This window comes from Micrasema longulum, unplaced genomic scaffold (genome assembly GCF_059751315.1).
Source record: "Micrasema longulum isolate JH-2025_06_02 unplaced genomic scaffold, ASM5975131v1 h1tg001157l, whole genome shotgun sequence".
Classification (NCBI taxonomy): Eukaryota; Metazoa; Arthropoda; class Insecta; order Trichoptera; family Brachycentridae; genus Micrasema; species Micrasema longulum.
The window spans coordinates 1-72089 of record NW_028278344.1 but is presented as its reverse complement, the minus strand read 5'-3'; the positions used below and the strand labels follow the sequence as shown (position 1 = coordinate 72089).

Below are 72089 nucleotides of genomic sequence, written 5' to 3'. Positions count from 1 at the left end.
ATCAATGGCGCTACAAAAATGGGTCATTTTGATAATTATTATGGCAGAATTAATAATTGCAGTTGGAATACCTTGAATGACCCACCTTAATTTATATAACTTTTATTGAATGTTGATGGGCTGAAGAGACTGCGCTAGAGGCTGTTCAAATTAATAATTTAATTTAATCTTACGAAATACTTTAAGTTTAATATAATGTTACAATGTTTTGAGCGGTACGTTGCGTAAGCGGTAAACCGCGGTGAATTTTATCAATAACTTTTAAAATAATGTTTTGATTCAATATTGACTGTCGTAAATCTCAAAGGTCGTGCAACTGAAACATCAACTCGAGAAAAACACCATAAAGACGGTTGCAAAATTCCTGCGCTTAATGTATTAAGAATTTAAATTGTAATTCTTTTTTTTTCCATATCCGCTCCTAAGTGGAACATGTGGACATCACCAGACGCCTCCATGAGACCCTATCCCCAGCCAGCAATTTCACCTCCTCCTACGTCGATCTTTCGTCCCTTAGTTCCGCCGAATATCTCTCAGAGCATATCTCTTCATGGACAAAAAAGTATGGACTTCTTATAAATCCAACCAAAACCCAAATTGTACTTGTTGGTAGCAAAAAAATGTATTAAAAAGTGATTTTTTTCCACACTTCCTCTTTTCAGAATAGATGGTACAGAAATTCCATTCATGACTTCGGTCAAAAACTTAGGTATTATCATTCATAAGCATTTAGGGTGGCACGATCAGGTTAACGAAGTTAGTCGTAAACTTTATAGCAGTTTGCACTCACTTAAAATATTACAGAACTTATTTTTTACAGAATATCATTTTTTCGAAATGGTGGACTGGCTACTTTCTGCATAACTACGTTCATTTCATAGTCCCTGGTCTGACTCCTGAGGCATTAAGCTTAGCATCTTACCTTCATGGAACAAAGACGATTAAGACACGATGCGATTGATGTACCAATGGAGTGCTCTATGCACTATTCGGTGCAGAAAATAACGATGATGATGATGATGATGAAATTACTCCGCCCATGACGTCACAAGTTTTCTTTGGAGAGTTCTGCTGATTGGTGAGTTGGCTTCCGAGAAACAGGAAATAGGTCACATCACTCTACTACTGGTTGATTCGGAAGAACTTGTGATGTAGTTTTAAATTTTTTTTTAGTAAAAAACATATTTGTGTTCTTATGATTTACCTAAATATTTAATTTTAAGGGCCATTTTCAACGAGTTGTTAATAGCTCACTATTAGAAAATGGGAATCAAGTTGAGGTAGAGTGGGATTCGAACCACGGACCTTTGATCCGTGAGTCCGAGAAGCTAGCCACAGGACCACAACCCGATTCAAAGTAGTTAATTTTTATTTTATTTTGTATACATTTTCGATAAACTTCACCTTACAATTAAATGCTCTAATTTCTATAACGCGAGAAAGAAAAAAACAATTATATCCAACTTCCTGTAGCGCTGAACTTCTGTATTACATTTTTACTATAGAAACTCACGACTGTAAAAATTCTGAATCTACCCATATACTTTCTTTTTCAAAATAATGTTTTGTCGTCACACATTCGTTATGTGAGCGTTGGCTTTTATTTCTGTGCTACTGCTTATATTGTGAAGGTGTACAGTGGTATTTGCATGTTAGTGTAATGAGTGTCCGACGAAGAGCCAGACACGTTTCGAAACCGGTAGGCATAGAAAATTCTGAAAGTGGTTTTATAAAAAAACAAGTAACCGTCGTTTTGCATCGGTTCGATTTACGCCGATTTACAATTACGCAGGTTGGTGCCGGCGTGGAATTCCCAAGTTCGGCCGACACCAGACGACAGTAGGCGCCGCGATTCTAATAGCAAACACACTTTTACACGTTGTTTTATTCTACCACCGTGTACGCGAGCAGCCTAAAAACGGCAGGTCTAACTCTTATCCTTTTTTTTTTAGAAATGTTAACAGATATGCTTGTGAGATAGATGGGGATTCCGTTTTGGGATTCTGCTTTACACAGGAAACGCGTCAACAAACTATTTTAAACAATCTACAATACCTAGAATATGCGACCAATATAACAATTTATTTACCGAGGCTGTTATTTTTTGTGACAATGTATGTAAATTTAGGTCAAAAATTATAGAAATTTTGAGAGAAGCAGATATTTAACTTTATTGTTCTATACATATTAATACATTTCGTTTCTTTTACATTTATTATATTGAACATAATTCAAATTATTATTTCAGGTTTAAACATTTTTTTTGGTGTGTGCATGAGTTTCTTGCACTGATGTACAAAGAAATTGGCAATATTTGTGTACATACTGTTTGTTTACCTAATAAAATAAATAAATAAATTCCAATCGAAGCGCAAATGTTAAAAAAAGCGTCACAGCTGCCGGTCGACCTTATGCTATGATTCTGCAAGAAAGGAAACAACAATCAAAGCCAAAGAAATTTGAGGTTTTTTAAAAAAAAAAAGTGTGAGAATCTTAGAGTAAATACATCTGTGAGAATTTAATCTAGTACCGATTAACTGGTGAGTTAGTATTTATTATAAAAAAAACATTATTTTTATCAAGAGATTATTATTTATTTTAGTTAACGAAATTAAACTGTATTTATTAAATAAATTTATAATTTATTGTGAATATATGTAAACATGTTAGATTGTTCTTAGAATTTTGATACGAAACCTAACCTTATATCTTCAATTATATTTGTGTTCATTTAAGTCGATTTTTTTTACGCTGGTGTCTCTCGAAACGGAACTCTTGCGTAAAACGACGTTTACCTGGAGCCTGGAAAGATGTGACATTTTGTCACCCACTCGACAATAGTCGATTGGACATCTCGATTGCTTTGTCATAATGCTATTCTTGAAAACTCTCCAACAACTTAATTACAAAGACGAATGAGAAAGTGGCAACACTAACAAATCCGTATTTATCTATGGCCCATGGCTCTCCTGCCACACGTAAACTTTTATTGTTTCCTGTCAGACTTCTTCCGTTGAATATTTTGTAAATGGAATATTATGAAAAAATATAAGAAGATGTTTTACTGATACACTGCAATATTTATGATTATTATTTGCCTTTGACATAACACACATCTACATGGTATTAGAAATATATCATATGCATTCAAGGATTATAAAAACATATTGTATAATATACGAGTACCTATATTTTAAATACGACAAGCGATAAAATAATTTTAAAATCATGTTTCTTCGTTTGATAATGGATTCAAAATAAGTTCAGTTGTATTTGTTGCACATTTGTTGATACGTTATCATTATAATATTGATCAGTGTTGTAAATTTTTTAAAAGTTCATTATAACAAAAATACACACTCATCATTCAAACATAAATGCCGAGCTTTCTAAAAAAGGAAGTTTGACAGCTGAAGTAACGATGTCGCATTCGATTATCAATGTGATTTAGGGCATTCGAGATAAAGTCGATTGGTTTTCAATCGACTACATTCGTATAGGTGGTTCAAGGATGCTGTCACTCACCAAATTACGGAAGTCGCATACGTTTCTAAAGACGAACGAGTCCAGCATAAGGTCCCCGTATTAAGGAACTTACAATTATTGAAATGTTTGACAACAAAGTTAATGCTTAAAATATTAAAAGTAAAAAAGGGCTTGAAACTTTTTACGGCTGGTTTTGGAGCTGGAGCTGGAGTTTCAAGTGAAAGTTTTTGATTGCTAACGATTGGACAATAGAATTGGATTAAGTTTGAAGGCCGATATTAGTTCGATCGGTTCTCGAACTTCTCAGTAATTTCATTATCATTCATTGTGCCTATAGATGAAATACATGACAATTAATTCTGATAATATGTAGATTATATCGCTAGGAGGGTTTCATCTCGGCTTTCGCTGATTTATGTATTTGTTACCGGGCAGAAACAGATCAATTTATATGATATGTTTTTTTAGGGTTCGAAAATATCAAGGTATTAATATGGATAGCAAATATTTAATTCATAACGAAACATATTTGGTACATTGAGACAAATACTTGACTTGCTCTTCAAAGAATTCAGAGTACTGAATATTATTCAACAGTATATATTGAGAACGGTAGTGGTTACACACATAAAGAGAGACATTTACCCAAGCGTCAACCACAATCATAATACAAGATACTCTAATAGGGATCTGATACTAAGTGAAGGGGTCAACACTGTTCTGGCATCGAGACAACACTATAACGTAGGCAAAAAGGTCCATAACCTTTTGCCAGAATCGTGGAAAGACGGGAGTGTTGTCAAGTTGCGGAAGGTGTTGACCTCGCTCTTTCATGACATTGGGTCGTAGGGAGTCAGAAAAGTTGATGCATGCCACGGATTGGAGAACCTTACTGGATGTCAAAAATAAAATATAAAAAATAAGGAATAATTAAAAATATATATTTATAGATGACAACCATGAAGTTTCGCATAAATAAATTGTCTATGTTTTTATGAATGTATGTATGTGTATGCGCATGGGTGTATGTACGTATGTGTGTATGTACATGTGTATATATGTGTATATTTATATATATGTGTGTATATATGTGTATGTCTGTATGTATATGAATCAAAATGTGTATCCGAATAAGTTTATATTTTGTTTGTCTGTGCTCCATATTAATTTGTTAACTATTATAATATATTAAAATGCAATTGCCTAGCTTGGAACGGGGTATGTACCCTTGTTAGCTGGGCAAAGTGAACATGGAATTGTATTTTGATAAAGAGTGTGAATAAATAAATAAATAAATAAAAAAAATAGCTGAATCAGATACATGAATTTTCAAAACAGATTTTTAAATAAACTAAGCAATTAAATGTAACTGAACTCTTTAAACTAGAAATCTTAAAATTTATTCATAAATTAGTCGCTGATGTAATTGTAGACAAAGAACTAAAACTTGAAAAAAATTGTACTAAACATGGACACAATACGAGAATATCAGAAAAATATCATATCCAATCTTTTATAACGAGACAAGGACAGTCGAGACTAATAAACCATGCACTGAGATTATACAATAAACTTCCAGACAAAACTAAGCAAAAGACTCTGACAACATTTACAAAAGACGTTAAAAATATTATCATTAACAGTAGAATGTGAATTTCAAAAGTAAAAATATTTTGTTTAGTGTATGTAACCTGTAAGGGTTTATCAATGAAGTTTTAAAATAAAAAAAAATACCAAAATAATATTAAAATTTCACACAAGTCATGGCCAAATAGTTTTGTTTTCAAAGGAATACAAAATTATAATTATCTCCCCGATGATCATGTCATTAGCGATTTTTGCGATACTTATATCATAAAGAAAACAATAATTTTGCATTCTTGTATCTATCATTATGAATAGAAAGTATGCTGGATTACAACAACCTCGAATCTCGTCGTCAATTTTTTCTTGGGAAGCATTTCTATAAGCTGATTTCTGGAAGTATATTTTTATTTATTTATACCTTTACGTTGTTTGTATTCTTTTTTATACAGAATAATGTTTTCTCACTAGGGGTGTCCCGTGCCGAGGGAAACATTTCACAAAATGTGAAACATGCCTTAAATTAGCTATTTAACAAAGTTAACATAATAATAACAATAAAAAACGCAATTAATCCAATTAATGTAATTATCATTAACATAATAAACAAGAAAAAACTAAAATAATCATAAAAAAACATAAACAATTTATATAGACTAATAAAACAAATTTCATAAACAGTACACACATTTTACCTATTTGGCTTGATCCACTCATCATATATAATCCAAATATACTGAAAGAGATCAGTTTGTATGTTCGCAATAATTATACTAGAGCGAGATCTTATGCACTGTTTCACGCACCCTGAAGCTATTCACCCATCAATTGGGCGATTTGCTTGCTGAATACGGCTTCTGCGGATAATATAGATCTATTTTCCTGGACATATCGACCATATCGACCGTATCGACCGTTTAGTACTTATATTTACAGTCAGCATTACGCGATGGGTTAAACAGCCCGTAAAGTAATGCAGACTACAATTGTCAAATAAATTAATAAACCAAAATAATTCAAAGTAAATTTAAAGTTTTTTTTTAACCCGAGTATGGTCTGTTGACGGTAAGTAAACCGAAAATCATTCTCAACTCTCTTATCTTTGGTTGATTCATATCAACTAAATAATAAAAAATAAATCTTAGATTTTCAAGAAACTGCCGTAAAATTTAATGCTCTAATTTTTACCGCGCGTAAATAAACACTTTTGTATCCAATTTCCCGTAGGGCTGAAGTTCCTCATTGTAAATCTTTTACGTCCGTATGCATTGTTTGTTTTTTGTGGATTAGAAAAAATAAAAAAAAAGTCAACAGATGGAAGCAGATATTTGAACATAAGAAGAATTGTAAATGTTATGCAGTATGTAAACCTGCCAATAAGCTCTGAAAATGCCTAGATATCCAGTTCCTTTAGCAAAAATATTTTCCCTCTCTGTTGCAATAAATAAATAAAGTATTTTCTTCGCTGCATTTATTTAATCTCTGTCAAATACAATCTCTGGATTGTTTCACAAAACAGCTTGATTTGATTAGCACAAATTGTTTATACTCTCCAATTCTCTGATGATATTAGTTTACTGAAATTTCAACAGATGTCTCAAGTAAGCTGTTTAAAAAAAAAAATTTAGATGCAAAAAATATAAAGTAGTACATTAGTACTAATGATTAAAAGAATATTTTAAATGCATTCTGATAATAATTATGGAATGTTCCCTTACACCTATATTATTTAACTAATATGGGAAAAATTTAATTTCCCAAAAAACCTCAAAGGCTTGAATTTATTTGTTACTGATGTTATTGTTGACGAATAATCAAAACTGAAAAAAAAAGTCACATGGACATAATATGAGAATATCAGAATAATATCATATGCAACCTTCTAAAACGAGACAAGGACAGTCGAGTCTGATAAACGGGGAACTGAAATTGCACAAAAAACAAAAGACTCAGACCACCTTTACAAAAAATGTTAAAATTCATTTTAAAAAAATATTTTGTATAATTAATGTAATACGTAAGTAAAATTGGAAAATTGTTTTCAGGCGTTGCCTACTATGTGAAATTATTCAGTCAGATGAATCACTTCACAACAATAAAGGTTTCAACTCTTTCACTTCACTAAAATCAACAAATGGAAGAATTGAAGAAATTTGGATGTTCAAACATAGGCAAAATGGTGAATGTTACCCAGTGTGTAAAGTGGCCACTCAAACCAGCCAATGACAGGTCACAAGCCCTGTAAATACCTAGACTTCCATATTCCCTTCTTTAAGAAATCCTCCATCCCTGTTGTATTTTTTTAATACGTAGGTGTGCATAAAAAAATAATTTCAAATAATTCAAACAAACAAACCATCACGCCGTTTCCTCTCTGTCTTTGCATACAGACCTCGATTCATCAAAATTCATATATCTTCTTATGCACGCACGCCGATCATTCCCACTCTTGACATCTTCAAGTATTTGATCGACTCGATCGTGTCATGTTTTCTCGGTCTTCCTCGTTTTTTGCATCCATCAAAATTCACATCGTAGATCCTTTTGGCCGTTTTTTCGCTGTCCATTCGCTCCACATGTCCAAACCAACGCAGCACCCCTTTCTTGATTCTGCCGATAATACTTACACAGTTTACGGATCTCGACATTTGTGCAGCTATCATACATCGTTTTACCACCTAAAATGGTAACGACCCCGTCGAAAATTGTCAAAAACCCATTAAAAAAATCATAACTCGAAAACTACGCAAAATCGCGGAATATACATGGGGGTGATTCGCATACCCCTCAATATGAGGCACCTATATTTTACCTTTGGACGTCACTTCTCCGGCCACCTGTGTAACTCTTGTGTGATACAATTTAGTACTAATATATGGACGCGAATCCTGGCACCTTACCAAACCCCAAAAGACCAAACTTAAGACTTTTGATTGAGCTTGAAGAGAATATAAGGTAAATGGTGGTTTGATTTCATTACCAACATTGAAGCGCGAGAACGGACGCATCAGCCTTCTCTGACGAGCATCTTGAAGGTGGGGCACTGGACCTGGCTTGGGCACGTGCTGCAGATGCTTCAGGAGTCCACTCCGAGTCGTATCTTTTTCACACTTGCAAATTTCCGCCGTCCTTGAACGTCCGAAGACCTTCACTAAAGATCTTTCGGCTTTGGTTGAACTGAGGGGCGCGGGATTGACGTGGAAGAAGGCGAGAGTACTGGCTAGCGAAAGGGTTTCCTGGAGGCGTCTGGTGATGTCCAAAATACTTATTAATCCATAGATATTTTTCTCAAAAACACACCTAAGCATATCATTTTCAGACCAAGATAGATAAATTGGACGGATAAATGGCGGGTATTAAAAAATGTTATTGCTTACAATTTTCTCTTTCGAGTTATTTGACAACCTCCTCAGTGTATTAACAGTAATTGTAATTAGTATTCGGCGAGTAAAACTGTTAATTTTCTAATTAACCTTTTAAGACCCGAATTAATTAATGTTTTGTTTTTAATATTGTAAAAGAGGCAATAAGGAAGTTGAGTGTTTCTTAAATATTTTTTTACTAGTTTTTAGACTATTAAACTAAGCCAAAAAATGTTTTTTTAAAAAAAAAAATTATATCATATTATTAGCGCCATGATTTTTAAAAGTTTTGTATTTCTAAAATAACTCCGCGTGTGACGTCAGAAGTTCTCTTCCACGTATTCTTGATTATTTATTCATTTTATTCACAACATATTTATGTTATATTTATTGATATATAAATCCCAACTCCATTGAACCAAAGTCTTGTGTTGAGTTTGTTTGTTTGTCCGTCACATCGCCGAAATGGCAAGTCGTAGCGGCTTGAAATTTGGACACGTCATTTTAAATGCGATTTCAAGATTAACGTTGCTATTTTCGAGTAAAATTTGAATCGACCTGTACTCGATAAAAACTAAATTTTTATAAGGATGCCTAGTGCGGCCCTGACATTTTGCCCATAATCAACTGTCATTATCAACAGTAAACATACTTTAATTTACAAATTTATCCCATAAATTTAGGAAAATGGTATTTGAAGTAAATATGGTGATATAAAGAAAGTTTTTAGGGAACATAATACACGTGTCGGGACAATAAATGCCAAAAATTGATGTAAATCATAGGAAAATATTCGGATTCAATTACCTGCGAAAACTGACTCCTTTAACACCTTTGACGCTCCTACTGCTGCAACCAAACATACTGCAATTCACCATAGTCGATTTTTATTTATTATAACGTAAATATCCAAGTTATTTACAAACAAAGCTTGGGCACAGCTACAAAAGCATCCGATCGAACCGTTATGTTTATGTTGTCAAATAAAACAAAATGGCTACCAATCGGTTGCTAACCAACATCGTTTGCGTTCAATGAAACATAGTTTTAGGGCTTCTCTCTAGGTTACGCATTATTACTCTGAGATTTAAACATATATTTTTTCTACAAAACACATAGTTACCCTAAAGACTTACTCCTGCAATGGTAGCTGGTAGCCGAAACTTTGGAACAAATCCAGCTTCACGGGCTTACCAAAAAAATGAACATCTACGCACCTATTTAATTCGAGTATATTTAAATGTATACCCGGATGAAAGGGTTAAACATTCGACTTCATTAGCATGTAAAGGGAAAGTACGAAAACAGGTATTAACAAATATTGAAAGAAAACTATTTGATATGAGAAATTCCCATTTTACCCACAAATATTTATTATGATAATGTGAGCGATCCATACATTTGACTTTATGTTTTATGAAGAAAAAAAAAATTGTTAATAACACAATATTATGTACTTGTAAGTCATTCAAAATAGGTCCCTTTTACACGTTACCGTGAAATATCACTATATATTTTATGAGATTTTTTTTTCTAAAAGTTAAGAATAATACACACAGCCCAACACCATAAAAAAAACATTTTTGATGTTTTCCCGTTTTTTTCGGCGCATTTCAAGTTTTAAAATTTTATGCAAAAGTGGCGACATTTTGCAACATTTTGCAATATTTTTGCAACGGTTTGCTTTACTTTTATGAAACACCAATTTTCAACCCTTCGTTTCATGACTTCACTTTTAAAAAAAGAAACACTTTGAAAGCAGTTTGTGTCGTAGATTATTGGAAAAATAATAAAAAATCAGTGTTAAAAAAGTTTTCATTTAAATAAAAAAAAGTATTTTTTGCAAATATGCACCATCAATAAAAAAATACAAAATGTAAGAAATTGGAATCTTATCACTTATCAATTTAAAAATTGTGCATCACTTTTCAACCAAATATCAATAATTGTAGACAAAAAACACTGTTTTTGTAATTGAAGTTTTACAAGTCACAAGTCAGTCAAGTCCAGACAAGCAATGACTTGTTATTTTTCGCTCAAACCAGAATACTTCCGACACCTATTGGTGAAATATTAAGGTATAATATTTGAAGGATCTGATGCACATAAAATCCAGCTTGGAAAAATGTTTATATCAAAATATATGAACAGTAAATATTTTTTTGCAAATTTGTATACATACGAAACGAAGGGTTAAAGCTTTAAAAAAAGTAAGGACAGTTTTTTAATGCGAGACAAAAACATTTTCAGAACTAACAAAAAACTTCTCTAATTAATCAGAATTAAAATATTTTAAGATTTGAGGGTATTAGCCCACCAAAAACGGAAAATTAGTTATTGATGATAATAAGTTATAAATGTCCAATATATGAAGCAAAGTGTAGTAGCATAAAAAAAAAAAATCTACAAATTAATCATTTTCTAGAGAAGGTAGAGAAGATTCAAAATAGCACCAGCGATCATGAATTCCATAATCAGTTTTCAATATTTGTTAAGATATCCGTTTAATAATCATCCTTTGGCGGTGCGTAGAGCACTGCATTATTACACAAAATTCAGCGAGTTTAAATCATCCGTTATATGAAGGAAAGGTCATCATTCTATCGTCTCTATGGGGTAAAGAAGATTCATAATTCATTCAGGGTTAAACTGTCTCCTTCACACTCCATTTTTTCTACAAATCCTATTATATATAGGCCTTACTTATAAATCGGGTATAAAGTTAAGCTTGAGAATAGTGGTAGAATAATGATGGGATAGCAAAAAATATTACTTATAAACCTCGCATAATGTTAAACTCGGTTAAAATCTGGTACAGTGACCGTAGAAACCCATACCAGCATATTATGTGGTAAAACGCTGGAATAAGCACGCGATCTGTTAAAAGTCATATTTTTCGGTAATCAAAATGGATAGTTTATCAGATTTTTTTCGAAGTTTTGCGCGAGAAGTCCTGCGAACTTCTCGCGCAAAAAGTATTTTTTAAAAGTTCCGACCCTTTTAAGGATTATTCGGAGAGAGAATTTAAAATGAAATAGCGTTTTTTTAACGAAAATATGAAGCATGTTATTTCTTTGGTAAGATCGATTTATTTTTTTAACGGTTTTCTCCATGTTCTCCATTACGCTGACAGAAGTCTCGATTTGACTTTGAAGTTTGTTGTTGTTATAAAAGTTACTGCGCACGCGCACATATCAGTGTTGACTGTTTAAAAAAATAAACCATGAAATAACCTTTGAATTGTTATTCCAGGTATTAAATATTTTTATAAGTAAGCTTTTTTTATATAGGTAGGTTATAAATAGTTAAATCGGGTCTAGTTATTTATTAATGTAAACCTGGTATGAGGAAATCTAATAAGTAAGGCTCTATGTAATGTAATGCATATGTATATTGCTATTAGCTTTAGGTTTTTTAAACCAGTAATCACATTACGACGCGTGGCACCACAATGGGGTTAAGATTTTCTACCGTGCTCAAACCGATCGTGATATAGGAGCCTTCAGTAGCGGCCATCATTCTTCCATCTCTCTCATATTGTAACCTCTCTCCCTCACCACCATAACTCATTCATTTTCTTTCTCTGCTGACCCACTAATGTATCAACCGGTTACAATCATGCGCGGACGGAAGAACGATCATATTTATAAAATAATACCATGTAAAATGATTACATTACAATATTTCAAGTTTGTCCAAATTTTCGTAGACAAGGACTGGATTCAACTTCCCGGGGAGCTGTTAATATTAACATATTACAACAGAGATAAAGAACATTTTAGATAAGGTGATTTGGAAGTCTAGGCATCTACAAGGCTTATAACCAGTCATTGGCTGGTTTAACATTCGCCATTCTGCCCATATTTATTTATTGATTTATTGCAAAGCTAATTAATTTATTTATTTATTTGACACTTTATATACATATACAATAAATATACATATAAGGGCGGGCATATTTCCTTAAGGCAATTTCTTCCTACCTACCCAAACCGTTCAGTTTGAGAAAATTATAAATACATGGTCATATTGAATCTTACAATTTTATACAAAAATTAAAAGCAAAGATTAACAAAAATAAATATATATATATATATAAAAAAATAACACTATACTATGAAGAGAGGAGAGGGGATGGGAAGGAAAGAAGAAGGATAAAGGAACAATTTAAATATTTAGATAGTGACATTTCAATCTTGACTTAAATGTAAATAATGTAAATTATGAAGGGGCGTCTCTAACATTAGTGGGTAGATTATTCCACAATCGAGCCCCTACTACTGTGAAAGAGGAGGCAAAAAAAATAGCGATGACAGGCTATTAAAAGGCTTCTCTCGTTACTAGAACGAAGAGATAGTCCGTGTTGTGAAAGAGGTTGGATGAGCTCTCTCAGATAAACAGGCGAAGTGGGATTATTTAAAATATTGTGAAGAAGTGATAGAATGTGAATGTTTCTTCTATGCCCGATACTGAGCCAGTGTAGTTGCGTGCGATACTCGGTTATGTGGTCAAATTTGCGAAGATTAAAGATATAACGAATACAAATATTCTGCAATCGTTCTAACTTATCAAGCAATTCAGAGTTAGCATCTGGATAACATACAACCGCGTAGTCAAAGAGTGGAAGAAGTAAGCTCTGGACTAATGTTTGCTTAACATTAATTGGCAAGAAATTCTGTAATCTTTTAAGTGAGTGCAAACTGCTATAAAGTTATGGCTTACACCTTTGACAAAGTATAAAATAATATTGAAAAACAATTATAATTAAACAAAGCACCTGTACACAAGCACAGAAAGATAGAAATATAGTCAACAAACATTTGGACAAACTCAACATATTGCTAATTTGAATATTTTTTCAAACAGATAATGAAATTGTCACCGAATATAAATAATTGAATCAACAGCTACTTATATATTTTGTATGACCTGTCTACCGGATTCGCATTCTTCATAATATGAATCAAGTAACAATAATTTACATATGGCTTAGTTAACTTTCTCGGATGCAAATTTCAATTGTAAGCTGGTGTCTCATTCCTTTATCTCACTGAAAACGGAATTACCAAGAAATCCTTTCAATGCTGTATTGGTTTTGTGGGTGATTACCAATAGGGACACATCGCATTAGTAAGCGAATACCCACAAAAATATGTGAAATGGATTTTTTTTTTAAAATTGTATTTTCAAAATCAATATGGATATTGTGGAGAAATGTTTTCATACATAACTATCAACAATATTTTGAGTTTGTCAAAATTTTTGTAGACAAGACTTCTATATTACCTTTTCTTAAATGTTCTTCATCTTTTTGTAATATGTTAATATAAACAGCTCCCCAGGGAGTTGAATCCAGTCCTTGTCTACAAAAATTTGGACAAACTCAAAATATTGTTGATAAATTACCTGGTCCATGAAGAAGTATAGAAATAGAAAAAATAACATTTTCAGGCGTTGCCTAGTATGTAGGTGAAATAATTCAATTAGATGAATCTCACCTGCATAAATAAAGGTTTCAGCTCTTTAACTTCACAAACATCAACAGATGAAAGAATTGAAGGAATATAGATGTTCAAATATAGGCAGAATGGTGAATGTTACACAGTGTGTAAAGTGGCCACTTAAACCAGCCATTGACAGGTCATAAGCCCTGTAGATGCCTAGACTTCTATATTACCTTTTCTTAAATGTTCTTCATCTCTGCTGTAATATGTTAATACATAACTATGAAAAGAAAAAAAAATATTAAAAAATATGTCCCTAAAAAACGCGACCTGTTTGGCCTTCATAATGAGGAACTTGCGAAAAAATTGGATACAAAAATGTTTTCTTGCGCGCGGTAAAAATTAGAGCATTAAATTGTAGGGTAAAGTTTCTTGAAAATGTACGACAAAAGTAAAGAAAATATTTTAATGAAAACGCATTACTTTGAACAACGTCACTGGTTCATATGAACCAACCAATGATGGGGAGCTGTGAAGGATATCCGGTTTGCTTACCGTAAACGAATTAATCGGGAGAACTGATACAGAAAAACCTCTGACGTCACGCGCGGAGTTATTTCACAAATACAAAACTTTAAAAAATCATAGCGCTGATAATACGATATGTAAAAATGATTTTTAAAATAAAAAAACAGTGAACTTCCTCATTGTGACTTCACCATTCGTGACGGTATTCCTTCTAAATTTAAACGGTCACAAACAATGTTCAAAATTTAAGCGGAGCATGACGTTTTAGGGGTGTGGCCAATACAATGGATCGTTTTCGCGGGAATAAAAAATTATACATTTAAAAATATTTTTTATGCTTCTAATAAGTACATTTTTTTTTTATTACAACATTATTTCATAGACCCAAATTAATTTTAAATTGTAAAACAAAGTGATATTTCTATTTTAAAAGAACTTTAATTTTTAGTCAGTTGGTAAGTTGTTTTATACTAACTATAATATATTCCTAATATATTTTTTTTTAAATTAAGATAAAAATCGCAAAAGTTGGTATCTTTACCAGAGGCAGTTTCTTAGTATGTGCAGTACACTGCCAAATAAAAACATGTCTAAATAAATTAGTAATTTTATTAATAGTAAAAATGTTATACAAAGAAACAGGGATTCGTTGCAACATTATACCCATACAACTTTATGATATTCAAACCAGCGCCAAAAGATCTAGCGAGATCGACTCTAGTGGGCAATCGTCACCGTGCATATTACGTTTTGCACAATCCTTTTCCCCAAATTCGTAAGAAAAATACCCTGTCTGTAAAAACCGTGATTTGAGCAAGATAGACTACGCTTCATACCGGTGAATCGTGCGTTAGAGGGAGAATATAATTTACATACTCCAGGCAGTGCCAAATTCGAAATACGTCTGTTGAACCTTGAACATGCGTAATGATTTAATAGTCCTATAGCTTGATGAAAATGACAGCTGCCAAACTAATGTGACTAGTGATGGGAAAGTACTGATCACTGATCATGTACCGATCAAATCGATTTTATCAGTTTTTTCATGCAAAAATGAAACTCTGTTTCCAAAAGTTGACATAAAAACGAGCCTATTATAGTGTGTTTAAGACAATAATTCACATTAAAATAAGTCTTTTTTTTTATGAACAGCATAAATAAAATGATTTTTTTATTCGGTCGATTTACATTGATCAATTTGTTTCATCTCTAACATTTTTGCAAAATGACGTAACCTTGTAAGAACGTCGTTAATAATTAGGTTTATTTTAGTTTTTTGGTTTTAAAGCTGATTTTATATTATTATGTTGATTTATATGTCAATGCTTGTGTTCTCCCTGTACTGACATATGGCTGTGAAACTTTTGTGTTCACGAAAAAAAAATTACACAAATTATCAGTGACACAGAGAGCCATGGAAAGGAGAATGCTGGGTATTTCGTTGAGAGACAGAAAAACCAATACATGGATTAGAGCGAGAACAAAGATCGCCGATGTGGTCCATAGGGCTGCCAACCAGAAATAGAGCTGGGCTGGTCATATAGCCAGAATCACAGACTCTAGATGGACCAAAAAAGTCCTGGAATGGCGACCCAGAACGGGTAGAAGAAGTGTCGGCAGGCCTCAGACAAGGTGGTCTGATGACATAAGACGAGTTGCAGGAAGTGGTTGGATGCGGTTGGCTCAGGATAGGGAAATATGGAGACTAAAGGGGGAGGCCTATGTTCAACATTGGACAAAAGACGGCTGATGATGATGATGATGATGATGATATGTCAAGCATTGTATTAAAAAAATATTTAACAAGTCAGATATAAATGATTTTTCATGTGTTTATAAATCACTCCTTAGAAGTTACTACAAAGTCATGTCGTCACTTTTGCTAACAACTGTCATTCTAATCAAGCTATATTTAAAGGACTATAGAACAAATTTGGGTTGATTTAGCTACGTAAAACGTGCGTATAATGTTAGGCGAATTTTGAATTCCTGGTTCCGATGTGCGGGCTGTCACATAATTCCTCGTTCATCATGTCAGAGCTATCACATTGAACTTAATAAAAACGATGACAAAATGTAAAGATGTGCACTGCTGAGGTTTTTGGTCAGGAGACGCCAGTGGCCTTTACCGAGCCTTATGTTTTTTATGAAAAGATTTTCAGCAATGCTGAAAATTTATCGAAAAACGGAGCGTGCGTTGTGCTCGAGTATCGCACATTCCCGATCTCGCGTTTATTGACAGTTCAAAAGGCTTTTACTTTACTTGGAGAAAACGTACCCACGTTTGCCACACGCCACTCGCGCTACTACTTCCACTCATTGCAGTTTCTCTTCAATACTCTTCTACCTCGGGCTCACGGTGATCTATTCAATAAAATGTGATTATAATTCATGCATTTTCAAAAGCATCTTCAGGTAATGCAAAATATTTAAGGCGGCCTCCGTGGTGTAGTTGTCAAGACGCTTGACTAACACACGGAAGGTTCCGGGTTCGATTCCTGGTTAGAACACAAAAATTAAAATGTGAATTTTCTCAAGCCTGGGTGTTCTGTGATGTAATTCACCACTGTAATTGGGCCTCCTGGCCTGTTGTATAATATAAATAACTAAAATAAAAATGCAATGTATTCATATTTCGAGTATGGTGAGTGTATTTTTTGGTTGCCTTTTTGTACGATTATGAAAACACAAGTAGACCATGTCCATTTTTGTAAAATAAATGAGATAAGTACACCAAAAGGTTAATAAATTTTTTGCTCTATTATAATTATTAGGACATTTAAAATTCTATGCTTTTTAACTATGTTTTACAATTTGTACAAATTGGAAGTGACTGTTAATAAATAAATTAATAAATAAATTTTTCTACAAATTACATGTACATCATCATTCCTTTTCCGCACCCAATGGTGCATAGGGCACTGCATTGATACACCAATCGCAACATATCTTGATGATTTTTGTTACATGAATATAAGATGATCAGTCTTACAGTTATCAGTCCAGAGACTGAAATATTCCAATTGTAAAAATACCTTTTTAAACAAATATTTTTTAACATATTACAACAGAGATTTAGAACATTTTAGAGATGGAAATATAGAAGTCTAGGCATCTACAGGGCTTATGACCTGTCATTGGCTGGTTTAAGTGGCCATTTTACACACTTTGTAACATTCACCATTCTGCCCATATTTAAACATCTTTATTCCTTCGATTCTTTCATCTGTTGGTATTTGTGAAGTTAAAGAGCTGAAACCTATATATAAATATAGGTTAGAGGAATCTCACCCGCATAAGCGGGTGAGATTCATCTAATTGAATTATTTCACCTACACACTAGGCAACGCCTGAAAATGTTATTTTTTTAAATTTCTATACTTCTTCATGAACCAGGTGGATTTTTCAACAATATTTTGAGTTTGTTCAAACTTTTGTAGACAAGGACTGGATTCAACTCCTTGGAGAGCTGTGAACATTAACATATTACAACAGAGATGAAGGACATTTTAGAGAAGGTGATATAGAAGTGTAGGTATCCACAGGGCTTATGACCTTAGTGGCCACTTTACACACTGTGTAACATTCACCATTGTGCCCATATTTGAACATCTATATTCCTTCAATTCTTTCGTCTGTTGATGTTTGTGGAGTTAAAGAGCTGAAACCTTTATTTATGCGGGTGAGATTCATTGAATTGAATTATTTCACCTATATACTAGGCAAGGCCTAAAGGCCTCTCAATTGTTTAGTACCTAGCATTTTTAATTTATTGCCGAAAGAACTTAAATTTAACACACAATGTAACAAAAGCAAAATAAAAGAGTGGCTACTCGTTCAAAAGTTTAAATATGAATACTAGCTTACGTGTAAATATTTTAATTTTTCAGATACTTGTATTGGTAAAAATAAATGTAAATTTATTAATATATTTATTAATTATTATTATTGTTTGTATAAACATATATATTCTGATCTTCCTGGCTGTTATTTATATCTGTTAATTCATTGTTTTTATAGATAATATATAAGTTACTGAGAATTCTTTATAACTCGTTGGTGCGAAGCAGACTCGAGAGTGGCTCGATGATTCGGGGACCGTGTGAGTTGAAGTACTCTCTTATGGTGGAGAGGGTTCAGAAGAAATTTCTTCGGTTTCTCTACATGAGGGAGTGCGGATATTATCCATGGCTTTATCCCACTGATTTCCTCCAGGGTATGCTCGGTTACAGCAGTTTGAAGACCAGACGGAAAGTGTATTTAACTACGCACTTCTTTCGATTGTTGCGCGGTATTATTAACAACCCTGAAATTATGCGGAGCATCAGCTTTTATGTTCTTAGACAGCGTCAGCATAGACTGTTTCATATTCCAATATTCAGGACCAACCTGCCTATGGTTATGCCTGTTGGAAGGGTCTGTCTCTATGTTGAACAATATTACTTTGAACATTGACATTTTTCACGTCTTTGAGGGAGTTTTTCGTTACAAGATTCTCTTAATTTTTGACATATTATTCTCTGGATATTATGTATACTTTGTGTTATTTTTATATATACCTAATTTTACTTTATTATTTTAATTATTTCTATATAAGAATTAAGATTTTTCATTTTGTAATTTACATATATATGAATAATAAAATTTAAAAAAAAAAAAATAATAATAAAAAAGTTAGTATGAATATAAATATCCACCAACAAGCTACAGAAAGTGGCTTGGTGGGATTTTAGTATTAGTAAAAATATGAAAATTGAAAAAAAAAGTATTTTCTCACGAGTCTCTTAATTTGTAATTTAGTAGGCGTGTTCATACGTTCTTCATTAGCAGTAAATAACTGTTGAAAACAGTTTGTCTGCTATACGTTTCCCATGTGAGAAAATATCATTTTCACTACTTAATTTATATTCAATTATAGCAAATTAATTCGCATATTCTTATATCTCATCACACGCGTTGGTAACCTTAATGATAATAATATACAGATGTGATATGCTGAACTGCAGTGGCGGTATTAGGACCTAAACACAGTACATATAATTAATAGTATATATATTTTTAATTTTTGTTTTATTTGAAAATTTATTTATTTACCCTGGATTATAAAATTGGGTGGGTATTATTCGACTAAATCGTTGATTTGTGTTAATTTTTGCGAGGTGAGAAAAGATGCGTTTGAGCGTTGATGGCAGATGCGGACAAGAACGGTATGCGGCCAGACAAACTCCAGCTGACAAAAATCCTACCTTCGGGAAGTCAGGAAAGGGGATCAAGGACAGGAATCCGGCTGCTATCTCCAAGTCCTGGCTTCTGGGTGGTGTTTCCCTTTTTCGGCGAACACAGCACTTTCACTACAGTTATTCGGGGAATATATAAATGAATGTGGCGGAGCGGCGGTCAGAATATGTAAAAGTGTGCGGAGGCTGGCAGATAAAATATGACGCATGCGGTTTTTGACAGAACAACTTATCAAGAGGAAAAACGAGATTGTTTATGTTGGTAACTATGGAAATGGAAACATTTTATCATAGCAACTGTAGCTACCCATCGCAGTAGCGACAAGGAGGATAAATGAACATTAGAAGTTGGGAAATCACAGGAAAGGGTAGGATAGGTGGACTTTCATCAACTGGCGGTCCATCCAGCCACAAATTACTCAATTTCACCAACCACTAGCGCAACCAAACCCTTGCGGTTTATAACATTCATTTTACAAAAATAATACATATTTTTTTATTCATACTTTATTGTTGATAAGATTTTTTTAGCATCTTTTGTAAAGTTTGTCTGAGTCTTTTGTTTAGTATTTTTTGTTAATTTATTGTATAGTTTTCCTAATTTCTTAGTCTTAATTGTCTTTGTCTCGTTTTGGAATGTTGTATGTGATATTGTTCTAATATTCTTGTATTATATCCATGTTCATTACAAATTATTTAAAGTTTTAGTTCTTTGTCTACAATGATATCAGTGGCCAACTTATGAATAAATTTTAATGATTCTAGTTGAAAAAGTTCATTAACATTTGATAGTTTAGTTTTTTAAAATATTTTTTTAGTTTAGGGTGGTCAAATACCACCTTTTTTTATTCACTATTTTATTTTATTTTATTTTGCGGTCGTTGTAGTCTGTTTATGTCTGATTTCTTGATCCCCATAGTTGTTGCAAAAAACATATTTTAAATTTGACTTAAGCTAGGGTTTCCTAGGACAGCGGTGCCCGTATTTTAACGGCCGTAGTGAACGGTGATGCGGTGGATAACCGTCGTAACGGTGACTAGAGTGTGGTTTCCTAGGAAAACGGTGTTATCAACACTATTTAACACCGTTTTTCTAGGAAACCACTCTCTAGTCGACGTTACGACGGCTGTCTACCGCATCACCGTTCACTACGACAGTTAAAATACGGGCACCGCTGTCCTAGGAAACCCTAGCTTTAGGCTTCAGACGTAAGAATTTTTTCCGTTTCGGAGCAAAGTTTTTAATTTTAAAAAGAGACTCAATAATGTTGCTAATTACATTATTGATGGGAGTTGTTCATGTCAATTGTATGTCTATTGTTATTCCTAAATATTTAACATGTTCAATTTCAATTAGCAGGTCTTCGTTTATGTAAGCATATATTTTATGACTTTTTTTCCTAGATTCAAAATGGATAATATTGCTTTTTTCTCTAAGAAAGTTTGTGTTTGTCCATTTAGTCATCATAGTTAGGTCTTCGTTTATGTCATTGTTTGTTTATACGTCAGTTTGATTTTTATGGAATAGTCCAAACAACAACGCCTACTACCATCATGCCATTTACCCGTAGGGTTAGCAGAGAAGACAGACCGCCACGTCCATTTTGACATACATTCATACATCTTGTTATACATGCCCTTCGATTTTGTTTACTTTTAACATTATCAGACTTAAGATTTTGATTTATCCGATCATGCCACGTCTTCCTTGGTCGTCTTCATCCTACAAAACCGTTCATTCCCGCCAGCTATATCTGTTTTATCATTATTTCTTCGTCCATTCGTTCTACACGACCAAAACACCACAGTGTTAGGACTAAAACTCTGTTGTGCACTGCCAGTCTACCTTTGATTGGCATTTTTACTAGCAATTACTGTGCCTAGTGGACTGTTATTTTTTTGCATGCCAAAAAAAACACAAATAATATAAATAAATAAGTATAAAAGGTAGAAGTTAAAATTTCTTAGTTTGTAATGAAAGTTTTTCTCAAAAATAAATGAACGCCAGGCTATACACTATTCTTTGTCTTTTTTTTGAGCGGCTGAAAGATATTAGTTTTAGGAATAAGCCGGCTGAAGTGAAGTTAAGTTTTAATAAAAAAACCATTTAAAATATTTTGCATTTCTAACAAACAAACAAAAAACAAAGACGTTTATTTTTTTTTGTATTAGTTTTTTCAGTCTCATTTTAGGTAACCGCCTCTGGTAAAACGCGAAGAAGCCATTCTTCCATTGTGCGTGAGAAAAGAAAACAATAGACAAAATCAAGATCGGAATTTTAAGTCCCATAGAAAGTAGATAGAGCCACTGCGCTGGCGTGAAACACGAAAGGAATATGGATTATTGTACCGTGAAATCGTCAAATTCAGCCACATAATTCACGGCCATAAAGTGCTGCGAATCGAAGGGGAAAGCTATGCGATCGATCTAGAAAAAAATGTATCGTCACCCCTGTTATATACTCAAAAAAGAGCCAATGAAATACGCTTTTGTTTCTTCGGAGAAAATCCAATTCGAATACATTGAGTTTGAAATAAAAAAGAAAAATTAATTATCTCGATTTGCTAACTTTTTTGTCCATATTTTTTTAATCATTTAATACAAAGTATTATATGTATGAATTACATTCCCAGGAGTTCAAATTCAGGACTTAAATAATACTTACATTTAAAAAAAAAAAGCACGTATTCAAAACAACAAAGAACTAAAGCAAGTTCAACAAAAATATATCACAACAATATGTAAACCAAAAAAAACCCTTACAAACAAAATAAATATATAAAAGCGCTTTCAAGATTGAAAGAATTCTGTAAATCTTTTTGAATCTTTTTTCAAAAAGATTGTTATTTAATTTACATAATTATGTTGTTATTATTTTTTTAAATACGTCCCTATAAAAACGTGAAACGCGACATGTTTGGTAGTGATAATTATGACGTCAGGATTCGTGACGATGTTCTATTAAAATCTTAGCGCTTGCAAACAAAGTTTAAAATTAATATGAATCGTGACGTATTAGGGGCGTGGCCAATGCAAAAACCGTTTTCGCGAGAATTGAAAATTATAAATTTAAAAAAAAAGATTTTTTTTATATTTTACTTGGCGGTATTTTATAGACCGCTATAACTTTAAAATTGGAAGTAAAAGTTATATTTTCCTATTGTATAGCCTCGGTGACACTCAGGTATTTTTTTTTATTGAAGACTAAATATTGAGTGAAAAACATTATGGATTAAGATTTGATAACTTACTTGGAATGAACATGTTGAGCGCGTGAAAGGAAAGATTGTCCCTGTAGCTGGAATACTGTACAGATTTCAGAGAATGCTTCCAGTTTCGCTGCTTCGAGCAATCTATTTTTCTATGGTCCATTCGCATTTATCATACCTATGCTGTGTTTGGGGTTTTTCAACTAAAGCAAAATTTCTGAGGTGCAGATTATTCAGAATAGAGCGATCAGAAATGTGTTTCACCTACCGTATGATACTCATGTAAGGGACATTTATTTTGAAACAAAAATCATGCCTTTTAGCATGCTTTCCTATTTCGAGATAACTGACACTATCATTAATACTACTCTCGACTCAATGCACAGTAACATAAAGCCAGCTTTCATTGGAGACATCCATCGGTACAGTACTCGATCAAAAAACAATATATATATTGGATCTGTGAAGTCTACGAAGTTTGGTACTAGATCTTTACAATACATAGGTTTTAAGGAATTTAATAAATTGCCACATAAATTTAAAGTACCTATTTCAAAATATAGAAACAGGACGTGCGAATTGAAGAATTATTTTTTCCAGAAGTACTTTGAATAAATAATGTTAGTTTATAGAGAATGCGCATCTTGAACATATACCTTTTAATATTTCACCGTTTTTGCTTGTATATGTAATTTTTAATACTATTTAAATGTTATTTGTGTTTTTTTCTTTTTATATACTTTTTTTGGCTTGTATACATAATTTCAATTTTTTCAACGTTTTTGATAAAAAAATTAACCTGTATTGGGTGTGCGCATATTTTGTTAATTAAAAAAAATGATTTTATTTTGTACTAGTTCAGTATGTATATATACATCCATGTAATTTTTAAACTTTTTCAATTTTCTTTCCCAGATTGCATAATGTAAACATTTATTTTGAATTTATTTCCATGCCTAGTATTCTGTTTATTCTGTTATTTTCAAGTATTTTTCATACCCTTTTTAATTTGTAGTATATCATAATTTTAATTTTTCTGCTTTTGTTAAATAATATTATAGTTTAAAATTTAAAAACGTCTCTAAAAAAATTATTATCTGTATGTCCCTAAATGAGTTTTTTTTAAAAAAACTCCTTGGGAATATTGTATATAATTATGTATAATATGTTTTCAATATAATAAAAAAAAAATAATAAAAAAAAAATAACAACGTAAAATAAATGATTTAGTACAACAGAACAGAAAATTTTAATTAAGGTACCCAATGAATCTCAATCTTACTAAATACTAAAAAATTCAACAATTAATGACATTAGTGCATATGTATTTAAAGACAAATAATTTGATCACTTGATGACCCCTTAAAAATAATGAAAATAAAGGTAGGTCAGTTTGAATAATTTTTCAAATATGAGTATTCTATTTTCAAACAAAATTTCTTTACACCGGGTGTGTAAAAATAAGAGTTACCTGAAACAATTAACTTTTTTTAATCAATGATCAGGTTGCTTTGGAATTTTCATAGTGACAAACTATGCACAATTACGACGGTGACAAAAAAAATAAATTTCACTAAGTTAATTTTATTTAGTGCGTAACCACCGCACTAAATTCAGTGACCGCACATTTGCGGCCGCAGGCCCTTTAGCACGGAATGCTCTCCCAGCAGAAATGCGAAACTGTGATAGTGATGTGATGCTTCAGAACAAACTTAAAACTCCTTTGTTCTTTAAATCATTTGAATAAATCTTTGGCAAGATATAACATTACATACTGTTTTAACAAAATAATCGAACATTCGAAATTTTCCTTCTTTTAAAAAACACTCACTATCCGGGATTCAAAATAAAGATATTAAATCTTTTTTTCTATTATGTATTTTGTTGGCTTTTAATAAAAAGGAATATTTTTATGTTTTGTTTATTTTTTTTATTTCCTTTTTTAATTACTATAAAATTTAAAGTTCTTTACAATCTCTTACACAATATATTTTATTTTCCCTTATAAATATTACACGAAAATATAATACTTGTTTATTTATTATAGGAGCAAAAATTTATAAACATTTCTTGTATACCCACGAACAGGCTATGCCTTTGGTGAATATTTTGTTTACTATTTCTACTGTTAATATGTATTTCATTGCTTTGTAATTATCCTTCATTTTTTGGATACTCTATTTTACTTTATGCACATTGTTAAAAAAATAAAAAAATAAATTAAATAAAAAAATAAATTAAATAAAAAATAAATTAAATTATTGAAAATACAATTCTGTTTGTGAAATAAAACCAAAACACTAAGCTAATTTTCTTGACTCAGTGGTTAGTCTCGGGTAAAAATCCTAAAAAATTATAGGAAATATTAATTGTAAAGGCGATATTAAAAAAAAATAATAAAATATTCAGATAACAAATAAAAATACAACATTACTATCAAATACAATTTTTACATTAATTAAATAAATATATTTACTTAACCTCCTCAGACCCGAGGCCTTGTTTAGTATATACTTGATAAACTTTTTTTTTAAATTGATTCACTTGAAGAAAAGAAAGAAAATAAAAATATATTTTCATGAAAATTCCTAACAGTAAAGGGTGGGGGGAGGGTATCATATATGATAATTGGGGACTTAAGCACAACAAAAATCTTTTTTTTTGTATTTATTGGTTAAAGTTTTTTTAGAAATATACACATACAAAATTACTAAATAATGAAAAATTCATTCTAAATTATTTGAGAAATAACGAAAAGCAGTTTCGATCTTGTGTAAAGCATAGGAAAACCTTGCATTGTGGACAAAAAACAAAAGTCAGAGCATTGCATCCTGGTAGTCGACACTTTGAGCGGTTTTTCTGCTTATTATTTTTCATCACTGGTAAATGCTTTGCCTCTTTGGCACAAAGATCTTCATGAGGCAAAGGCATGACGCTGCGTCTTGCTGGAGGCTCATTTTCATCATTACTAAGATTGTTTTCATCCCCCCCTCTCTTATTTTGACGTGCCAATCCCGCTACTAAATGGCAAGCAACATCCCACTTAAAGGCGTAATAATCCAGTACTTCTTTGCGAGGTAAAACTTTTATGGCTTTTAAGCGATATTCTAGCCATGATGCAGCAATAGCGAAATCAAATAAGTGATATATAACTCTCACTGTCCACTTATTAGTTTGATTCCTCGTCCCATATGTGGATATGACTCTGTCAAGTAAATCAATCCCTCCCATTAATTGATTGTAAGAGTTTACGCAGGCTGGTTGAGCTACCGTTATGTGAGCTTTGTCCGTTTTTGACCATCTTTTACATTGATTGAGGGGTTTTATGGCCTTTGATGAAGAAACAAAATGAATTGCTTTGCTATCAAGCCGTTTTACAATGGCAATTTTATCATCTCCCCTCACTACACAATCATAAGAACCACGACCAGTTTGTTTCAGCTGGGAATCTGTTTTAAAAATTGCAGATTTTGGCAATCTATTATTTCTTATGGTACCAGTTCTAAGAAGGTTTTTTTCGTGGAGGTTTTCTAATAGTGGTATTGAAGTAAAATACCTGTCTTTTAACAGTCTAGAGCCAGCAGGCAGAGTGTCAGCTAACTTTAGAACATAACGTCCTCTAACACCTATTTGTTGGGGTGAAGGATACAAGGCAGACTCCACTGACGTGAATTTACCTTCGTAAAGAAAAAAATTCAAGGGTATTCCTCCTGGTTTTCAACCCTACTGGGTTAGGCTTTCCTCTAATTACTTGCCTCTTTGAGCATCTCCCTTGGAATGGAATCATTTGCTTATCGATGGATATATCCTCTATCCTTTCATTTTGCATGCATCCCCTTTCGACTTGCATCATAATTGGCCTCACTTTCCAAAAACAGTCATTTTCTTTAGTAGTTTCCGTTACAACATTGTCATTTTCTAATTTTAAATTTGACCGGATAGCAAAAAACCTGAATCTTATAAAATTATCGGCAACTAAGGGCACACGAGTTTGACGAGCCCAATATGTTGCTTACTCTAAAAAAGCATTTAATTTCACAACCAGTAGTTGCGAGGGATTTTCCGTGTCGTTCTAATTACGTAATTCTTGTAAGGGAACATTATCAGCATCACTCCAATCATTATCAGAATAAATATCCACAGGATCCGGGCTCAAAGGTCTTCTTGTTTTCATGTCATCTTCTTCATCACTACCCCAATCATCATTGCATTCCAAGTCTGAATCATTAGGATCCATAGGTAGTAACAGCTCTTGTTCGATTTCATTTTCATTTAACTCTGAAATGAAAATTAAAGTTAACCTAAAGACCCGAGGTATCACGTATGATACTTCAAAGAAAAACATGAAATACTTCAATAAAATACAAGCCAGATATAATTTTATATCGTAATACTAAAGTAAACACACTAAAAATAATTTATAATACCATATTACTTGTGTAAAATAAATAAAATATCACTTACCTCCAATTTCTATACGAGACATGATGACAGCAAAAAATCACGATTTTTACTTGTAAGTTGTGCTCAAAGTAACTAGTTTAAACAAGTCAAAACAACTCCGTCGTTAAAACAGTTTCCTATTTGATCCGATACTCTGAGCTCATGTCACACAGCATAACCAGATGATATATTTCTGAAGAAAACCCAAAGTATCATATATGATATCGTAGGCCCGAGGAGGATAAACGTTTCTCATTACGTAAAAGAAAAAAAAATATTGTGTACATTATGAGGAGTGACGTCTTATACCCGTATGCAGAGACAAAACTTAAGGCGAGGAAAGTACATTCTATTGTTTTCACCTTCGGGTTATTCTCCGCATTTGAGATTAGAATGTACTTTCCTCACCTTAAGGTTTGTCTCTGCATACAGGTATTAAAGTAGTTTGTTTATTTTATTTTTAATTAATATTTTTTTTTAAACAACATATTTAAATTATGAAAAAAATTATAAACAATATTTCTATTTTTTTTTTTTTATACACTGCAATATATCACTGTCCCTGGACTAGCAGCTGAAGCGTGAGACTAATCACCTTACCTTAATGTAATAGATGATTGAGATACGCAGCATTTGGTATTCAAGTAATTTTTTGTTTTCGGAGAAAGTAACAATACATTTTTATTTTGTTGGTACAATATCTTGTCACACCGTATATTCGTAACGCGATTCTTCAACACAAAGAAACCGCTTCAATTAATGTAATTTATACATGGCTCAGGTATTATACGTAATAAATTGTCTCCGGAGGAGTGCTTGTCCCCAATACTAGCAAGCAGTGGTGTAGAGGTGTTCTGTAAAAAGGCCTCGAGTATCGAAAAATAACAACTAGAGATACGAATCGATAAGAATGATCGAATGATCCCGTTATAAATTTAGGGAATTTATTTCGAACCAATGAGGAAGTTCAGTGGTTAATTATTTAAAATTATATGTTAATAAACTATCAAACTAAATAAGAAAAAATATTTACATGTGATTTTTAAAAATTTTAGAATTCTGAAATTACTCCGCGTGTGACGTGTTCATCTTTACACTCTATTATTGGTTGATTCCAAAGAGCTAGGGACGTTGTTCAAAGTAGTTCTTTTTTGTGTAAATCTTTTTTTTCCTTATGCATTTTCGAGAAACTTTTCGAGAAACATTTTTCTTATATTTGATTTTCCGTAGCTCTGAATTTCAGGATTGGTTTTTTAAAATCAGATTCCCACGCGATCTATGACAGCGTTACAAATGATGAAATCAGGCGAGAGTGTAAATCTGAGTCAAGTATAATTGATAAGATTAAGAAAGGGTCTCTGAGATAGTTTGGTAAAGAAGAACGAATAGACGACGAAAAAACGGTAAAACAAGTACATATGGCAAAAATAAACGACTACGTGAGACGAGGACGACCAAGTAAGACGTGGCATGATCAGATAAACCAAAATCTCAAGTCTGGTCATGTCAAAAGCAGACAGAACTATCGAGCATTTATTACAAGATTTATGAATGTGGAAGAAGCTAGGAATGTATGCCAGGATAGACGTGTGTGGCGGTCCATTCTCTCTGCCTACGTTTTTGCCGGAAATAATGAAATTTGATTTTTTTTAATATGAGTGCCAAAATTAAACGGTGTTCATTTGCAAAAAATATAATAAAATAGCCGGTAGCATAATATACGTATAACATTTTTTTAAATGTAACTATGAATTGATGACTCGTGGCAAAGTGCTTTTTTGACCAACAAGTTTCAAGCTTATTCTGTATTCTTATCAATATAATAAATGTTATTAAAACAAAGTAACAAAAATAAACAAATTCACCTTTTTTTCCAAAAAAATTATAAAACATCTAAAAACGTCAAAAATAAGAAAAAAAAATATGAGTTTAATTTTTTTTCATCTGCACCCAAAATTATTTTTTTTGTAAATCGAATAACGAATAAGAAGAAAAATTATCAAATATTAAAAAAATAAATTGAAATATTAATTGAAATTGTTATCTAATATGGAATCACATCTTAACTTAAATTATCCGGATTAATGAGTGTGAGATTTTATTGCTTTTAAAATAAAACATAGTATTGGAATTACATTAAAAACTTATTTAAAAATGTCCAGCAAAGTCGATTGCACCATCAAATTAAAATTAAAAACGTGTTCTTTATTTTTTGTTTCCCGATAACAATCCGAATATTTGACACACCGCATGAATAGAGTTCGGATTCGATCGGAAAAGCAGTAATCGAATATGCCCGTCTCTAAATTGAACACAGTGAACAGTCGAACAGTGCCGGTGACCCGATACAAGTGACCCTGATTGGCGGTCTCGGTCAGGGAGTAAGGAGTACGGAGAGAGGAGAGAGGAGAGAGGAGAGAGGAGAGAGGAGAGAGGAGAGAGGAGAGAGGAGAGAGGAGAGAGGAGAATATCGTGGGCAGTATGGCGCGCGCCACAGTTACGTGACGAGAACTTAAAGTCACTACCCTATTGGCTTATCAATGGAACTGTCAGGTCGCCTATTCCATTGAACCAGCCAATCAAAAGTTACATCAAAATTGCGGTCATAAAACAAATCATTAGAAAAAGGAATTAGATTTTTGACCAACAGAAATTGTTAGATGAATGAGTAAAACCAATAAGGAGACCCCCGATCTTTGGGGTTTTGAACAGAATTCCCAGGCCTGAGATAAATTGACTGAATTGACTGAATCTGGGGATTTGCCACAAAAAGTGTGTATCAGAAATACAAGTAATACTAAATAGAGCCATAAGAAACATATACGGTATACCAATGGAAACGCATGTCAAAGACATTTACAAACTTACTGAAATTCTCCCATTTTTGGTCATACCGTATTATGAGATTGCAAAAACGGTGCTTCAATGATTAAATAAAGACTCTCTCACTAATATTGGCTATACTTTCAATCGTGACGTCCACCAGTATAATACGCGACAGAGTCAAAATATTCACGTACCTGGATCACGCACGACAAGGCATGGTCTAAGTCTAAGGTCTCTGCTGTACCTTGCTTGTAGTGAGTACACCAGGCTACCGGAGTCCTATAGAACGCCAGAAAATGACTACTTGAGGGGGTTCGTGGAAGGAGAAATTTTGTTTTAAGTTTTCTTTTTCCTCGGATATTTCTTTCTTACTATATGCAAATGTTTAATATTAACTTTTATTATGAATTGTTTTAATTTCTTTGTATTATTTACTTGCTTGCTATCTTATTTCAGTTTTATGTACATATTATTACTTGTTACTTTATTATTATTATTACCAAACCTTTATGTAAATATTTTTCTGTCCCAAAATGAGTTTGTTTTAACTCCTGGGAGTACAAAAAATATTTTGCATGATTTATTAAAAAATAAAAACAAATTAGTTTTTTGCTATCTTACCATAAACGAACCCATAACATTTATTTTATTTACATAACATGTAGGGGGAAGGGTGTACAAAATGACATAGATTTTTTGTAAAATGAAAAAAAAAATCATTGGTAACATATTTAGTAAAAAACCTCTTTGGTTCAAAATGTACACTATTTTTTAACATCTAAGCACTGTTGTTGTAGGAAAAAATACAAATCTATCAAATAAAAATACATAAATAAAAACATACTGCAAAACACCGTTTTGCCCCACCGGGTGTACAAAATGACAAACGATATAAACTTAGATGGGATGATTATTCAACACTTTTTAAAAACAGAATTGATAAGTTTTTTTATGAATATTAAAGAATTAAAATAATTAATGCACACTTCACAAACAAAAATCTTGTTTTTTTTATTTAAACCAGCACATTTTGCATGAACCCAGTTTCCACACTTTATGCATTTTAACCATGTTTCACCTGGCTTTGATCTCGTATATAACTCATTACAATAAATACATGAGCAGTCATCTTCATCGTCTGTAAGTAGAAGGTCTTCAGTGTCTGAATCAATAATCAATTTTTTACATATACCTTGTTTACACTTTTTCGGGATATGTTTTTTGGAACCTTTCGTTTTAGCCTCTGATATATTTGGAGTTGTATTCAAATGTCATGTTTTACGCACATAATTGCGAAGCATTATTATTCTCCTAAAGAAATAAAAGTATCAAGTGGGGAAAAATGACATAGTATGTCATTTTACCCTACCGGTACATATGTCGTTTTGCCCCACTGCGTGAGTTTTTAAAAACATTAAAAAATATCACATTGCAATTAGTAAATTTTAACACAATTATAGTTTTACATGAAGATTAACAATGACACAACATATCCTTTCAGTTTATGTTGTAGAATAATACAAATAAAATAATAATAATACCATCGTTGTCCGCGCAACAAAAATATTGTTTTATTTCACAAAGTAACCCGCAACACGTCCTTCTCGGGCGGTCGCCATAAGCGTCCTAAATATTGGTAAGTATTTATGTGTCGTACCAGTGCTCATTCTTGTGCAGGTTCAAACATAACCAAGAGTTTGGTTTCTGAGATATGATTACTGTGTCATTTTACCCGCCTATGTCATTTTGTACACCCTTCCCCTATTAATTGCATTAATATAGAGTAACACTGATTGTCTTACTAGGGTTAGGTTAGGTTAGGTAAGGTTAGACCTTAGAGTAATAATTCTCTAGAGCAGCCCTTAAGCTGTATTGCATAGAACAAAATCGTTTGAAATTTTTGGTTCGGTTTGAGTTTGGTTTTTGGTTTAACAACAAGCGTGTAATGGACAGTTTCGGTTTGGGCTCGCAATTCTTAACCCAAGTTTATACGGCCTGTTATATTTCAGTAATCTGTAGCTAACTTCATGGTCAATAATCATCGAATGGTTTTTCTCCGTATGGGCGCCTCTATTAGGTTATTAATCTAAGGGTTAGGTTAGTAATAAATTATTGCTCGCAAATTTTGGAGACAAAATTTTAGGGATTTAACATAAACTTAATACGAGTAAACATGGAAATTCACAAAGCTAGTACTTCGAATACAAACTTTATAAATATACGAGTAACCCCCAAATATAAAATATAAATATATATATTTATATATATACTAGCGGACCCGACAGACGTTGTCCAGCCCAAGCGTTGGTTTGCTGCTAATAGCTTGGAAAAAGACTTTTAATTGGAAAGTAGGTACCTAGGTACTTGTTTATGGTTGAATTCCAAAAAATATAATAATTAATTTTCAAATACAGAATTCTTTTTTAAATGTCAAATCTCTTTTATACACCAAAGGATGCACGTATGTAGAAATACGATTTTTTAAAATACAGTTAATGTCAGTTAATATTTATTTATTTTATTTATTTATTAAAAGAAAACAGCAGCCATTGCAACAAAAAAATAAATATTTACAAATGAACCAAAATTATAACTTTCTATACATTATTAAATACAATGTCAAAAAAAAAAGAAAAAGCGTACATTGAAATGGCCACTCTGTGTCGTTAAAAATCCAGTATAAAAAAAAAATGGGTAGATATTTTAAGGAATTTAAGGAAAGAATCTGTTTGAGATCCACTAAAAACGAATGCTGTTTGTAAACATTCAAAAACAAACTTTTTTTATAGACAAAAAAACAACATCCTTCCATTTTTTTGTACATGCATTCTCCTCGGATGCAACCCTGCTAGATCGATGAATGAAACATTTCTGCTCCTAACTTTTTTTTGTATATTAAATTGATGATTTTAATATCTACGAACACGCGCAGCGCAAAGATATACATTTCTATGAAAACCACACGTAAATCGGTAAAACCACAGAGGAGTTCAGCAACATCACACTAACAAAAGAATTACATATAAAAAGATATATATATATATCTATATATATATATTAATAAGGGCGGGCATATTGCTATAGGGAAATTTCTCCCTACCTACCCAAACCGTTCAGTTTTAAAAAATTACAAGTACATGGACATATTCTTAGGAATCTTATAGTTTTATACAAAATCAAAAACAAAAATTATCTAAAAAAATAGTTTAACACTATTCTTTAAAGAGAGGAAAGGAGATGGGAAGGAAAGAAGAAAGAGAAAGGCAAAACTCAAATATTTAGGTAGTGACATTTCAATCTTGATTTAAATATAAATAAAGAACGGTTTCAGCTCTTTAACTTCACAAACATCAACAGATGAAAGAATTAAAGGAATATAGATGTTTAAATATGGGCAGAATGGTGAATGTTACACAGTGTGTAAAGTGGCCACCCAAACCAGCCAATGACAGGTCGTAAGCCGTGTAGATGCCTAGACTTCTATATTACCTTCTCTAAAATGTTCTTCATCTCTGTTGTAATCCGTACACTTAATTTTAAGAAAGTGAGAATTTTTCATTACTCTCAAGCATTATTGTTTTCTTGTGGGTAAATTTGGGCAAATTTGAGATAAGTACAGTAAATTCAAAACGGCGTAATCATGTCAAAATTAAACGATCTACTGTTCATAAAAAATCCCATACGATGATTGCGCTCGTCGGAGAAGATAATTCAGATGGGAATTAATCCGAAGAAGAGAGGAGAAATTACCGTTCGGTCCGATAGTGAGATTGTTGCTATGAATACGGGTTTTTAATTATGTACTGGTTTTAATCAATCTTTTGTGAAAATTACTAACCTACAAACGCGTTGATATCACTTGCGTAAAAGTGTATTTATATTATTTAAATTGAAGAATCAAGTAGTCAGAAGCATCAACTTTTTAACTCCCAAAGTATTTAATGTTGCCTACGTTGCATACATTTTTGTAACTTAAAACTTTTGATTGATAAAATTTGCTTTTGAGACCAATATTTCTCGCTTACTATGCTAGGAATCAAAAGGCAATTGTGCCATTCACTATACCACGAAATACATCTGAGCTCGATTTTCGTTTTTAAGATTTTTATATTATTTTATTTAGAAAACACTCCTGAAGGGCCGCGAATATGAACGCTATCGTTATCGGTACATATCGAAACGCATAAACTAACATCGATATTAATGTACGAAAATGTGCATATTGGTATAAATTTTAAAGTATCTTCGTCGGTAACCCGTAATTGAACATGATTAGAATAAAAGATGTAATTATATTACGTTTTTATACAGTAAAGTTAATTTTACTTTGTAGATACAATTGAAGATAAGTTTTTACATCCCATTAGAATACAGACCCAGAGTCCTGATTACAATGAGAAGTAAACAGAGCTATCTTCAATAATCAGTAGACAAAATGAGCAGTTTACAGTGGAGTTCTGGTGCCGACTATACCACACATTGCTCACTACTATTATTTCCACTCATTGCAGTTTCTCTTCTACAACTCTTTTGAACCCCAGGCTCATGATGATTTGTAAAATAAAAGATGAATATAATTAGTGCATTTCAAGCGTTTCAAAAGCATCTTCAAGCAATGAAAAATATTTACTAATGCAATGTATCCATATTTTAGGCATGGTGAGTTTATTTTTTTTATTGTCTTTTTGTAAGATTATAATTTGAGCATTGACTAGCTTCTCCAAACACGATGGAACTTTAAAGGAAGCATATGTTTTTTATATGTATGATAATAAATAAAATACAAAATTAGACATTCGAAATGGAGTCCTGGTGCCGACCCTTATGCATGGAAGCGATGTATAATATTGGAATAACAAGGATGAAAGTAGGCTTAGTGCTGCCGAAATGCTAAAATCTCTGAGTAGTCAAACTACGCGCGATAGGTGCACAAATGTCGAGATCCATACATTATGTAAGGCTGAGATAGGCATTATCGATAAAAATAAGAAAGGAGGTCTACTTTGCTTTGAACACATAGAGCAAATGGACAGCGAAAGAACGGCGTAAAAGATTTACGATGCGTATGTCGATAGATGGATGAAGTATCATAAGAGTTAAATTGGAAAAAATCATTGAAAACAGAGATACACAACAAGGATTCAAAATAAATTGCTATACCACGGAAGCAATATTCGTGGTAAGACAAATAAAAGAAAAATCCATCGAATATAGTAAACTGGCTAACATGTGTTTCGTTAACCTAACTAAGGCAGAGTACTCTTTGAGAATGTTATAAATATCTTAACAGAAAAAGACGTTCTAGTGGTATGGTACCACTACCCATTATTAAAGTAATTATTAGTTTAAAAAGAAACATTAAAATGCGCATAAAAATAGGAAATGAAATATCAAAAGAAATCAGAGCTGCAGTGGGCACTAGGCAGGGGGGCAGCTTGAACCCTTTCTTATTCAATATCATTATGGGTTAGGTAATCGAGGATTTCAAATCAATAGAGTCGGGATTTACCATGGGATACAAAAAGATAGTTAAAATATGCTACGCAGATGGTGCTGTTTTAATAGCAGATGAAGATGATCTCCAAAGATTATTGTACAAATTCCACACATCCTCTCAACGATGTAATATCAAAATCTCGATAAATAAAACAAAGAGCACGGTAGCCTCAAGACAGCCAGTACGATGCAAACATGCAATGAACAAAAAAATAATAGAGCAAGTAATGCACTTTCAGTACTTGGGTGTTGAAATATCCTGCAGCAGCGATTTCTATGAAGATGTTGTGCAATAGGGAGGATCAAGAAGACGTTACGAAAGAGCAGATTCAGAAAGAGTAGTGAATATAGTAGCAGGTCCAATACCAGTTGGCAGCAGATCCCCGGAAGACCACCAAAAAGATGGCGGGACAGTTGGACGTCCGCATCCCGGGAACAGACTCCAAGCAATAACAGGACGCAGTCCTAGAGAAAGCAGAAAAAGAAGATGAAAAAAAAAACAAAATCATCAAGTTTTAGTGTGTTACTCAACGTGGGAATACAAACATACCTTGTTGAATACCGGATCATTCAGAGATAGTATAATGTGACCATGAGATCCATTTTTAATTCCTTCAATTATGTACAAATTTTCTTCTATCGATTAATTATTTCTATTCACATATATGCCCACGCCTAAGTTTCATTTACAAAAATAACGCAATTGAAAAACTGTACTGAAAATAAAAAATTAACACGACGTTACAAAAAATGTACCTATACGAGTATACATGTTATGTTCAAACTAGATACAATATTATAAATAAAAGAAACAGCGTTTAAAGAGTAAAGAATAATACTATAATATGTTAAAGTACAAAAAACAGTCATTTGCAGAACGAAATATTTTTTATAGATTTCATCAATTAATGGTAGGTTAATTAAAACTTCCAAAAAGTTTGGAACTGTTAAGGGTTTAAAAAAAATCACTTATTGATTAATCTTTGAACTTTATATGTCGCTATTTGTCAAAACAATCCTTTTACAATAGTGTTACACTGTAGTTTTATGACAGTTTTAGCTTTTTTTATGTTAGAATTACGCATTTAGCTCAATCGTTTGACACGCAAAAGAAATAGATTTGTTACATTTTTCAAATTATTATTTATTTTTTTAGAAATTTTTTTTCAATAAATTTCGTAAAAGGTACATGTTTTTACACATTCAAAACAAATCTTTTTTTATACATCTAGTAAATGTAATCACTGTAACTCTCCAAAAAAGAGACTAACTCTTGTACTTGGAGAGTGACTTACAGCTGCTTACGTCCGGCTTCTCTTGTATGAGTTTCCACCACCAGATCCTCAAACTAGAGTCAAAAAATTATAAGGAACATACCTTCTGCAGTTAATATAAGCCTTGTACATGATAAGCAAGGCAAAAATATGCAATTCCTTTATTAACAACAACAACAACAACAAACCATCACGCCGTTTCCCCGTAGGGGTAGGCAGAGAGGATAGAACGCCATAACACTCTATCTTGGCATACAGACCTCGCTTCCTCTACATTCATACATCTTCTTATGCACGCACGCCGATTATTCCTACTTTTGACATGTCCATCTTCAAGTATTTGATGGACTTGATCGTGCCATGTCTTTCTCGGTCTTCCTCGTTTTCTGCATCCATCAACATTTGCATCATAGATCCTTTTAGTCGTTCTTTCGCTGTCCATTCGCTCTACATGTCCAAACCAACGCAGCACCCCTTTCTTGATTCTGTCAATAATGCATGTCTCAGCCTTACACACTTCACGGATCTCGACATTTGTGCACCTATCATACATCGTTTTACCACACATTCGCCTGAGGAATCGCATTTCGACAGCATTCAACCTACTTTCATCATTATTTTTCCAATTCTATACTTCGCTCCCATACGAGTTGGAACTAGAACTCCGTTGTGAACTGCTAGTTTAGCCTCCTGCGATAAACATTTGTTTGCCAAAGATGATTTTACTGCACCGTTCACCCTGTTCCCGGCACTCACCCTCCTTTCAATAACTTTATCGGCCTTTCCGTCCCTAGTAAACATACTTCCCAGGTACACAAATTCTTCTACCTGATTCAGAATATCTCCGTTTACGCTGATCTCACATTTAGTTATATTTTCATCCCTTTCAAAAACCATCACTTTCGATTTATCAACATTCATAAGCAAATCGCTTTTCTTGCATACCTCGTAGACTTTTGTTACTGTGTTAATTCCTTTATTAAAAAAAGAAAAAAAGAATAGGTGTCTCAGAAGAATCTTGGGTGTGCAGTAGTTTGACTTTGTGCGGAATGAAGTAATAAGAGAACGGACGCAGCAATCTCCGGTGACAACTGTCATCAAGCGGAGGCGATACGGTTGGCTTAGCCATGTACTGCGGATGACTCCTGAGAGCCTTAACCATGCTTGCCTACTTTACAAGGCATCAGGTTCTCGACGTCCTGGACGTCCACTGCTGACTGTTCGTCGGCAGTTCATGTCAGAACTACGGGACGCAAATCCGTCTTGGAAGGACGCACAGGAGCTGGCAGCCGACAGAGTTGCATGGAGGATTTTTGTGGACATCATATACTCCATCTAGGGAGCGGACATGGAATGATGATGATGATGATGTCATCAAAATGTATATTTTTCGGGTGATCTCGCGTATGTTGGATTCGTTCCGACATTTCGGCTACCATTACAGGGGGCATCTTCAGGGTAAACTGTGTGTTTAAAAAAGTCACCTTATATGACCTTTACATTATATTCTCGTCACTTTAATGTTTTGTAATAAAATATGTAGGTACCGATCCCTAAATTTTTTAAAGTAAATTTTTATTTTTTATTATGCAAGTAATTAATTAATTCTCATTTTCAAACACATTTGTTTTCAATTGGTTTAAAATGCTGACAAAACTATAACAATTACATAAATCGTAAAAATAATTTAATTTGAATATTTTAAAGATATCCATCATCCCACGTCTTTCTTTCTATTCGTGGTCACCCCAGCGGCACTCTTTCCAAAGAGGAGAGACAGTGGCGCTCCGTCCTCTTTCCTCCGCCATCCCTCCCCTCGGAGATGCAATCACGTGGCCAGAGTGACGTAATTGTATATAAGGCCCCGCAGAGGGTCCCAGGTCGCTGTTAACAACAAGAGAGTGTCCAGGTCTCAGCAAGTCCGCGAGTTGGGCCTAGTTTTGGTTAACACCGCGGAGGGATCAATCATTGTATTGTGTTCAAGTGATTAGTGAATTAATTTATTGTTTGTTTTGGATTAGACGAGAAGGTAAGTGTGTCCAGTGTTCAAATTATTTAAATGTGCCAAAATTAATAAAAAAGTTTAAGAAACGTCTACGAAGAAAATTCAGTGATTTAAAAAAAATGTGAAGAACCTTTAATCAATAAAAAAATAAACTTAAAAAAAACATTTTTAAACATTTATATCAGCAATCATACACAAGTGTTTAGGTTCTGAAATATAAGAAAGACAGTTTTTTCTTTTAGTGGGAAAAAAAAATAGACAATGGAATTGCGTTCTGTAAAGTTTGTTGTTTGATTTTAATAGTTCACCCTTATCTTTCTTTTTATAATTTCTTAAAAAAAACTGCAAACAAATAATAAAGTAATATGCTTGGTAATATTTACTACACAAATTGGTGGTGTTTTATTAAATAATTATTTTATTATTGAACAATAAAAAGTAAATTTGAAATAAATACTACTTTATTTTCACTGTTTTAATTCGTCTGAGATACTGATAATTATTGTGGTTTCAGAGTATTTAAATCGTTATAGCAAGAAACTTAAAATATATCCATGTATGTCAGTAATTTTTAGGACAAATCAAAATGAAATTTGACGTATTTAAGCTTTTTTTAATTTTTAGGCTATTCTTGTTAATTTATTTATGATAATCTTTAAATACAAATAATAAGTACTTCAGTGGGCTTATTTATCTATAAATTTTAATTCTCGATATATTTTTCAAAAAAAAAGCTGATCAAAAGAAGAGTTGGTAAAAATTCGCACTCAAAAACTATATATATCAAAAGATACAAAAGATCAAATACATAAATAAAAAAATCGAATTAATTCAATGTAACAGTACCTTTTTAACGGAAAGATAAGGCTTGCACATATTAATTTAAATAAAAGTACAATATGTTGTACATATTAAAGGATCAGGAATGTGAATCAGATAATGAGTTTGTAAGGAAAGATAAAAGAAAAACCAAGGAAAGAGTAGGAATAAAAATATATTATTTAAAACAATAATATAAAGGAAGGTTGTTCAAAGAATGTAAAGTAATGATTCAGCCGTTTTTTGACGGTAGCCGGAGAAGGTGCATTTTTTAAACAAAGAGGTACTCTCCTCATTACTAAGTTGTAATAATTTATTATGGATTGTAATAACTGTATTTTTTTCTAACAATGTTTATTTTTATTTTCAAAGAAATATTAGCGTTCTTATAATTTACCCAAATATTTCAATTTCTGATGACCATTTTCACTATTAGAAAATGGAAATTTTTAATAGTGAAAATGGAAATCAAGTTGGGGTAGAGTAGGATTCGAACCTTGGACCTCTGATCCGTGAGTCCGCAATACTGGCCACGGGACCACAACCCGATTTGTTATTATTATTTATTTTTCTTTTATTTCTTTGTTTATTTATTGGAAAAGGACGTATGTTATATTACATCAATTATTAACGTATCCAAACCTCCTTGAGATCAAAAGTCATGTGTTGAGGTGATAATAGAAAATAGAAGCATACATGTGGATTTTTAAAAAATATACACATAACTTACTATAATATCACATTTTTAACGTTTGTAGCACTAACTTTGTGGAACACTAAATATATTAAAATAAAATAACTTTGTTTTTTCTATACACCACAACGTCGCTTCAGTTCGTTTTTATCCAACAGACCGAAACACAAATCTGCAGAAATAGATATAATTATTTTTTATACGAAATATACTTAAATACTAATCATAACTCAATACAAATTTTGTAAAAAAAACCCCTACAATATTTTTTTCAAAATCTTTTTTTCATTCGAATTTTATAAATAAAGGCTTTCTCAGAACCCCTGTTATTAAATTATAAAAACTAAAGTGACACATACATTTAAAAAAAGTTATTAATAAATTTAATTGGCTAAACATTAATTTCATATCGCCATCCGAACAACAATAAATATACGAATAATTTAAAAACATGTTAATATTAATTTAGCAATTGGTAAATTATTTTTTTTAATTAGAGTATCCACGAAGACGTGTTAATTTTAAAATTGATATCAAGCGCTTCTAATAAATGTATTTTCAAAGGCGTTTATTTGTATTGGTTTAAATTTAAAATCAACATAATATTTAAATACGTAACATAATATTTCAATTAATACTTAGTTTTGATATGCAAGGGTTTGATTTTCCAAATAAAATCAACTGCCTTCGTTCCCCATGTAAGTTTGCAAAGTATTCGGTCATTGACATATCGTAAACTTGATCTGAGTGTGTGCATATTCGGTGGCTACATATGTTTATTTTACTCTTCTTAGCAAAAAAAGCCTTTATATTAATTTAATATATGTACACAAATTTGGTAAAAAGTCTTTAGAGAATATCTCTCGAACGCTGTCTAATAAAATACTGACAAAAATGAAACAAAATAAAATGCGTAAATTACAAAGCGTGACTCTCAAGGACTTCTACCAAGACCTTTTCATGAAAAATCAGAGTGAAAATTATTTCTGAAAGCTTCTTCTTCTTGATTAAGATCGGTTGATCTGCTATCAGCTAGAAGCTGACTCCCGAGACTTTGAGTTCAAGCTGTCCTTCTCTTTCCTTGGTGGTCTTCCGAACAGATGGCGAACAGCTGGGATTTTGTGGGCCATCGGATGGAGGATTCTGAAGCTGTACATTCTCTTGATGTAATATCTCTATAATCTATCTATTATGCCTTGGGTATCGCAAGTCCGTGTAACTTCTTGATTCCGGATTCTGCCTCTTAGGGTTTTCCCAGCGATTCTCCTTAGTACTTTCATAGTAACTGGACTCTAGAGTACCTGAAGGGCTTTTTAAAAACTATTTTAATTTTTGATTTTTGAGCAGATTCAGGAGGTTTTAATATCGATTTATTAATCTATTCTCTTTTTTTGTTTTCTCCTTTATTCCCTCAATTGAACGCGAATAAAAGGATGAATAAAAAACGCTGACTTTGGTCTATTTGACATTCCATTTTGAAGGCTTGTAATCAAATAAAATAATACTATAGATTTAACGTAAAAGTAAAAAAAACACCTTGTTTAGAAGAAAATTATCTTTCGAATGACGTGTAACCTTTGGCATTTTGACACATCTAATACTCATTTTTAAATTTGAATAAAAACAGACACAACTTATGTTAACACCTAATAGAAGAATACAAACAAGTGAGCAATAGTGTTTTAATGAGGAAGTTCAGTGTCTTTTTAAAAAAAAAATATTTGTTAATAGATTATTAATCTAAGCCAATTTTTTTTGAGCGTAGTTTTGTATTTCTGAAACAATTCCGTGTGTGACGTCAGAGGTTCTTTTCTGTCAGTTCTTCCGATTGGTGCGTTTACGGAAAGCAAACCGGATATCCTGCACATCTCTCATATCATTTGTTGGTTCATATGAACCAGTGACGTCCTTGAAAGTCATTATCATCATTCCCTTTCCACATCTAATGTTCAACAAGGTTCAACAATTACAGCGTATCTTGATCATTTTTGTTACATGAAGGTAAGATGATCAGTCTTACGCTTCAGGTGCCAGTACAAAGACTATGAAATATTCTAGTGAAAAAACACCCTTTTCAAATAAATATTTCATATCAACCATGTCGGGAATCGAACCCGAGACCTCTCGCATGGTAGGCAAATGCGCTGACCGTTGCACCACGAGGCCAAAGTAGTGCGTTATTATTATTTTTTCGTACATTGTCAAGAAACTTTGGCGTATGGTTAAATGCTCTAATTTTTACCGCGCGCAAGAGTATATTTTTTTGTGTCCAATTTCCCGTAGGGCTGAATTTCCTTATTGTTGAAACCTTAGTAAAATCACTTAATACCCTATAACGAAGCCTAGAAAATATAACTAAATGTGAGATCAGTGTGAACGGAGATATTCTGAATCAGGTAGAAGAATTTGTGTACCTGGGAAGTATGTTTACTAGGGATAAAAATGAGGGTGAGTGCCGGGAACAGGGTAAACTGTGCACTGAAATCTAATTTGGCAAACAAATGTTTATCGCAGGAGGCTAAACTAGCAGTTTACCATTGTAAACTCCATTGAGTTCTAGTGACAACTCTAATGTATGGAAGCGAAGTGTGGAATTGTAAAAATGATGATGAAAGTAGGTTGAATGCTGTCGAAATACGATCCCTCAGGCGAATGTGTTGTAAAACAATGTATGATAGCTGCACAAATGTCGAGATCCGTAAACTGTGTAAGGCTGAGACTTGCATTATCGACAGAATCAAGAAAGGGGTGCTGCGTTGGTTTGGACATGTAGAGCGAATAAACAGCGAAAAAACGGCTAAAAGGATCTACGATGCGAATGTTGATGGATGCAGAAAACGAGGAAGGCCGAGAAAGATATGGCACGATCAAGTCCATCAAATACTTGAAGATGGACATGTCAAACGTAGGAATAATCGGCGTGCGTGCATGTCAAGATGTATGAATATAGAGGAAGCGAGGTCTGAATGCCAAAATAGAGTGTAATGGCGTTCTATCCTCTCTGCCTATCCCTACGGGGAAACGGCGTGATGGTTTGTTTGTTTGTTTGTTTGTTTGTTTGTTTGTTTGTTTGTTTGTTTGTTTGTTTGTTTGTTTGTTTGTTTGTTTGTTTGTTTGTTTGTTTGTTTGTTTGTGTTTGTATGCATTTTATGACTAATGCAATTTTTTTGTTCAAATCACAACTTATTGAGTGATATTATGGCTGTTGTATCCTTTATTATGTTAATCAATTTGACATGGTGGAATTTGCAATTCGTACCGTTACAAGTGACCAACCTTCAGGTATGCAATACCTTCTTTGTTTATACAAATCCACTTTACAGTTACTCGAAGTCCTACATCATTCCATCTATTTGTGACACTCATTCCACTGATCCACTTGCACGTTTATTGTTCACTTTTTATTTCATTGTATTGAAACAGACGTAGCTTGAAGTATGTAAGCAGATTCGCAAAAAAGATTTTTTCTGTTTCATCTTTTTTGCTAAATTGATTATAAGTTTCTTTGTTTTTGTGTAATAAATATTCACAAAAAAAACATGTTTTATTATTCACAAATGTTCATTATGAAAGTATACTTTTGAATACAAAATATATTACAAGTGACTAAACGTGTGAAAATTAATATACTGACAACGTTTTTTTTAATTTTATTTAATGTTTAAAGAGAAACGCGTTAAGGTTTATATTTTTAAAAAAAACATTTAATTCGATTTCAGGAAGTTTTCAAAATGTGTTCAAATTCAATAATATTTTTTACATCTTTTAAAAAGTTTTTTGATTTGTTTTTCCTGATGATTTACTGTACAATTTCAGTCCCTCGTTTATTAGTCTCGACTGTCCTTGTCTCGTTTTAGAAGGTTATATTTAATTGCTTAGTTTGTTTAAAGAGTTTTTTTCATTTTTTTTCATTTCATTTTTTTTGCACCACAACAGGCCAGAAGGCCCAATTACAGTGGTGAATTACATTACAGAACAACCAGGCTTGAGAAAAGTCACATTTTAATTTTTGTGTTCTCACCGAGAATCGAACCCGGAACCTTCCGTGCGTGAGTCAAGCGTCTTGACCACTACACCACGGAGGCCGCCAAGTTCCAGTTCCACCAGTTCTTTAGTTTCTGTTAGATAGGCGAGGTCATATATTAAATTTATTATTTTAATTTGCTGTCTTTGTAGTCTGTTTATGTCATTTTGATTTCCTGTTCCCCACAGTAGTTGCATACAACATATTTTAGTTTTTACAAAGGCTACATACATTAGACATTTTTCAGTTTTTTGAACAAAATTTTTGATTTAATAAAAGAGACTCGATAATGTCGCCAGTTTGCTAATCAAACTGTTGATATGAATTTCCTATGTCAATTGTCTGTCTATTATTAGTCCTAAGTTTTTAACTGCAGTCTGCATGGCAGGTCATTGTGCATTTTCAGTCCGTTATTTAGCGGTCGAGATTGTCCGATTTGATTGGTAAAAAGTCTAATGCGCCAGAAATTGTACCACTTAATTTAGGTTATATAAATGTACCACTTATTTTAAAATTTTAATCTGCGTCGTATGAACTAACGCCAACGAATCTTCTTCTCCGGTCTCAATCCTGGGATTGGCTGGCAGCAATTACATTCATTCTTCTCCTCCATTCCTCCCTGTCTTGTGCGGCTCTTTGAACGTCAGCATATGATGAGCAGCGCACGTCCTCTAATATGTCCTCCGTCCCCTAGAATTTATCCCCTTGGTCATCCCCTATAATATGACATGCAGGAGGCCTTCTTGACGTATTACACGGCCGATCCATCTCGCTCGCCTTTCGGACAAGGTCCTGAGCAGGTGCCTTCTACCTTCGATTCTTTGAAGAACCTACTCATTTGTAATGTGGTCTCTCCAGGAAATTCCTAGTAGTCTTCTATAGGACCACATCTCAAAAGCCTCTAGTCTCCGTTTATCTCTTTTGGATAGGCACCATGTCTCGCAGCAATACATCAAGATACGAATATCGAACTAAAATTTCGGCGTTTACGTCAAAACACATATTTTACGACGTTTATAAAATCAAGGAGTTTTATACATTTATTTATATGTATATGTATATGCACTCATTTACAAAAAAAAAAATTATATACCTTAATTTATTTTTTGAAATATATGGGTATTTTGTACTTTAATTATTAATATTGTAATCACAATAATAATAATAATATAATTATTAATATTGCAAGCACAGAGGTTGCTTCTTTTTTGGTGTAGTATTTCGTTTCGTTTTTTTGTTTTTGTACTTTGCTTTGTTATGTATTTCTTTTTGTTAACATGTTGTAACTTTATATTAGATTAAATAATATATATATATTTTTTAAAATTAAATTAATTGAATATCACAAAAATTCAGACTTATTTCATTGAATTGTCGTTTAACTTTAAATAAGAATCCATTTGTTTGTATCTGTCCTTCATACCCCTATAGCTTTACATAAAACCTTTCTTACCTACATTGTTCAGAAGTTTATTTGAATAAAAAAATATTCCCTTTTTCAGTATTTAAATCTTCAATTTGGCGCATTGGTCATTTTAGCCTTTTTTCTGTGGTGTTAATTGATTTATATTTAAATTAAATAAATAAAACGTTCATAATAAATATTCTCGTGAGCTTAAATAAATATCATTATATTAGTTAAGAAAAGACTAAAGTAAAAATATCTAATATCTCTTTTTGAACAAACTTTTGGAGTTTTCTGAACTGAATATTTCCTAAAGGTTTTATTGATCATGCGAAATAAATGTCGGTACTGTGATGAAATAATGCATTTCTTTGTTAACTGGTCAACTTACAAGTAATATTTAATAAAACTTTAATATTGTGGTTAAATTATTTTCACCCCAAAACAATGATAAGAATATTATTAATCACTGTGAAAAATCACTGTAAAAAAATAAGTACATTAAAATTAGTGGAATATTAGTTAAATAAAATAAAACGTGAATATACTGAATAATAATAGCAAAAAAGTGTTTTATTAAAATAATTGTTTACTTCAAATCCATAAGGACAACATACATAGTAGTGTTTCTAAGTCATGAAACATAAGTACACGATCTAGAACAATTGTGTTAAATCGTAATGAGGAACTTCAGCCCTACGGGAAATTGGATGCATTCTTTTTATTTAAGCGCTGTAAAAATTAGAGCATTAAACTTTATGGCAAAGTTTCTTAAAAATGTAAAAAAAAATTTTGAATAAAAATGAACTACTTTGAACGACGTTACTAGTTTCTATAAATCGACCAATGATAAGAGAGTTATAAAAGATTTCCGGTTAAATCAACGGCAGAACTGGCTGAGAAAAAGCGGACGATAACTTGACACGTCACACGCGGATTAGTTTCAGAAATACAAAACTTTATAACATCATAGCGGTGATAAAACGATACATATTTTTTTTTAAACAGGTGATTTTCGCGGAATTTGAGATATATAAATTACCCACATAAAAAATAATTATATCATAATTTTACTTACAGGGGAATATTTTTCTTTAATTTAATGAACAAAGAAAATAAATAGTGCAGTCAGGAATACAACATATTTAAGAAAGAAGTCAAAAATTATAAGCATAATTCTTTTTTATGTAGCATTCATTGAAAACACTGTACACTTTTTTGAAATTCATTTTGAAAATATTCACTAATCAAAAATAAAATAAACACATTATTGTAAGAATCACTCCTCTTTATGTACACAAGAATTGTTTTTTTCTTTTACGTAACGGGAAACATTAATATAAATATATGGATTAAATTTATATGAAAAATTGTATTTCGTTATAATATTATATTAAGACTTATATTTTTTCTAAACAAACTAAAAAAATACAAAAACAAATAACTGCTTTCATTTTCAAGCAATGCAACATACCATTAACCTTTGGCCGCAAGTGTAGGGAATATGACATAAGGCTGAAATAGCAAGATAGGATAAGCAGAACATCTATAATGTATTATAAAGTCATTTTTATTACTATTTTTTTTTTTATATGTTTTCTAATAAATAAAACACGGTAGCCAAATATAAGAAATATCCAAACATTGAGCCAATGAGCAGGCATTCCTTAGTAGATTAAATAATTAATTAGAATTTCGTCTATATCAATAACGGTTTCAGTTCATTTAATTTACAAATATAAGATTTTAAGAAATATGGACGTAAATGTATAAGAATAGAAGAACTATTTTTTTTTCAGATACGAGAAAGTGCATAAATGAATAATAGGGAAATATTACATACCACGTAAAACGAAAAAAATATACAAAATGGATTTAGAAATATTAATTGTATTTTCAAAATCAATATGGATGTTGTATATAAATTTTTTCATATAGATTTTTTAAAAAGAAATTGCTAAAAAATATGTTCTAACGAAACCGCGACATGTTTTGCCTTGATAATTGTGACGTCTAGATTCGTGACCATGCTCTATTTAAATTTAATCAGTTGGAAATAAAGTTTTAAATTTACCTGATTCGTGACGTATTGGGGGCGTGGCCAATGCAATGGAACGTTTTAACGGGAATTCAAAATTATGAATTTTAAAATATTTTTTATGCTACTATTAAGTGGTATTTTTTTTTCTCCAAAGTATTTCATGGAACCGTATTAATTAAAAATTCCAAAAAAATGTGATGTTTCCTCAAGACGTATTAAAATGCACTTAATTTATCGTCGTAATTTCCCTAGTGATGCGCAGGGCAGAATATTGGTGCTCAAATCGGCTGCGTGTGGATCCACCTTTAAAACGAATATTTTACGTCCACCCTACCAGAAATCGGACCCGAGACCTCAAGCATGGCAGGCTAACGCGTCACCCACTAAAAAACAAAGCAAATTTGTTTCCATTGGATTTCGTTTTCCAGAATTTAAAATGCTTTGTTAATTTCATTGGCAAATAAACATAATATCTTAAATGTGTTTTTTTTTTTTTTTGAGTGCGTCTACCGCAACTAAATATTCTGGAAGAGTGTTTCTGATTCGACCACTACCTTTGGGTAGAAATCCTGAAAAAAAAACGAGTGGTAATTCACCAACCTTCAAAGTGAAAAAAATGTAGTTCAGCACTCCGATAATTCATTCTTCCCTGACTGGCACCTGGTCCCGGAAGCAGAGCATAATGCTCTGGCAAAAAGGACCTTGTCAGCTCTACGCTAATGACCTAATATAGGGACACTCGCAAAAGCTTTGCTTTCGACCTGATGAAGCTCAGCCGAAATCAAGTGAGGGTTATCAAGAGAGCCCGCCCAGGGCACTGCAGATTGAATAAACACCTTTCTAGAATGAACCTTTCTGAAACAAAGGTTCTGCAGTAGGTACAGAGGAGGAATCTGTACACATTCCATGTGAATGTTAGGCTTTATATCATAAAGAAGCCGCATCCTCAGGGGGACCACTGATTAAACCTGAGAATGTTTGAGCGCTCGCCCCCTATCTGAAAACCCGATACTTATTTTTTTATATTTTTTTGTTTTCACTTATTCATACAAATACATATAAATTACAAAAAATATGTGAAAACGTCTCCCAAACTCTAGAGGCCAAAGGGCCTGTGTTGAGTTGGGATACAACATGATGGAAAGTGGAATTATGTACATAATTAAACAATAGCAAAAATACAAATTAAATATTATTACAAAAACATAAATATATTTCAATAAACATCTGGACGACACGCTTAATAGTACATAAATCTATGCAATATCTCGCAGCAGTCTCCTACAATGGTCTCTTCCCTTAGACAAAATCCAGACTTGTACACTCTTTCTGAAAATGGCTTTCGTTTTAGAGAACGTAAAATTTTCATCCAGAACATTGAACACTCTTGTGCTTTATGGATCTGTGCTTGGATTGGGAGATTTATCTTTCAACAAAGATAAAAAATAATTTTGAAAAATACAATTTGATGGTATTCGTTGTATCTATTTTATTATTTTAAGGTGTTTCTCAATTTAATTTGAGTACTTTTTATTGTTTTGCTTATTTTTTATCTTTCTTTTATATTGTTGACGGATAAGGATATATGAGCGAGTGTTTTCGAATCGTCAGCTACTTTCTGGTTGACTTGTGATGAAAAAAATCAAGTGGTGATTAGTCGGCATCATAGTGAGGTGGTTAATGCATTCGTCTACCATAGCTGAGGTCCCGGGATCGATTCCTGGCACGGTCGACTTGAAATGCTTATTTTAAAGGTGGCTTAGTACTGAAATATTTCACTGTCTCTGGACGGTACCTGAAGCATTAGATCGAGCTTCCGAATCAATCTCGCAAAGTGTTTTCGGCAATCATATCTGACCCTCATCTCTGATGATCTTAGCAGATTCTTTGATCTTGTGGCGTCCGTTTGTGCTTCTATAGCATATGTCAAGATGGGTCTGACACATCCCTTATATATTTTATTTATGCATGGCATTTCTGTCATTTATTTATTTATATATACGCCCAATGAGCAATTTTAAGGACATATTTATACATAGAACAACAATATTTATACAGACATAAAGGTACATAGTAGACTTGGTGGGAGTGGAAGCGGGAGAAAGGTGTTTATAATTGAATTGGATTCAGCGATCGTTTGAAAGAAGACAACTTGTTATCAAAGAAATCTAGACTGGTATGTTTGTTGGCAGACCTGAGAATTCTGGGCATAGGGAATGAAAACCATAGTTAGTTCTATGGTTATCGGTATGAAAAAGTCAGTTTTGGCTGAGGTTTTTAGTTTCTGATGTTTAATTTTATTGAGCTCAGTAGTTCAGGCGCTTCAAAGAGTGAGTTGAGAATTTCAAATTGGACATGAAGGTCGGATTTATTTCTATGGCTTGAAGAGAAGATATATTGAAGAAAGTTTCTAGCTCATTATACGTATATTGATAAGCCTTACCTCCAGCCTATCTTTCTCAAAAATCGATGTCAAACTGATTCAATACTTTTTATGTGAACATCATAATATGGAAACCAGATAACAGAGGAATACTCTAGGTGCGGGTGAACTAGGGGACAAAAGAGAGTTTTTAGTGTATTGATATTTTTGAAGTCAGTTGTGCTTCGGTTAATAAATCCAAGGAGTTTTAAGGATTCATTGATAACATGTTCAATATAAATTGTAAAAGAAAGTTTCGTGTCAAGTATAATACCTAAATCTCGAATACTAGACACAGATGGTATAGGAGAAATTAATACACATATAGAACGACATTCCTACATATTTTATTCTTAGTGATTTTAAACATAATAATCTCTCATATAATAAGTAAACACGCCACTCCATAAGTGGGTGAGATGACTAATTAAATAAAACATTTTAGATTGTAATCGCTTTGGGCGGCCGGTTGTTGGCCACGCAGCTAATTGCCGATTTGACTCTGAAACTCCTTTACCATACTAAGTAATGAATCCATGTTTCATCCATTGTAACATACCGTTTAGTAAAAAATATATACCGCTGACAAGGACAAAAATTGATGCGAAATAGTGAATACACTGCCTTCTGGTATCTTTAAGGTGTCGTCTATCTCACCAACTTCAATTTACGATCGGCCAAAACTATTTTGCGACCTTTTTTATGTTTTCTGTAATTACTTCCGAATTTGGGCAACCAGTAGGTCAATCACAAATAACTATCGACGTGCTTAAAAACATGCTAAGCATTTGAGCGATCGCAATGAACAATAACGAACATGCTTAAGTTATCGCAGTCATAAGTCAACGCGTGTGTAGTCTCTAAGTCAACGCTCGTGTCGGTTTGTTTTTTGTTGTCCTCGTAAATAAATACAGTTCACTGGCGAAAAATCAGCGTTTGCTATAAAAAATAAAATAATATATTTCATTTGCAAAATAGTAAGGAGTAGCTAATACAAAAAAGTGAAAATTAAATAACAATTACCATAGCGACTGCTTTTCATGACGTTTGGCTCGCCGACCGCCGCGCCGGCTAAATGCAAAAAGTAGCGTGATAAATAATAACAATATTTTGAGTCTGTCCAAATTTTTGTAGACAAGGACTGGATTCAACTCCCTGGGGTGCTGTTTATATTAACTTATTACAACAGAGATGAAGAACATTTAAGAGAAGGTTAACTTTTCTTTTTCTTTAACTTCACAAACATCAACATATGAAAGAAATGAAGGAATATAGATGTTCAAATATGAGCAGAATGGTGAATGTTACACAGTGTGTAAAGTGGCCACTTAAACCAGCCATTGACAGGTCATAAGCCCTGTAGATGCCTAGACTTCTAAATAACCTTATCTTAAATGTTCTTCATCTCTGTTGTAATATGTTATGATAAATAATAAATAAAAAACACAAAAATAGCAGTTTTGGAATAATTTCCATATTTACATCGGTGAAATTCAAAAATGTGATTGCGCAGCAGGATTATACGTCGCGAAACGTAAATATTTTGACATTAATTATTAGGTGATCACGGATGTTCTATTGTGATCGCGAATACGATAAACAACCATGGTGAGAAATTTTTATCACGTCGCTTATTAGCACGACGATAGTCATTTGTGATTGAGCTACAGAGCGTTCAGCATTATTGTTGTATGTACGGCCGCGTTCAAAATCAGCAACTCGCCTTTCTACCATATGTCTTGATGGAGCGGAGTCCAAATAACACTTATAAAGCCATTGCTTTGCTTGAATGGTATTTTTTCGCATTGAAAAACAATGCTTTATCAACACGCAAGATTGTTATAAAAATTACACACGTATTATTTGAATTAGGTTGGTACTTCCTAAAAAATTTAAGAATTTGTCGATAATGGCGCAAACTATATGTCATTTTACGAACTTATTTAATGATGTTATAAGTATACGCAAAATACATATATTTTAATCCGATCCATAGAAATTGATTTTCTTTTTTTGCTAAAAATATACAGGAATTTTTTTTCTTTAATAATATAAAATAATGTTTTTAAATATGACTCAGACAAAATGACGCCTGATGATTATCTCCTTCTTCCAGAGCATCATGAAGGTGACGTTAACATTCCTGGGCGTGGGTCTGCTGATGCTGGCCATGGCGCAGGGCTCCCCGGTGGGCCACAAGGACGAGGCCCCGGCGGCCCGAGCCGTGGTGGGGGTGGAGCAGGCCCGCCAGGCCGCGGCCAAGCCCCCGCAGGCGGTCAGCGCTGATGACGACGACGATGACGACGATGATGATGACGATGATGACGATGACGATGATGACATTGAAGACGCCTTCGAAGACGGTAGGATTATTTTTCACATTTGTGTTTGTAATCGAATGCACTTGATATACAAGTATTATCATTTGTTCCCTGAACATTAGTTATAGATATTTTCTTTTTAATTACGTTATTTATAGTTTTAAAACGATTACGCATATTTTTCGTTTTTTTTTTTAAATTTTCAGACAGCAAAAAATGTGGTACAAATTTGTACTGTCAGGGGATTGCATTATAAAAAGTTGTCTTTTATTTAAAAAAATATATAAATAGAAAAACGTATTTGCTATCATAATTATAATATTGAGGTTTGTAAAGGAGTAGTTATAGAGAAATATCAACAATATTTTGAGTTTGTCCAAATTTTTGTAGACAAGGACTGGATTCAACTCCCTGGGGAGCTGTTTATATTAACATATTACAACAGAGATGAAGAACATTTAAGAGAAGGTAATATAGAAGTCCAGGCATCTACAGTTGAAGGAATATAGATGTTCGAATATAGGCAGAATGGTGAATGTTACAGTGTGTAAAGTGGCCACTTAAACCAGCCATTGACAGGTCATAAGCCCTGTAGATACCTGGACTTCTATATTACCTTCTCTTAAATGTTCTTCATCTCTGTTGTAATATGAGAAATATCACTTTAAAAAAAAAAAAAAGTAAAAAGGGTCGATGAAATACTCTAGTATGAAAACACCCTTTTTAAAAAATATTTTATATCAACCATGTCAGGAATCGAACCTGAGACTATGAACGAAACACAAGGCCATCTATGAACCGACCGATAAAATGCTGTCGAATAAAAAATAAAAAAAATCTCATTTGTAGCATAATTTTTTTTTTTAAATTTATAATTTTAAATTCCTACAAAAACGGTTAATTGCATTGGCCACGCCCTTAGTACGTTACGTTTCGATTTAATTTTTAACTTTTTTGTGACTGTTTAAATTTAAATAGAACATCGTCACGAATCTTGGCGCACATCTTTTAACAATTCCATTTTTAAAATTAGATTGAAAACATTTCTCCACAATATTCATAGTGATTTTGAAAAAAACAATGAATTAAAAAAAATCCATTTCACTTAGTTTTCTCGGTATTCGTAGTAGCTTTATGCTGGAAAGACCAGCATAAGGCTCTAGGTGATTTTTAACAAAAATGGACTAATACACATCAGCCAAATATTATTATTGTTATTACAACTCTTTATCTGTCCAGACACGGACAAAAGTATGGCTACACATAAATATTAGTCAGTAAATAAAATCATTATATTTTCGTTTTGAGGCGTGCCAGTTCAGTGAATATTGAGTTTAAATAACATTTCTCGGATAAGAATATATAAATAGTGCATAAAAAATCCATTATTTTACTGTTTTACAAGTTAATTATCCACGTGTTACTTTTATTGAGGTCTGTCATATAGCGGTTCAGGAAACTAATGTTTTTTTTTTAATTAAAGAAAAATATATATTTGGACCCCTGTATTTAGTAGCCTCACGTGTCAGGTACTAGGCTAAGGTACTTTGAAAAAAATATTTTTGTTTGTCATGGAGATGGTATGTTCGATCACTGATTTTGGTTTATTACCTTCATGAGTCCAATCACCATGGTTGGAAGTCTTAGAACAATGGCGCGTGATAAGCGATTTTAGTGAAAATGTGAATATCTGTTTTAGATATTCCATCTTTCCTGCATTCTGATTCAAGATTTTGTCGTTGGAAACTGGAAAATAAGCACTGAAATAACAGATGTTTGAAATTCTGTGAAGAAATATCATCGCACGGACAATAGTCATCATTCCTTAATTTAAACCTATACAGGTAACTTCTCATAGCTCCGTATCCGGTAAAATTTTGTGTCATTTCGAAAGTACTTAGGTGATGACGACGGAAGCTTGCTGCATCAGCCAGCGTTGGGTTTAGTGATTTTACCTGTAGAAGAAGCATATAGGACATGCTCGACGGATGCACTCCCGGTTCTAACGGGCTTGTTTCCTTTGGATCTGGAGGTTCAGAGACGATCTGAAAATTCCCACCTAAAAAGTAGGCGTTCCTCTGTTATTGGTGACGTCCATCTACTTTCAACTGAAGGAATGTCTCAATCGAATATTTAAAAAATGACTTTAAATGCTCTTCTTAATGCTTGGCAATCGCGATGGGAATCTTCCCCTTCAGGGAGGATTACCTTTCTTTTTTTTCCTTCAATTCGTCAGCGCTTAGAATCTTCTTGAGTTATCCCCGATCACTGGACTACGCAGTTTTATCAGGTCATGGTAAATTTAATCAAAAATGATTTGTTTTTAATATTGTTGACTCCCCTTCGTGCTGCTGCGGATATCCTAATCAATCTTCTGAACATATCCTGTGGTCTTGTCCCTTTCCCCTTCTCTATGATTACCGAATGGAGCTTCTCGCTACTATTCGTGACCCTGTTATAGGTACTGTCGGATATACAGATCTGGTGGCTTCCAAAAAAAATTTCAAGGCTTTTAAAAAGTTTTGTTATCATTTTGGCGAATTGATCATGTCCAATAAATTTAATCCCGGTCAGTGAAGAATTCACTTCCTTCTTTTCTCAATCCAATGAAGTAAATATTATGTACTTCTGAATTACCTTCTTTCAGCACAAAGATGCTAAGGCTATTAGATTTCGGAGAGCTCCTTCGGGAGCAAATTTTCCTTGTATGTGAGCACCACCAAGGAGACTTATGTCGTCAAATGCGGTGTCCGGTGTGTTCGATCCTCTCAACGCTGCTGCACATTTTGTTTTATTCTGGGAAAAAAGGTTCCGTTCTTTTACAAATTGCGGTTCTTGCTCGTTTATCTGCTCTCTCATTTCCTACGATACCATGCCGTCTTATCCAGCATATTTGAATAATCATCCCTCTGATTTTTAGATTTTTAATTTTACTCTGAATATCTACAATGAATGGATTTACCGACCAAGGATCAGTTATAGCTTGAACGCTTAAACGACAATCTGATAATAGTTTTGTTCAATGTATACAGCCTGTAACTGAGAGGGTGGATCATCAGTGGCAAAGCGATGGAGGACCTCAATGCCTATCGATTTAACCCCCATGTATGTCCACCGATGATTCACCCTCCCATTTACAGGCTGTATGTGTTAAAGGCAATTTATGCCGTTTATGTCAAAATAAATAAAGATCGAATAAATAAATAATGTCACTTATAGACGCTCTACTGACCAAGAATACCACATTCCTTGTGCCTTCGTTAGATTTGGCAAGCCTCGGCTTAGTGTTAGGTGTGCAGAATAATAATTAATAATTATATACATATTACACATACTTAATATTTCCGTACGCAGTACACATGGTTGTGAATCGCAAGACACGCCTTCGTACATCGTTGACCCCGAAGCCTTGATAGAGCTCGCCGCGCGGTCAAGCGACAAGCCGCTCCGTGATTTTAATTTATACAATTTGCGTTACGAAAGTAATACAAATTTTTTCCTTGGGAAATTGGTGGAATTTCAAAGAAAGTAGAGCAAATTAACGAAATTATCATTTTTACACTTTTTCTTTTTTAATTTAGTATATGTGAGTAAGCTTTTAATAAAAATTGCGCTTTTTGTACAAATTAAATTATTTTAATTCCGGATTAAAAAATAATATTTCCGCTCTCCCAGAAAATTTCAAATCGATATTAAAAAAAGTTTATTTATTTAAATTTAAGTCAGTTTTTCTTTCAGAGAATAAGACGCAGTTGACATGATTTTTTTTCTTTATCGTTGTTCGAAATGTAATAATGGAAATAAAAAAATAAAAAGTGAAACTAACTTTTCCCAAAATTACTTGTTTTTTCACAGAGGTATCATGTTTAGTAATATGTGAACGTATCTATTGTTATTTGTAGATTTTTGTTTTATTCTTTTTAAATTAAAATCAAAAATTTAATATATCTGAAAGCAAAATCGGTCATTTCTATCACCGTCAAGGACACATTTTGCAAGGATTTTGAAACTAGCAGATATTTTTTAATACATATATTATTAAACAAACATACAAAACTATCACGCCGTTTCCCTGTAAATATATGCACAGAAGATAGAATGCTATATCACTCTGTATTTGCATTCATATATCGCTTCCTATACATTCATACATCTTCTCATGCACGCGCGCCGATTATTCCGATATTTGACATGTCCATCTTCAAGTTTTTTTTGGTTTTGGCGATGCCTTGTCTTTCTTGGTTTTTCTATGTTTCTGAATCCATCAACATTTGCATCATTGATCTTTTTTGCTGTCCATTCGCTCTACTTGTCCAAACTAACGCAAAACCCTTTTCTTGATTTTGTCGATAATGCTAATCACGACATTTACAATTTTTTTATAAAATGAACAAAAACATTTAATTTGCGTCAAAAGAGTATACTTTTGCGAATAATAATAATTATTGTCAGAAATATAATATTTTAATAGGTAAAATTCTTTTTTTTAAAATGACAGCTTTAACGTATTTAAATAAAATTCCACCAAGAAATGGTAGTAAACAACTCAATCTATCAAGAATTTAGGAATATTTTTATCAACATTCTTTGAAGTTTGTCCAAATTTTTTTAGACAAGGACGGATTCAACTCCCTGGGGAGCTGTTAATATTAACATATTACAACTTCACAAACATCAACAGACGAAATAATTTAAGGCATATAGATGATCAAATATTCCTCATATTTGATCATGAATTGAATGGTGAATGTTACACAGTGTGTAAAGTGGCAACTTACACCAGTCAATGACGGGCCATAAGCCCAACAAACGTCTAGATTACCATCAGAGGCGGTTCCTTAGTATGTGCATGAGTGCATTGCACTGCCAAGTAAAAATATTTGGAAATAAATTAGTAACTCTATTGATAGAAAAAATATTTTATAGGTACAAAGAAATAGGGATTATACTCGTAAACATTATAATATTAAATACTACCGCCAAAAGATCTAGCGAGATCGACTCTAGCGGACGATTTTCTCACCTTGTCTACGCATGTGCAATCGTCCCCGTGCATGTTCTGTTTTGCACAATTCTTTAGCCTAAATTTGTATGAAATATGTGATTTCTCCTATGATCGTCATTTGAGCGAGATAGACAACGCTTTATACCGGTGAATCGTGCGTTAGAGGGAAGATAATATACATACCCCGGGCATTGCCAACGTATGCGCAGATTTGAAGTTTGAAGTTCGTTTGCAATGAAATCACTTTGAATGTGCGTAATGACATGATATTAGTGTGAATTTAGTTGATTTAGTATCCCATAACGCGCGTATAATGTTAGGCGAATTTAGCGTTCCTGGTTCCGATGCGCGGGCTGTCATCTGTCATACTATTGCCCGTTTACCACGTCAGACCTGTCATATTGTTATAATACTATTGAACCTTATATACAAGTTGACAGCCATAAAGAAATGCACTGCCCATATTTTCGGTCAGGAGCCGCCAGTGACTACCATATTACCTTCTTAAAATGTTCTTCACAGTGACTTATTATTTTTAATCTTTCTAATCGTCCAAATGAAGACCATTTTTATCAATATAATGTAAAATTAAAAAAAAATAAAAATATTTACTCTAGTCGTGAAATAGTCTTCTCAAATTGTTAAATGCAAATTCTATTTTTTTTGTTTATTTACAGATGACGATGACGACGATGATGACGATGATGAAGATGATGACGGTGATGACGATGAAGATGATGACGATGATGATGATTATCTAGAGAGATTCTTCGATGACATCTTGGGAGGTAATATATTTTTTGTGAAATTAGATTAAAAAAATCGAGAATTTTTTAATCAACCGCTTTTTAAGAGAGAAAAAAAAATTAAAAACGAAAAATAGGTTTCGTATTAAAAAAATAATTTTGATTACAAAAAAAACTGATAAAATAAATTTTATGAGGTTTTTGTATGCCAAAGCTTACAACTTATACGTAGAAACGAAACGTAAACACATCATCATTATTCCCTTTCGGCTCATATTCATCATTATGCATAGGGCACTGCATTGGTAAAGCAATTGCAGCGTATCTTGATAATTTTTGTTACATGAAGGTAAGATGATCTGTCTTACGCTTCAGGTACCAGTCCAGGGATTATGAAATATTCCAGAGTGAAAACACCCTGAAAATAAATATTTCATATCGACCATGTTGGGAGTCGAACCCGACACCTCTTGCATGGTAGGCGAATGCGCTGACTATTACCTCACGCGACCGACAGTCCAACAGTCGATTAAAATATTTAATAACTTTGGTTTATGTGTGCGTAACTTAAAGTTGTTATAAAAAATTCCAAAAGTGCATACTTACTCAGACAGTTTGTATATTTACTCGGTTCACTGACAGATACTAACGCCATTAAAACATAAATTAAGACTATTCAATTTTCAAGCGCACTTTACTTTCCTTTGATTTTTATTAAAAAACATATATTGTGACATTAAAAAAAATGAATATATTGTATCCTTAAATCGCGTCTTCGAAGGTTTTTGGCCCCTGTCAATGGTAGTGTTTGTTACCTACTAAACGTCGGGTTATGTCGACTGCCTAGTAGGTTCCTCATAAATTGCTAAATATTTATCCGCGTTGGTATCGTTCCGTAAAAATCGTCTCGTGAGAACGTTTTTTACTTCACGCTCGTTTTGGATAAATCTTCAGACTAACATGGTATGTGTAATGCACAGATAGAGTAAAAGATTGTACATACAGTTTTATGATCTTTTTTTAATTCAAAATGTACTATATATAAACTTAACCGAACTTAATATAATAGAGAATGGAAATACTTTAAAATAAATCAATGAATCTAATTTTTAAAACGTAAAATAAAGCAGTTAAGAAAAAGTATGAAATCGTAACAATTAAAATTATATCAAGTTTTTGTCTAAAGAACGTGTGTCACCGAACACAGCCAAAACGCTTCTCGTCCTGTCCTTCGCTCGGACCTGGCGCGTGACGTCGCGTGCGACGTCTATAATGTTGCCACAGCCATAAGCCCTGTAAATGCCTAGACTTCCACATTTACTTCTCAAAAATGTTTTCCCTCTCTGTTATACAACAAATTTAGATTATTCATTCTAATTTTGACGTTCGATTTTCAGATGACGACGACGACGATGATGATGACGTATCACCCTCCACCGGCTCCGTGCAGCCCGTAGTCGCCGCTGCCGAGGTCCCCTCCGCCCCCATCATCGCCCAGGTGGACGACCAGCTCAACGCGGCGGGAGACGCCCCCGTCGGGGAAGCGGTGGCGGACATCATCGAAGGAGAAGCATCCGAGGCCGTGGCGTCGGAGCAAGCCGTCGGTGAGCCGGTAGCGCAACAGCTAGTCCAGCCAGTCGCCAGCCAGGTAGCGGAAGACGACGACGAGGACGAGGACGACGACGACGAAGACGACATCGAAGACGCCCTCGACGACGATGACGATGACGACGACGACGATGACGACGACGACGACGACGACGAGGAAATCCTCGGTGACGACGTCATCGACGCCAGGCAGGAACAAGCGCGTGAGTCCAAATCCCTCAAGGGAGGCAAAAAGTCGCACAAAAGAAGCGCGCACGCCCACCGCAAAAAGTCCAGTAGAAAAGACAAAATTACTAACGCCGACGCCAAAATGATCAGATAGTATGTGTGATGATCCTTCCACTCTTGCTCCGCGCGGACTGCACACCGCTGCAGCCCGCGCCATACAAACATTTGGCGAACCCGATGATTACACCTCGTCCACATTCCAAATTCCGCAGGCCGATTCAGCGATGGAATCGCGTTGTTTGTTGCTAATTTAAGAATAGTTAAGTATTTATTAACTTATTTATTGTCGAGAGAGCGGAGATGACTGTTTATCACGATATAAAGATCGAAGTCGTTCGTCACACACACACACATCTGGCCATGAAGTTAAATAAATGTCTAGATTAATGTCACTCTAGCGGTGACTCCTTCAGTACCAAGTGACTACAAAACATATTCCACCCCCAGATGTATGCCTTTGTTGAATGTACATAATTTTTATCCTTGTAATAGACGAATCTGATGTTTATATGGAATCTGTGTTTTAATACGCGTCAAAAGTTGGATTCGGTCGCTTCTCGCTTCAAGTCAGACAACATCACGTGACATTATTCTAGGATTTATTTGATTTTCATTTCAGATATGGTAATATTTGATCATTTTCGCTTCACATAATAATCGCTTATTCCGTAGTTACTAATGTCCCAAATACTGTGTCACATCGCCTCGCTTCATCCTTCCGTAGCTGTTGCCTTTTGGGTTAAACGTAGATAGATCTAGAAGCTTTTATCAACTATTTTCACACCCCGATGTATCTGACTATTACGAAACGATAAACGACAACTGACTACGACTTTTGACCACAACCCTTCCCATTCTTTCTACACCTAAACATAGTAGCTTTTGTTACTGTATCCCGATATTTAGTGCTGGGTTTATGTATTATAACTAATTTATTTATGTTTATTATCACATAACTCGCGATATAAATGATGCGTAGAAAAAACCAAGCTCCATGACGCCGTGAGGTAAGATCGTAATACGATTGTTAATATTTAACAACAAAAATACTAGTCATAAAAGTAATTAGAGTACATAAGTAGAGAAATTTCATTAAATTAATTGCTTTTATTTAAAACTGTCTCGTAATGATTTTCTTTTTAAATGTGATTTTTATGTTAATGAGAACGTAAACTATGATAAATACCGAGCGACGTCCGGTCTAATACGGATTAATTTCTAGGTCATTTATACAAATCGCTGAATTAACTTCGATCCGAAGACATAAATATCAAGTTCAAGGTGGTATCCGATTTCCTTAATCGACCTCGCTTACCCGCGGCGGGTACTCGACGAATATCGAACATAATTTGATCGGGTAAAAGTTAATTTGATAGAAAGAATATTGATCGTGAAGACCGGCGACAGATATGTGTTTCTCTCGGATCGGTGTCAGTGGGTGACCCACTAGAACTCGTCTTGGAATGTTGAGTGGCTTCTCGGGTACCGGAAGCGAGGCTGTACTGGCCTTCAGACTCTCTACGTCCTTGGCTGGCGGAGAAACTCCGTGAAAGCCTCACGAAGCTTTCATTATGACGTCGATTTTGCGGCTTTTTACTCTCGACAAAGAAAGGAGTGTCCAATTCTTCGGGCGCGAAGCGCTGGGCTAATTAAAGGTCATCATCTCGCTCGAGTGGCGTTTAATGCTTCTTTGAAACCAAGAGTACGTCTAGTCATAGTGTGTTTGTTGAATAACAATATTAGCTCATTATTTACAATATGCTTACTGCGGTACTGATTGCCTAATTCATTAATTCAAAGTACACATTCGATTCTTCAGTATTACACTATTCGGTCATTGACATGTGTTCAAATAAAAAGCGCAAATTCTTAAAGATTTATTAATTTAATACGTCGATTAAATCTTTGTCATCGTATTTAAGTATTTGGTTAAGTATGTATATGGATAATTAATATTATAACGAGACTAAAATTTAGTTTAGATTTTTTCCTAAGTGTTATTATAACCGGAAAAAAGAAAGCATTAGGTACTTTTTAAAAGGCATTATATAAAATGATATTGTCAATGAATTATAAGTTTTTTTTTTTTTTTAATCGGTAATAAAAATCGTGTAATAAGAAAGGTGTGCAGAATGTAGTTCCAACATGAAAAAACAATGAAAAAAAGAGAGAAAATTTGATGAAATCTCGTTACAAATGTTTCTATCACGTCTGGGAGTTCTGTGCTATAATCGGACTCTGGAATTGGGCCTGTTGGCCTGTTGCAGTGAAAACAATATCTGTAAAACAGAAAAGCCAAGAAATAAATAAAAAATAGCGATAAGTGCAATAAATTTATTCAAACGGGAAAGTCATACAATCGTCTCTTTCCTTCCAAACAATCTAGTTATGAATGTTCACCTTAAACGTAGCCTTTGTTTGGAGACCTTAATATGTTCATCCAAGACGTTTAACACTCTTGTAACTACATATGAAAAGTGCCACTGAGCAAATCGTAAGGGTTCTCGGTATTGAGCAATTAAAGTTACGTAAAAAACCTCGTACGGGCATTCCGTTAAGACGTTTTTCGGTAGATGAATTAAATGAAATGATAATATAAATAAAAACCATTTTGTTTTTAACTACTTATTGTTAATTTTTTCTACCGACCTGTTTCAAAGGTATACAAGCTTCTTTATCAAGGTATACTTAAAAAAACCTATTCGTAATAAGAAAAAAAAAACAAATAAACAATATTTCTTTTAGTCAAAAGTCTAGTTTCACGTCACATTACGCTTCTAATCCTTACGAGACAAACACTTAATTTATTAGATCCACATGTTAAACATAAATTAATTCAAATATGATGGGATTTATTGGTTAAGCATACCTTGATAAATAAGCTTGTGGAGCTTTAAAACCGGTCGGTAGAAATAATAAAAAATAAGTGGATTAAAACAGGGTTGCTTTTATTTATTTTATTATAATGAATAACCATATAGTTGTAAGTTGCCAGTAACTACATATGCATAATAGAACATGGCCCTCACAAAAAGAAATGTAGAAAAACTCAAATGCACACAGCGATCCATGGAAAGCTCCATGATTGATAGAGGCCTAAGAGACAAAAAAAGAAATGAAGAAATTAGGAACAGAACCAGAATAACGGATATCATGGATCGCGCCTCAGGACTGAAGTGGCAATGGGCAGGACACGTTGCGAGACAAGACCCCATAAGATGGACCTCTAAAATTTTAAGATGGAGACCTTGGGAGAACAAGCGAGGCGTCGAAAGACCTCAAAAAAGATGGTCTGACGACATAGCTGCTGTGGGGGGTACAAATTGGCTACAAGTAGCAACCGACGGAAAAAATGGAAGGGTATGGAAGAGGTCCATATCCAGCAGTGGAGGACAAAAAGCCGAAGAAGAAGAAGGTGAAGATAAACGAAATGATTTAAAAAAAAAAAAAAAGTATTTTTATTAAATTAATTATAATTTTTTGAAGATACGCACGCCCCTGGTTGGCATCGCGGATGGGAGGATAGTATATCTTTCTCCGTTGACCTTATTAAAACTAGTTTGTAAGAAAGATCCGTTACACAGGTGGCTCGTACATATACAAGTAAACGTACGTGCTTTCTACATCAAACAAGTAGTCGTGTGTGGGTGCCATATATGTATGCATACGTCCATGAATATGCATACATATGTATTTGTATGTATGGCATAGCGTTATAGAGAGTGTGATTTCAAACTCGTCTATTATTAACATATTACAACAGAGATGAAGAACATTTTAGAGAAGGTAATATAGAAGTCTAGGCATCTACATCTATATTCCTTAAATTTTTTCATCTGTTGATGTTTGTGAAGTTAAAGAGCTGAAACCTTTATTTTGAGGGTGATATTCATCTAATGGAATTATTTCACCTACACACTAGGCAACGCGTGAAATTTTTAATTTTTTTCAATTTCTATACTTCTTTCATGGACCAGGTGGATTTATCAACAATATTTTGAGTTTGTCCAAATTTTTGAAGATAAGGACTGGATTTAACTCCCTGGGGAGCTGTTTACATTAACATATTACAACAGAGATTAAGAACATTTTAGAGATGGAAATATAGAAGTCTAGGCATCTACAGGGCTTATGACCTGTCATTGGCTGGTTTAAGTGGCCACTTTACACGCTGTGTAACATTCACCATTCTGCCCATATTTTAACATATATATTCCTTCAATTCTTTCATCTGTTGATGTTTGTGAAGTTCAAGAGCTGAAACCTTTATTTATGCGGTCGAGATTCAACTCCCTGGGGAGCGTCTATTATTGTTGATATATATTTTTACAGAGAAGAACATTTCAAGGGACCACGGAAGACTCGATATAAACATTTATAGAACTGTGATTTATCAGAAATTTGGCAAAAAAACGCAAAATTTTAATTTTTAATAAAAAATATTATTCCCTTTAAAAAAATCGCCAATACGACGATACGTGGATGCCAACGTTTAATGCAATTGTCCATGCAATTTTCATAGGTCTGCAAAGGTATGGCCTGTAGCTATCTGGCTTCAATCGTCACAAAGCGCGTTCCTCTTAACATCAATTTTAGTCCTGCAAAAAGAAAAAAGGCGGACGGGGCCTGGTCTGGAGAATACGGTGCTTGGCTGATGAGATTAGTCGAATTTTCGGCCAAAAACTCAGAAACAATTACTGCTATATGAGACGGCGTTTTACCGGGGTGCAAAATCCACAAAATTGTCCTTCCACATTCTTTCAGTGTTTTTGGAATGAGGGGGGCAGTGACGCGTTTCTTACCCAAAACATCTTAAAAATACAGCAAGCTTCCGAATTGGTACACATCGATTTTTCAACACGATTTGCTTTGCCGATTCGATATTTTCTTCGGTACGTGACGTTGCTGGACGTCCAGTATGTTTATCATCATCTAAGCATTTACTAACGTATTTAATCCTCTTATACCTTTCGTATGCCCGTGTTTTTGACGTACACGATTCTGCAAAGTCTTCATTCAACATTTCCAATGATTCGGCATACGAAATTTTATAAGCAACACAAAATTTGAGGCACGCTCGTTGTGCCAATTTTTTATCTATTGTAAAAATCACCACACATCAATTTTTCGACTCACTCAAACAAATGCTGACAGAATACCGAGCATCCTATCGCCGTCAAACTTTGACAGATTATCAAAAACAGTGCTGTCAACGTGGCTTTAAAAATCAATTGGTTCAGCGCTGGTACTTTCAAGTAGAAATTCCCGTTTATTTTTTATCATATTGTAAATGAGGGTACTAGAAGCAAACTTAAGAAGGAGTAACTGAGATATTTGCGAATAACTTAAAAATAATTGTTAGATTTCTAATTATGCTTGACTAACTCAATCGAGAATGCTAAGTTTTCGGTATCAAGCAGTATAATTCATGATTATGATAAAATTATAAATAAACTTATCAACGAAATTTCTTGGTTTAGTTTTACTTTTGATTAACGAGCGCTTTCGTCTAAGTAGGCATCTTCAAGACTGGTGAATTGTTTACAACGTTTGATTACAATGATAAGTTTAAATTTTATCATAATCATTAACTATGGAGTTTTACCAACAAACATCAACAAAAAACAGCATATAATTCAAATCTGTTTTTGCAAGATTTAGAGACGGTTTTAAATTACGCTATTATTTCGGTAGACAGGTTTTTATGAATAGTTTATATTGGCATCCAACAACTTATTTTCCGTTTTTGGTGGAGATTTCTAAGTATACTTTTAATACTCTCATATATTATTTTAGGTGTTATCGTGACAAACCTTTTCCGGCAGTCGACAAAATGGACTGCCCAGTCATAGTTTAAGATATTCTGTACAGATTTTAGATGGTCGAGATACGCTGCGATTAAAGAATCAATGCAGTGGCCTATGCACCGTTGAGTACGGATAAGGAAATGGATGATTACACGCTCAAGTTAGGAGGATCAAAATGTTATACAAATGTATTGAATATGATTGTATATAGTCAGTTATTCTATTGTATCTACATAGCTTGATTTTTTAAGGAAGCTTAATCTGATATATAGGCTTGAATTTCCGGTCAGCTCATTGCCGTCATATATATAATATTATAATTTTAATTATGTCGTCTTTTAACGATTATTATATTTTAACGTTTATCAAAATAATTGCAATTTTCAATCCGTACTCGATGGTGCATAGTACACCTAGAGACAGATAAACTATTTTGAGAAGGGAATATGGAAGTATGGGCAATTAAATATACTGTAATTTCTTATTTTAAAAATAATGGTGGTTCTTTATTGTAACCCTCCATTTTCAACGCGTATTATCAAATTATGGCATAGTCTTCATTCACATTCTCGAAGCATTTTCATTTCCATCAACAATTTAATTACCAAAGTCTTTAACCATTTATAACTCGATTTCTTTGTCATAAAAAAATACTAGGTGTTTTAATACCTTACTGTAAATAATGAAAGTTATACTTTTTAGTTCTTTAAAATTTTCATAATAAAAAAACGGTAGAAAATTTGGGTGTTATGTTCGTATTACATGTTGTTATGTTCGTTTTGTGTTACAATCTTCTTCTTCCTCTTCTTCAACCCTGTTCTCTCCACTGCTGGATGGCGACCTCTTCCAAACGTCTCCATTCCTTCCCATCACCCGCTTTCATTATCCATGTTTTACCGGCAATAGAGGTAATGTCATCGACCCATCTTTTCTGTGGCTTTTCAACACTTCTTTTGTTTGCCCGTGGTCTCTACTTTATTATTCTGAATGTCCACCTGCCTTAATTTTGCCTCACCAAGCGTCCTGCACACTGCCAATCAATTTAGCTGCACTATCCATGATATTCACGACTCCAGTTCAGTGCCTAATTTCTTCAATTCTTATTCAGTATCTTAGACATACACCGAGCATCTGTCTTTCCATGGATCGTTGCGTGCATTTTAATTTCTGGCTACTTTTTTGTGTTGCAGACATGGTTTCTAGTCCGTATATTGTCACCGGCAATATGCACGATTCATATACTTTTTATTAAAGCATAAGCTTCATTTTTTTGTGTTACAATGCCTCAAAGTATTCCCAATATTGTCAAAGAAATGTTACATAGATTTAAACAATGATGAACTTTAGCCGCACGGGAAATGATATACAATAAACGTTTTCTTGGGTGGTAAAAATTAGAGAATTAAATTGTCCAACAAAGTTTCTTGAAAATGTACTAAATAATTTATTTTATAAAAAATATGTTGATGAAAAAGAACTACTTTGAACGACGTCACTAGTTTATATGAATCAACCAATTATAAGAGAGTTTTGGAAGATTTCCGTTTCCCATACTGTCAACTGACCAATAAGCAGATCTGATTGAGAATCAGCGGAAGAGAACCTCTAACGTCATACGTGGAGTTGTTTAAAAACTACAAAACTTAACTTTTAATTATTATGTTCTTTGCTTTCAAGCCATCAAAATGGAATGTCAAGTAGACGAAAATAAGCGTTTTCGACACCTCTTTCTGTTTGCGTTCAATCGAGGGAATAATGCTACCAAAACTGCCCGCGATATTTGTGCAGCGTACGGTGAAGATGCTATAAATTATTGACTAATTTAATGTAAAATAATAAAAGAAAATACATTATTGACTAACTTTTTTTTTTTTGTCATTATGTCTTCATTTGTTTTTACAAACAGACACAATGTATGTTAAAATCCAATTGACATTTTAATTCCTAGTTTTTTTTGTAGTATTTGCTTATTTGACTGTTAAATAATGAGAAAAACACTGTAGTATCATAATTACTGTAGTGTTCTTTCCGAAATTTTACGCAATCTTTTGAAAGAGTACTGATGTAGAGATACGTCATTGTTCTCGTAAGAAAGAAAAAAAGGTCAAACTGCACTCAAAACAGCCAAATTCAAACTTACGACAGTGTAGTTCTGTAAAAAAATATATGTTCTAAAAATAATTTATGTTATATTTATTAAAAAAATATTGTTTTGTAACTGCATCGGAGTGTTGTCCTATGTCAAGATAGGACATTTTAAATTACAATATATAACAATACCTATTTCATAACGTTTTGAGCACGGGACATACTAAAATATTTTCTCTGGGGTGCGAGTGTGCGATTCTTTTAATATACTAATTTTGCAGCTGGGTCAACTAAACAAATGGTTAGTGTAAGCTTAAAATATACAGGAGGACTCAAATCAAGTAAGTATACATACTTTTTATTACAATTATTTCTGGCTTTGGTTTCGTAGTATGGTGGGAGCTTTATTGTAAAGAAGTGCTTCGGATAACGAGGTAAGGGCGAAATTTAAATAAAAAATATTTTTTACACTGTGCGCAAGTACATTGGGACCTCTTTTTATACGGGCTATACATTTCACACACCACCGTGAAAAAAAATACGCAAAAACCAACAAATAGGTTTTCTTGCAAAAAAATAAATTTGGGATATTATAAAAATCAAATATTTATTGAACAATTTTTTTTTCCTTAAACCTTTTAAATGCTATTTTATATGAGAAAATGTTCCTCGTGTGTGCCTGCATCAATAGTATTAACAGCACACTTATACGGCTACTCAAAACATAAATAAACAACAATGTTTTGAGTACGCTCAAATGTTTGCAGACTGGCTGGATTTCCTCCCTAGGGAGTATTTAGATCTACTTTTGTTGCAACACGGAGGGATAACATTTTTGAGAAGAGAATATGGAAATCTTAGGCTTAAGACCTGTCATTGGCAGGTTTCAGCCGCCACAATACATCTATAAGAATGACTAGACAGATGCCACCGTTTTGTAGCAACAATTCACGGACAGTGTATACTTGTAATGTCGTATTAAACAGACTTCATGAACTCGGCAATAGTTATTCCCACGTATCTGATGTATTTAGTGTAGAATATTGTTCCTATAGAACAAACCTTTTGAACTTTTTCAAAGATGGTGAATGGTAATTACATTTATTTATTCATGCATTTCATAATACATACAGTTTTTTGTTCACTTTGCCCAGCTTTATGAAACAGTACTTATGATTTTCTTGTTGTATTACTTTATAATGTTTAATTATTTAATTTTGTTTTTTACATTTATTCTTGTATTGTTTAAACTTTCTACTGAATATGCTGGATAATTTTTAGGTTAACTTTTTAAATATAAATCTTTTATAATTTTTCTTAATCTTGGGTATAAGGAAATTTATGTTTAAAAAAAAAATATTAAGCCAAATATTATTATAAATTTTTGTAAAAGGCAGATTTGCCGTTTATGTTAATAAAATAAAATAAATTTAGATCCAAATAACTCCGTAGGGAGGTAATCCAGCCAGTCTGCAAACATTTGGACATACTTTAAAAAATGTTAAAATCATAAAAGAAGTATAAAAATATACAAGTTATGAGTTTTATCTTCGTGCCCTCTCTCTTAAATAGATTTATTGCTATATTGGCGGATATTCATTCTTCTCGTAGCAAGGTAATATATATTTTTATTAAAATCCAGCATAGTTATTAAAATTTTACTTTCCTAATCAGGTGTGAAAGTGTCCATTTGAAAATTTCGAAAAATTCAACTTCATCATTTAAATAAAGACAAGTGTGACGTCATAGCCACAAAAGAGATAAAACGTTTCTTTTATTTTATTTGGGAAATCAACAGTTCTACATACATATTTTTAGTAAACAAACAGATATAGTGTATAAACTCAGAACTAATAACAGATTTCCACATAGTATACAAAGTTAGTAAAGAAAATATATTACATATTTTTATACATACAATTTATACATATAAAAATGTTATTTTCATGTACTCAATAATCAAAGATTTTTTAATATTTATTTTAAGAACATTAAGTTACTGTAAATTGGGCGGGATAAGGACAAGAATGCTTGAAGAGAGGATAAGGAGGGGAAGGGAGATGAACATATTTATTATTATAATGTCTACTAAGTTACATAATTCATTTTTAGTGTAAATTTTAAATCTGACAGAGTGATGTTTGTGTAATCTATATTTGTAAATTTTGTATTGTACACTGAAAAAGTCCTACGAAAAAAGCATTTTTAACATACGATGTTTTACTTATTGGTACATGAAACAGGTGGTACCGTCTACAAATCCTGGCTGGCACATGTTTTGTTATTAAACCAAGCAGCTCTGTACAGTCAACCATTCCTGTCATAATTTTGTAAAGCATTAGTTGGTCCGCACACACTCTGCGGTACTGTAGATAAATGATTCCATGGAAGGTGGAGGCAGTGAGAGTAAATACATAAGAAATACCGGTTTTGTATTTAAGGTACTTTATAAATTTGTTTTGAATATTTTCTATTCTACTTATATATATGGCATACTGGGGATTCCATATCATATAATTTTTTTAAATTAAATTTTTGGGGAGTGTTCTTTCGAAACCGTTTTAAAAAGGGGTTAAAAGAGGTTCCAGTGTAATTTATTGCAGTATGGTGATTGGTAAGAATTTTAAAGTAGTTTTCAGTACACATATTTATAAGTATTCAATTAATACTTTGGTTATCTTGGTAGATTTTCACATTAGTTTTTAATTTTTCTCTTCATTTATTTTTAATATTATACGCATCGAAAATATTATCTTTCATCTTTGGTTTTAACAAAATGATAAATAAAAAGTATATTTGTGTCTGTGTCCAGGCAGATAAAGAATACAGTTCTGGTTGCAAAATAGAACCAGAACTCTGGACGAGCGTTTTCGACTCGTTGGCTGCTCTCAGGTGAAAATCCTGAAAAAGCTAATCGAATGTGGATAAGTTGACATCGTAGAGTAGTAGTTGGCGCATCCGCCTAGCATGTTTGAAATCCGGGTTCGATTCTTGGAATGGTCAAAATAAAATACTTATTTTAATGGTTGACTTCATCTAACAGATGATCGAGATACGCTACATTTTGGTTTACCAATGCAGTGCCCTATGCATCTTTGAGTACTAGTAGGAAAATGGTGTGAATAATATCCATACATTCTTAACACATCATGATTACCGTTGTGAATAATGGAATAAATAAATGCATCTCAATTTTTATTGGATCGATTAAAAAAAACAATAGTCGACTTGAATATGGTCAAATACCAGAGAAAAGGTAACCTTAACATAATTAGAAGAAGCCGCATCCTCAGGGACCACTGGTTAAACTGAGGATGTTAAGGAGCTCGCCTCCTACCTAAAAGTACCATCACAATAATCTTCACACGAGGCCAGTGATGTCAAGAGCTTGTATAGCATGACTCCTATTTAATGAATAAAAATAAGAATCACCAGAGAGAGCACTTTTTCAAGATTAAAATTAAAAATAAATAATGATAATGATTTTCTACTACGCAGGCGCCCTAGGAACCGAAGAGTACGCCACTCGTAACTCCGCCATCTACATCGCCAAATACAACCGCTTCGTGGACAACATCCTGGAGCCGATGAACAGTGTCCTCAGGAAGTCTACGATCCTGTCAGCGTCAGGCTGCAGCCGTGGATGTGAAGAAGACGAAGAAAAATAAAAGCAAGGGAAAGAAGAAACCACAAGTAATACATTAAGCTTTCCAACTGTGGCTCATAAATAGGAAACTGATAGATTATTCCATGTGTCTTATCAAAGTTAGGCAACCGAGTTTTTGTTCGTGAGTGCAAAATAGCATTGGTGAGATCTGCCTGAATTGTGTCTAGACTATCTTCAGGGACGAACCGTGGCTTAAAAGTTTTAGGATACAAATATTGATGCAGAAAATGAGGAAGACCGAGATCTTTGGGGCGTGATCGAATTTAACAAATACTTGGATGACATGTCAAAAGCGGATAATTGGTGAGCGCGGAATGAGAA

General features: G+C 33.2%; 1 protein-coding gene across 1 annotated transcript; it reads left to right on the top strand.

Moving 5' to 3' along the window:
• The first annotated feature begins 38726 nt into the window (after positions 1-38726).
• On the top strand, positions 38727-71794 carry LOC148276729 (uncharacterized). The gene is made up of 5 exons (XM_088233855.1): positions 38727-38917; positions 52415-52661; positions 58302-58412; positions 59768-60181; positions 71600-71794. The coding sequence occupies exons 2-5, from the start codon at positions 52421-52423 to the stop codon at positions 71767-71769; spliced, it is 936 nt and encodes a 311-aa protein (XP_088089981.1). The 5' UTR covers positions 38727-38917; positions 52415-52420; the 3' UTR covers positions 71770-71794.
• Positions 71795-72089: the final 295 nt, after the last annotated feature.

Bases quoted from the DNA above. Each gene is read 5' to 3' on its own strand.
- LOC148276729 (XM_088233855.1), top strand. From the start codon at position 52,421: ATGAAGGTGACGTTAACATTCCTGGGCGTGGGTCTGCTGATGCTGGCC. The intron at 52,662-58,301 runs GTAGGATTATTT...GTTTATTTACAG, and splicing joins TGAAGACGCCTTCGAAGACG to ATGACGATGACGACGATGAT. The intron at 58,413-59,767 runs GTAATATATTTT...TTCGATTTTCAG, and splicing joins CTTCGATGACATCTTGGGAG to ATGACGACGACGACGATGAT.